Genomic DNA, 70147 nt, shown 5'->3' on the forward strand with positions numbered 1-70147 from the left:
CTCTGTCGCCAAGGGAACTGATGATGACAACGAGTGGGCAGAAATAGTATCGTTTCCTCAATCAAACTCCTCGTCCAATGTCAATTTGTCCTGGGGTGTGTGTCTAATTGCTGTAACACGGGGACAGTTTCTCTGAATCTTTACTACAGACGATGGCACATGCCTGCGCACGGAGATAGAAATAGAGCAAGAGAGTGATAGAGGAAAACAAAGAGGCATGTTTTTAATCTTCCTGCCATGTCCAGGTTAAATTAATTTGGTTTCAGTTTATTGTCTTTGGATCATGACCCTTGGGTTTGCATTTGGAGCCTATTCTAAAAAGCTGGAACATTAAAAATAGATACACCGATCAGCCATTACAGTATGACCACCTGCCTAATATTGTGTAGGACGCCCTTTTGCTGCCAAATCAGCCCTGACCCGTCGAGGCATGGACTCCACTAGACCTCTGAAGGTGTGCTGTGGTATCTGGTACCAAGACTTTAGCAGCAGTTCCTTTAAGTCCTGTAGGTTGCCAGGTGGGTCTTCCATGGACCATTGCCCTGAAAGGGTGCACATGGTCTGCAACAATGCTCAGGTACTGAAAGTGGTACGTGTCTAAGTAACATCCACATGAATGGCAGGACCCAAGGTTTCCCAGCAGAACATTGCCCAAAGCATCACTCTGCGGTGCACTGTGTGTTCTGACTCCTTTCTATCAGTACCAGCATCACCTTTTTAAGCAGTTTGAGCTACAGTAGCTGGTCTGTTGGATTGGACCTCACGGGCCATCCTTCACCCCCCCCCCCCCCCCTGTGCATCAATGAGTCTTTAGCAGACCTGCTAAACTAACTGTCAGGCCCCCATTTGTCAGGTGATGCCTTTTGGGGACTTCAGGTCCTTAATGTATGGTTGGACTGGAATCTCTCTCTCACACACACACACACACACACATTCCCTTACCCCTGTAACTTCACCTTTTAACTCACCGTGCCCAAACACACTTCACACACACAAACATCCCGCGCACACACAGACACACGCACAGAAGAAAACATGCAGAAACAAATACACACACACAGATAATCAAACACAAGCAGAAAACACACACACACACAGAGGCAAACACACATACACAGAAACAAACACACACACACACACACACACACACAGAAGTAAGCAGAAGTCAACACACAAAAAAGAACACACACACACAGACGCAAATACACACTCACTGAGAAGCAAACACACACACACACAATTCTGACAATGTGTGTGCGTAGCCAACCCACCAAGAGAGGTGTTGGAACATCAGTCTCAGCTGTAGAGAGACAGGTGGAGAAACAAGGCTTGCTCCATCACACACCCATCCTCACCCATCCCCACCCATCCACACCTTTTATTCAGATGGTCACTATTTGCCTAATTCTATTTCTTAATGTGAAACCTCCAGTTAGGGTTAGGCATTAGGGCTAGGCTTAGTTAAGAGATTGCAGGTAAGGCATAAGGACTAGGTTTTGTTTAGCTGTAGGTTGAGGTTTGAACTAAGGTCACGGTCGAGGTAAGGTTCAGGGAACATGGTATTTTTGTTCATCATCCCCACTAGCTAGGTATTACTGGGCTGTGTGTGTGTACAGGTTTTACACTCCTGGTGTGGCCCAAAAATGCCTGCAAGGATAGTAAAATAAGGAAATGTCACCTTGTGGGGACATTAAACCTTTCCACATGAGGAAAAAGGCTATTTTTGGCTTAGGGGTTAGTTTTAAAGTTAAGATCACATTTGGAGTTACTGATTTTAATGTTTCAAGTTAAGAAGGAGGCTCAGAAGGTTAGGTTGTGTGTGTGTGTGTGTACGTGTGTGCAGTCTCTAAAATAGGAAAAATTTGGAAATACGTGTAAGAATTCATAACAATCCAATCAAATCAGATGAACTTTTAAGAATTGAATTTTGAATTGTGACTAAATGACAGTATATACACACACAAACATTCATACAGTAGATTTATAAATATACATGTATTCAATGATTGTTGTACAGTATATATGAAGGGACAGATATTCAATCGACCATGATAACAGTGTTTCCCCACTTTAAAAACAATGATAATTTAACAAACCTTACAACCATGTAACAATTTCCAGGGCACATATTTTACCAAAACACATTTACTTAGAGTGCAAAGGCAAGATATGGTTACAGAATGATGGCGTATAACCAATATGTACAACCAATTTAGCTACCAATTCTGTTACAAAACTTTCATAATCTCATGTTAAAGTTTTTCCCCATTTAAAACCTCACTCCTGTTAGAAATTGGCCATTTCGTATAGTGGTTGTAATAATTAGCATAACCGTTTGTCAAGGGAGAGAGAAATTATATTTTTTATTGCAGCATTAGAAAGTCTTGTTCATGAGGTTACGGACCTGGTCTTCCTTACACAACCTCAATCTCGTCTCACTCAATCTCTTCACACTGTAATGTTGGTTACAAGCTGATATATACATTGAAGCGTGTGTCTACCTTGTAAAGATCAGGTTTCTAAGACAGTAACCCCCATGCCAAATGGTCAATGTAAAACATTCCTGGGGTTAGTAGAGCGCAACCTACAGAGAGATAATCTAAACAGAGAGGTTTCTGTTGTTCTCAATATCTAGGCACATTCACCTACAATGAAACGTACATTCACATTGTAATTGTTAATGCTCAGATTCCACACTCCTAAACCTACTCTTAACACTTACCCTTTAACTCCACAAAAAAAAAAGATCCTAACCTTAACCTTAAATCTAACCCCTAACATTTTGTGACCATTGCAGAGATTCAAACACTATTTATGGAGTTTCCACTCTAGTCTCTCCCAGTTCTTTCCCATTTTATACAGTTGGTCCATTAAACCCAGCAAGCTCAATCAAGCAGAAAGAACACATTTAAAATGATTTCCAATGATATTGAAGCAAGGTAATTGGCATTCAATCTAATGAGTCCATTGTACTTGCTTTCTCACCTCACGTCAGAATTCAACGTTTGTCCATAGGGAATAAAATGTCCATGGCTGAAGTGAAAGCAAATTACTGTAGAAAAAGTGAGAAGATTTGTCCTTTGCAAAGGATGAGAAGGGTTATGTATTATCGTCAGGGGCTATCTTTAGGATTATGTCAGGGCTATATTTAGGGTAACGTATTATCATCAAAGGCTATGTTTAGGGTTATGTACTACCACCAAGGGATCTATTTAGGGCTATATATAGTGTAATATATTATCATCAAGGGCTATGTTTAGGGTTTTGTACTACCATCAAGGGATCTGTTTAGTGTAATGTATTATCATCAAGGGCTATATTTAGGATTATGTATTTCCATCAAGGCTATGTTAAGGGTAGTGTACTATCATCACTGGCTATGGGTTATGTACTACTGTCAGGGCTATGTTTAGGATTATGTATTACCGTCAGGGCTATATTTAGGGTAATATATTATCATCAGGGCTATAGTTAGGGTTATGTATTGCCGTCAGGGCTATGTTTAGGGTAATATATTATCATCAGGGCTATGTTTAGCGTTATGTATATTACCGTCAGGGCTGTGTTTAGGGTAATGTATTACCATCAGGGCTGTGTTTAGGGTAATGTATTACCATCAGGGCTGTGTTTAGGGTAATGTATTACCGCCAGGGCTATGTTTAGGGTAATGTATTACCATCAGGGCTGTGTTTAGGGTAATGTATTACCATCAGGGCTGTGTTTAGGGTAATGTATTACCGTCAGGGCTATGTTTAGGGTAATGTATTACCATCAGGGCTGTGTTTAGGGTAATGTATTACCATCAGGGCTGTGTTTAGGGTAATGTATTACCATCAGGGCTGTGTTTAGAGTGTTCAGTGTAGGGTTACATTTTAAGTTTAGGGGTTATGGGTGCTGTAAGGTAAAAATTAGGGTTAGGTATTAAGGGTTAGGGATAATTTGTTGTTTTATGGCAACATAAATTAATAATAATAATGATAATACCATTAAAACATATATCATTAATAATAATTACAATAATAACGGTACAGGTTAAAATGTGTGTAAAATATGGGAATTTGCAGTAAGTAATATAAAATCCTTGTTTTATCTTACATTATGTTGTAATATAATAGTGCTCACTACTGCCCCGTAGTGGATGATTTTAGAAATTTATAGACGTTTCTGCCAACTCGGATAAAGGTCTAATATACTGTCGATCTGTGGTGAACTCGAACGCATTTCATCTCACAGTACACGGTGTAACAAATTAAAAGTTAATAATATCAGGAGCATTAAACAGGCTTTCTAAGAGTGAATTAGTTCTCTGGTAATTAAGAACCCTGACAAACACACACACACACAGACACAGACACAGCACATTTAAACACACAATTATAGATCTAAAACAGGCAGGCAGTTTTATATATGTGCCTGGTGAAACACACACACACACATATACACGCACACACACACCTCGGGCATGCTTTGGTCTTGTTAGTGGCGGTCACATGAGAATGTACTTAATTAAAATCATAACGAGACACAGACCGACCCATGCACGCATGCACACACACCCACACACACACTCACACACACACGCACACACACATAGACACACACACACACACACACACACTGCCCTGTAACTTAATAAGTCACACTTTTCTGTAAGTGTATATCAGTATGAATGTGTGTGTGTTGTTTAATTGTGAGTGTTGGAGGAGGATGCCTACGCAGTTAACAACTCTATCTGGACAATTAAGGTGCAGCAGGACAGAGAGAGAGTGTGTGTGGTGTGTATATATGTGTTTACGTAAGTGTTTGTGTGTGTGCGTGTGGTATTTCTGTGGGTTTGTGTGTGTGTGTGTGTGTGTGTGTATACAAATAGGAGATAGAAGACAGATGGCACCTACTCATTATAGAGACAGAGATTAACAGATCTAAAAAAACATGTTGTCCTCTGCCTTTCTTTCCTTGTTTCTCCCGGTCTCCTATCCGTAGTTTCTCCATCTTTATCACTCCTTTTGTTTTTCTCACATTCTCTCAGATTCCATCTCTCTGAGACAAACATCAACCAACACCAATCCATCCATTTCACCAGACGTATTGCTAATGTGGCCAGAAGACTTGGTAATGTATTAAGAAGGCTTTATAATGTAATAAAAAGGCTAGGAATTGTAGTTACATGGCTCGGTAACGTAATAATGAGTTGGTAATGTAGTTACATGGTTCGGTAATGTAGCAATGAGTTGGGAATGCAGTTACATGGCTCGGTAATGTAATAAGATGAGTTTGTAATGTAGTTACATGGCTCAGTAATGTAGTAATGAGTTGGTAATGTAGTGGCAGTATAGATAAGACAGTATAATGAGCTTGCCAAATATACAGATGAACGAAGTGGAACAATGTGCCTTGAAAAGTTCATGTGCTATTAGATTTTTCATCCAGCACAACCTGAGGAGGATAGGCCACAGCTCAGAGTCTGGCTCCTCTCTAGGTTTTTTCCTAGGTTGCAAACCTACTAGAGAGTTTTTCTGAAGCCTTTTTGGGGTTTTAGGCCGAATGCCTGTGGAAGCACGACTGATGTCTATGATCAATCAATTACATTTATTTATAAAGCTCTTTTAACCCTGAAACACAAATTAAAATGTTCCATTAACTAATATGTCTTAGTTATTCAACCTCATTTGAACTGTATAGCCTCACAAGGGGGGGCGGGGCACCCTTGAAAGCAGGGGTGGAGCTTAGAAGGACGTATTGGGATTCAGCCTTAAGGTAAGAATATGCCTGGGGCACTTTGAACGCTGCCCTGGTTGTCGGCTGACCATTTTAACGACGGGATGGCCATAAAAAAACATAAAAAAGTTTGAGAGGTGCTAAAAGAGCACTTTAGATGTTACGCGTCCATCAGCCAAAATGTGTCACCGTGGGCATATAAGGAGAAGGAGGGAGAAAGACAGAGAGAGAGAGAGAGACAGGCAGACATGGAGAGAGAGAGAGAGACAGAGAGAGAGAGAGAGAGAGAGACAGGCAGACATGGAGAGAGAGAGAGAGAGAGAGAGAGACAGGCAGACATGGAGAGAGAGAGAGAGAGAGAGAGAGACAGGCAGACATGGAGAGAGAGAGAGAGAGAGAGAGAGACAGGCAGACATGGAGAGAGAGCGTCTTTGCGTGTGTGAGGGAGCTAACATTAGATGACCTTTGCAAACTGTATGGAAGGACTTAAAACATCCATCTTCCTTCTTCCCCTCCATGGTCTCCTCATTTCACTCTCCCTCATCCCTTTCTTTTCTCTTTCGCCTCTCTTTTCTTATTCCTCTTCTTACCAATCTTTTTTGGTGACAATTATCCTCTATTTTCGCAACTTAGCCAAGACTTATAACCATTTCTCTCCCTCTGTCCTTCATTCTGTGGGTTTCCAAACCCCTTGTCTCCATCTCTTTATTCCAAACCGACAAATATTTTTAATTGTTTTTGTTTAAAAAGTTAAAATCCATTTCCTGGACTAGAAAAAAATGCAAAAAGCTGACAAGTTAAGTTCTTAGAGTAATATTATTCGCTCCTTGTCATCGTGGGTAATATAAGTCTGTCACTGTGCTCTCTGCCTTCGTCTCTCTCTCTCTCTCTCTCTCTCTCTCTTTCTGTCTCCTCTTTTGCACTTTCCCTCTCTGCTTCTTTCTTTGTCTCTCCCTCACTCCTCCACACACTTGACAGCGGAATAGTCTGACCTTATACACACATTCTTTAAGAATAGAATGGTGATTCGTGCCAGGCAGAATAGTCTGACTTAAAGGGGTATTTCACCGTAGCACAACGTATTAATGTACCAATTACAAAAGTTTGCAATGTGTGTCATGAAAACATATGATCTCCTCAACACAATCGTGATTGATGAATGTGAATTTGGGTCATTTTCATAACTTACCAACAAACAATAACATCAACAATAGATACCAGTAGAGATGACTGTTTCGATGAATAATTTCCTTTTGTTAAGCTCGTTATATACCGTCACAGTTACTTGCCATTAACTTACGTTTACCAGTAGAAACTGCTAAGAATGAATGTTTTGAATGATGCCACCATGTGTTACAATAACAGGGGGAAAAAAATGTAAAATGAAAACATGAAAACAATGCATTGTGCTGCTTATTGTAAAGTTAGCTAGCTAGCTGTAACTAATCTACCACCAAACCTGGGTTGTGGAGAGGAGGGGGAGGGGCTATGGCAGAGCAGGAAGTAACAGCCGTGGTGGAGTGCAGTCCTTTAGAGAGAGGAAACATCTTGACACCCTGCCAAATATGTACAACAAATCTCACTGCCCTGGAAATTTCTCCGACACGATGCACACCACCTAGTGTCGCCGCAGGGTGAAATGCCCCTTTAATACACAGAAGAATGGTGATTTGTGACAGAAGGAGGAATACCTAAGAAACAGAAGATGATGTGATGTGACCTGTAATGAAATGGCGCCGGTGAGTAGGACATAGAGTAGGATGAAGTATTTTTTCTGTAGATGCGTTTGTGGCTTCACGGTATACGTCCTAACTTTACCGAACTGTTAATGCCACAGCAATACTAATAAAACCGTCATCGACATAGGAGACACATTAAAGACACTGGGAAAGACAATGTAAAAACAGGTGAAAGCATGAAGTGTGTTTGTAGCGTGAGCATCTGCATTCATGTGGCGGGGTTTGGAGGCTTCAGTTCTGCAGCACAGACAGTAACAGTCTGAGCATAAATGAGGAGCTCCGAGGAGTCTGATAGAAGCAGGTGTGAAGCATGCATGCGCCAGGACTGCGTGCGAGCGTGTGTTTATGCGTGTGTATTGCACACATCACGGATGTCAGCATAAACCTGGTTGGAACATAATTTAAAATCTCACGTGACGCATGGTACACGTCGCCGATATATCGGAAAAGTTGTTTTTTTCCCGAATTACTTTGTTAAAGTCTCCCGCGACGGTAAAGACCACATCCGGATTAAAGTTCTCGTGCCGTCCAGTACTCTGTGCACTTTGTCGTGTGCCATCTTGATGTTAGCTTGTGTGTGTGAGTGTGTGAGTGTGAGTGTGAGTGTGAGTGTGAGTGTGAGTGTGAGTGTGTGTGTGTGTGTGTGTGTGTGTGTGTGTGTGTGTGTGGGGTGGGGTGGGGGGGGAGTAAACAGCTGCGATGAAAACACAGCTTAGTTTCCGCAGCAAATCACAAGGTCCGCCAGAATCTTCCGCTCCAGAGGACAGGAATTTGACAAGTTTCCAACTTTAGTGCGCCAGGAGTTGTTCATGAGGATAACTAGTTTCCAAACAGCTGCTCTCTTTGAAAATCAATAACTAGTAACAATATTTTTTAAGATTTTAATGTTTTAATAATATTACTCAAATTTCAGCCACACTCATTTAAACAGCCCTCAAAACATGACTTTTTCTGTCACGTCTGACAGCCTGAATGATTAGCTTCTTATTAGTGTTTTAAGTGTGAATGACAATAAAATATAAAGACCCGTATTTGTTTACCATGCTGTTTGAGCTCCACTGGCTGCCCTTTTCTAATGGTTATGGGCCACAAATAATGCTGCAGGGATTGTATATTGTTTAAGAGATTTGTTTTCAAATTCTTTCTGGGATTGTATGACCTGTGGGAATAATAAGTCTGGATTGTGGTCTTAGCCTGTCTTCTCTGAAGAGCCAGGTCTGCTTATGATGGCCACTCAACAGCAAGGTCACGCTTGCCGAGTCTGTACATAGTCAAGGGTTTTCCTAGTATTGGTTCTGTGAGGCATTCTGCCATTATCCACTTTATTTAGGCCAAGGCCTCTTCATGATTTGTTCATTTTTTTTTTTTTGTTGATTCTTTCCGGCATGTCAAATAGTCCTCTTTTTTCTCATTATCTAGTAACTAAATAACTGTTCGGCTCTCCTGGGGCTCTCTGGGATCTGTCTGTGTGCGTGAATAGAACGCCAAAACCAGCTTCCTTGGGAGACTCTTCAGTAGGTTAATCTATCTGTAGATGAGGGCTTAGTTATGAGAAGTTTGAGAATTGCTTTAATTTAAATGTATTCAACTTCTATAGCACTTTTGATTACAGAATGTTTTTTTTTTTAAATAATACAATCTAAAAGATATGACAGAGAGTAAATCTGGATTCCAATTTTTTATCTAAACATTTTCTGTTGTTAAAGACAGGCAGTAATGACAGCCAGCTCAAAACTCGGAGAACCGCCAGAGCGATTAAATTGGCATTTACATGCAAAACGCAGAAGTCAATGCGATCCCTCTCATTGGACCAGGACACGGTAAAAATGGCTGAAATATGCAAATCAAAATAAACAAGCTAACTATCTGCAAAAAAAAAAAAAGAGCTGATTTCTCGGAACGGAAAACAAAGGGGTGTGATGTGCTTGTCCCACTTTGAGAATCAGCGGTTGGACGTCGTCACGGCAGGCTGTCGGAACTCGGATGAAATTGGATGTTGTTTTGACAGCGTAGACGACCCCTCTGACCTCATCTTCTGGGTCATTCACAGCCTAATTTTAGTTAACCTGCATTTGTTGATGTTAGGGCCAGATCGGGTGTAACACTTTTTTAGTGGCAGGGCAACAACGTCGTGGTAAGACTGATGTTCTACAGCCGGGGCCTTTCATTAGAGGAGCATTATGTTTGTCTTGCCCAGTCCTCCGATGTCTCCTGATTGGTTGACAGAAGCACCAGATCCAAACGCAGACAGGCGTTTCCGGATGGACAAGCCCCCGGGCCCTCGTCCCCTCCCTCGTCCCCCTGCCAGTATGGGGATCCGCTCCCTGCCTCTCAGATAAGCAGCCCCAGTGTCGGGCCATCAGCTCCTTGACAAGCTACAGCCCGGCGCGTCCAGGCTCGACCCGGAGCCGGCCTGGCCGGTCAACCTGTCACCGGGAGACGGGCAGCTCGGGGCCCAGTGCGGCCCGCGGGGGAGCGTGTGAGGTCCGCTTCAGAGCCGAACCCCGGAGCGCGCCTGTCAGAGGGAAGGTGTAGGAGCTCGTTATACGGACACAAGACAGAGCCCAAAAAAACAAAAAACAAAACAAAAACCTGTTTTGCTCGAAGAAGGTGTGTTTGACAAAACACGTTCGCTATACAAATGCGGGTGTGTGTATACACACACACACACACACACGCGCGCTTATATGTAGTAAGCCTAAAATGGCGGAAACATACAGATACACACTCGGATGCTGAGGAAACCGAAGCGGACAGATGCAAACAGGCAGAAGATACACACACACACACACACACACACACTGACAATCGCTTATTAATTCAAGACCCCCCCACACACACACACCCCATACAAACCCATCCGCCAGAACGCTCAGACAGAACATGTAAGTTACTACCATAGAGCCACAGTTACAGTACAACACACACATACACGCGCTACCGCAGGGCCCTTTAGACACACACACACACACGACTGCTGACCCCTGCACACACACATACACCCAAAGGTCCCTGTGGGTTGTGCAGTGAAGCGCTTGTCTTCTTCTGGGGCCTGTGGCTCTTAGCAATTAGTGAAGCAGAAGAGAGAGATTTAAACTGGGCTGACACCATCGTGTTTCTATCGGTCTCTCTCTCACTCCCACACACACACACACACACACACACACACACACACACACACACACACAAGCACGCACACATGGAGGAGACATAAGCCATGATGACACGATAGTGTTCGAGTCCCACAGGCCACTAGAGCCCTAAAGAGGTGAGATCATAACTGATCAAATCACATTACACACACACACACACACACATGCACACGCAAACACACTCTCACACACACACAATAACGGGATCTCACAGTCTCACATCAATATTAAACATTTGTCCGGGGGAGATTTAAAAAAAAAAACATATTTTGGTGGAAGCAAAATCCAACATTTGTGAAGATGTGAATTCAGGCTCATACGACCACCTACAGACACGCCCTTCCAGTTCAAAGTGAGTGAGATGGTTGGTTTCCAGCCAAGCTGTAGCCATGTCATCCTGTCCCACCCACGAGACAAAACAAATTGCCAGCATCAGTTCCTCTAGGTTTAGGGAAAAGTTTAAAAGGTTAAGGTGAGGCAAGGGGAGTCAAAGTCAGCATCTATGTCTACAACGACTTAGAAAACTGCCAGTCTGTTTTCCTCACAGGAACAAAAGCATGACAACACACAAAGAAAACCTACACACACAAAAGCATGCCATACACACACAGTCAAGCATGCACACACATACACACGTACACACACATATAAAAGCAAAGACCCCAGAGCTAACACTAACATGACATATAACAGATTAGTGTGTGTGCTTGTGTGTGTGTGTGTGTGTGTGTGTGTGTGTGTGTGTAGATGGACTTCAACGGTTGTGAGTTTGAACAATTGGATAGACCAATGTTATTTTTATGCTTCCACTTTCATAGATTTAAGTACTTTCTAAACCTTAACCATTCAGTTAATAACCATAACTTCAGTACTTAACCCTAATCTATTTTACTTATTTTTACTTACCAAATATGTTCATCTCCCCTAGAAAAACATTTAATATTAACCTGAGCTTTGAGATCACATTGATGTGTGTGTGTGTGTGTGTGTGTGTGAACCCATTAAGGGTCAAACCACTCTATACTGTAGATTAATAAATAACATTTTGTTGCTTCTTCTGTACCTCTGTTCCTCATGTCTTTCTTGGTTCCATCTCTCCTCTTTCTCTGTGATTCCCTTCATCTATTTTTCATTCTATTTGTACACTGAAACATTTGCTATCTGGAGCCTAAAAAGGTACTTCATAGGTTCCTCCTGAGAACCACGACGGGTTCTCCTCTGGAAACAGCCGAGGGACTCTTTTGGAACAGTGTAGATGTACATCAGCAGAAGGTTGTCTCCTCTCCTGTCATACCTGTAATCTAGTCCTCCCCTGATCTATCCATCATCCATCCCTATATCCAGGGGGATGAGGTGCCGTGGCTGTTAGAGCAACCTACCAGTTACCGAAAGGTTGCCGGATCGAATACTGGATTCATCCCGTCTCCTAACAAGTTAACCCTAAATTCATCCCATTCACTCAGCGTATCAGATCCTCGATCACCTCTCCATTCCGGAGGTTGGATTAAATGCTCAGACAAGCTCTCGGTTGGATAGTGTACAAACGGACACATATCTCCTTTGGACCCAAGCTCTCGTTTGGATAGTGTACAAACGGACACATAACTCCTTTGGACCCAAGCTCTCGTTTGGATAGTGTACAAACGGACACATATCTCCTTTGGACCCAAGCTCTCGTTTGGATAGTGTACAAACGGACACATATCTCCTTTGGACCCAAGCTCTCGGTTGGATAGTGTACAAAAGGACACATATCTCCTTTGGACCCAAGCTCTCACCTCTCTTGACGCCACCACCTTCCCTTACATCTATGAAGAAACCCCACGTCCAGCTGCCCATCACGTGTCCCCCATTTCAAACTCCTCTTTCTTAAAACCCTTCCAGAGTACACAAGATGCAGTCTCCACTCCGCCAATATAGGCCCTTTAAAACGTGTCTAACACCCAGAAGAACACACAGAGGTTAGTCACACACATGCCCTCCAAGGAACAAGAGCCAAAACTCATCCTCTTTCCGTGCCCCAGACTGCACAGTGAAGAAAACAGTGGCCGAATAATTGAATCAAATAGAACACTAACAAAAACTATTTATGTGTGTGTGTGTGTGTGTTTTTAGGGGGGGGGGGGTGTCTTTTTTAGACTGAGGACAGGAAAGTCCCCATTAGTAAAATGTTTTGGATTTAGAAACAGTTTGGGGATATTTCTGTCCACGTCATACAGTTAAGTCAGAAACACTCACACACACACACACACACACAAGCATAGACACAAGTAGAAACAGTAACTATGGTTACTTCCTAAATTCCATATATGGGTCTTAATCTGTCTTCAAAGGCATCTGGTCTGTAGTAGTGTGCTATATAGGGAATAGGGTGTCATCTCTCCATAGGGCTCTGGTTAAAGTAGTGTACTATATAGGGAATAGGGTGTCATCTCTCCATAGGACTCTGGTTAAAGTAGTGCACTATATAGGGAATAGGGTGCCATCTCTCCATAGGGCTCTGGTTAAAGTAGTGTACTATGTAGGGAATAGGGTGTCATCTCTCCATAGGACTCTGGTTAAAGTAGTGTACTATATAGGGAATAGGTGTCATCTCTCCATAGGACTCTGGTTAAAGTAGTGTACTATATAGGGAATAGGGTGTCATCTCTCCATAGGACTCTGGTTAAAGTAGTGTACTATATAGGGAATAGGGTGTCATCTCTCCATAGGACTCTGGTTAAAGTAGTGTACTATATAGGGAATAGGGTGTCATCTCTCCATAGGACTCTGGTTAAAGTAGTGTACTATATAGGGAATAGGGTGTCATCTCTCCATAGGGCTCTGGTTAAAGTAGTGTACTAAGTAGTACACTAGTACAGATAAACTACAGAGTGAACTACAGATGTAGGTTCCTATTCTCTAACACCACGGCAACGGTAACCCGTGGGGACGTACAAACATCCAGCCCCAAATCAGAGCTCCGCCCAGGGGGCCACTAAACTACAGCTGAACCATCCTGATGCTCATATCCTTCAGCTGAAACACATTACAACAATTCATCCTTAACACCACCCACTGGGAGCAGAAGATGGATGGAGCATTGATGACGCTGTGTGAAAATTATAGTTTTTCATTAGGACACATCCAGCATGAAATGTTAGTGGAAAATTAAAACTAATCGGTGCCTATTTAAAACTGACTCCATCATATAACAGACCGAATAACAGTGTATATTATGGACTGCTTAATATATAGACACCCCCTTTTTTATATGTAAAGCTTGTAACCCTTTGACCCCTCTGTGTGTATGTGTGTGTGTGTGTGTGTGTGTGTCCATATCAACGTCCACTCCTCTGGTCACCCGGTGTTTTGATATTGTCACCAAGCTGTATAAGTGGACCTTAAGGTTACACACACGCACGCACACACACGCACGCACAAGCGCACGGTTGCAGTAAAGAATAGGTCTGTCAGACTGGGCCGGGTTGGTGATGTAACCATCTCACCGTTTCTCTCAGGCCCAAGGGTGAACATGCGACCTGTGACCGGTTCATACTGAGACCACCCTACATTGTTTTCCTCTGATTCAATTATCTGAGTGCCAAAGTATCTATCAGACAGGATTTGTGTCAAACTGGGCCCAAAGCAGCGGACTGGGTTTTTCTAAGGAGAGAGAGAGAGAGACAGAGAGAGAGAGAATAAGAGTTAAGATGTGTGTTTAGCAGGAGATTAGTGGGGGGGCGGGTGGAGACTAGTGTGTGTGTGTGTGTGTGTGTGTGAAAGCGGGAGAGGTGCCGTAAGGCCAGAACGTACAGAGACAGAGACGAGGGAACATTCTAATTTCCATCTCCACGGAAACCGTGATTGAGCGCAGAATCTCCGCCACAGGGAAAGAACCTCTCCGCAGCGACGAAATAGAACCACAGATAAAAAGGAAAACGACTAATTTTGTCCTTTATTTCTCCCTCCTCTACTCGTGTCTTTATTATTGTCCTCCTTTCCCCTATTTCTTTTTTCATGGATTCATCTTCATTCTCTAATTGAATATCTTCCCCTCGTTTTCTATTCTGGGTTGGTGGTTCTGGTCTGTCGCTCTATTCCAATTGGCTTTCAATTTACAAGTCATACAAACTATTAAGCACAAGCCTCTTTGAGAGCATTTATAGTAATAAACTGTCCCTTTGTCTTGGTAGTAGAAGTACTGTGTGTGTGTGTGTGTGTTTGGGTGTGTTTGTCCGTGTGGTTTTATGTACATTATTGCAGGAGGAGGGAAGGGAAGGAGGCGGGGAGGAGGCAAGGAGAAAGACTGGTGGCAGGAGGGATGGAGAGTGGAGCAGGGTAAAGCCTTTATTCTCTCCTCCACTGATCTGTCCCATGACTCCTGCTCTACTTTGGCACTGTTGTTCTGTAGGGGGGCCATGGTGTGTGTATACGGTCAAAGGTCAGTGGTTTTGCTTCTGCCATCTCCCCTGACAACCCCTTGAGGTTGGAGTGGGTATCGACCATTGTTGACAGCAACTTTGACCGAGAGTGTGTGTGTGTGTGTGCGCGTGTGTGTGTGTGCGTGCGTGTAAACATCCCCAAAATGTTACATGTGTGTCTTTGTCTCCGGCTAAGAACCGGTGGTTAGTCGTAACGTCGATGCTATGGCTAACATCCTCACCGACCGGCTGGCTGCTGATCCCATAGGGCCTCCGTGTCTCAGAACCGCTAGACGCTAACGAGCGCGAACGCTCATCTGGTGACATTAATGGAGGACTAATGGGCAAGAAATCGCAGAGGTCTAGACAGACAGACAGACAGAGGGAGAGGAGGAAAGGGTGTGGAAATGAGGAGAGGACAAGGGGAGGAAAAGGGTGGGGAGTTGAGGAGACGACAAGGGGAGGAAAGCGTGGGGAGTTGAGGAGAGGACAAGGCGAGGAAAAGGGTGGGGAGTTGAGGAGTGGAGTGTAAGAGAGTAGACAGCATGAGTAGAGAGGGGTGGAAAAGGGGAGGAGGGGTAAAAATTAGGAGAGGGGAGAATAGGAGACTAGAGCAGCTGGCCATATAGAGGATCCTCCTTCTCTTCTCCTCATCTGCATCTCTGCACTTTGGCTGGAATTCACCATGGACGGAGGCCATCTAGTTCTGGCATGGTGTGTGCGTGTGCGTGCGTGTGATTGTGCGTGCAACACAAAACAATCGCTGACTGACTATGTTGGTCCAATCAACTGCTATAAAATATATGCAGATTGAGAAAGAGATTGTCATTATTCCTCGCACTAATCTTCAACCACTACAGTTAGCGTTAATGAACAAGGCGGCTGAACAATGCGCCCGTCGTGACGGAACGGCCCAGCAAAGGTTAACCCATCGGTGTTGATCAGCCGCAGCTCATTAACCCAACGCCGTGGCACAACACAGCCACGTCTCACAGGTTCGCGTCCGCTTTCGACGTTTCAACGAGGAGGTGCGCGCGTCAATGACAAAGTCAACTTTGGATTTTCGACTGGTTATTTTCCGATTTTGACTCCTGAATGAGAACGTTAAGGGATGGGGTTTAAACAGAAATAATTACAAAAAATTTGTTTAGGCTTTTCCAAGCGGTTACTTTTTGAACTTCGATCACTACTCATGAATATGTATACTAATAGGCTGAACACACAGCAACTGTTTCACCAGAGCCATTAGGGGAGTCTGGAGGTGTCAACAGCTGTCAGACGTCGAGGGAACGCTTCCTCGTTTTGATGGGCTGCAGCATTTCATTGACCCAGTGCCGAAGGTAAGGGAAAGCCACTCGTGTTGTGGAGAAGCTGATGGGATTGAGTTGGGGATTTGATTGTCAAATTAGCCATTTTGACTCCAATTTCTTGCTAAAGGTTTCAGCCGAAAACCATATTATTTGGAACTGGTTTTCCCTCACCTCAAGTGGTCACTCTGGAGGCTATTGATTTGTCCATTATCTTCAAAGGCAGAGAAGATGATGTTCTCTCCATTGGGCTACAATGACAGGACAAGCTAAACACAACAATAATGCTACACAAGGAGACTGTAAATAGCATATATCTGGTTAACTGTTGCATTGAAAACTTACAGACCATCCATGACCACAGATCAATGTCGGGTATAGAGGAGATTAGAGGGCTCTAGTGGCCAAAATATCGGTTTTCATGGCCACTGATCTTTTCAACTTTTCAACAGTGTGGGACATTCACTGTTTTGATCCTTTTGGACATTCGTGGTGTCATGTCTGAATCAAAGGGCACACCCCTCTTCCAACAGATTAAAATAGTGGATGACTTTAATGGCGTCGCTGACTTGTAGCAGGGCATGTCCTGTGACCTCCTTGGTGACCCTTCTCCAGAGGTGGGGAGCTCCGGTGCTGTGGGGTCACATCGCTTCTGGTTTTCATCCTCTTTGCCTAATTCCCACTCGGGACACCTGGGGGAGGAGAATTACCTTACAGGTACGTAAAGAAAAATCCCTTTCAGCTCTGCAGGAGCGAACCGGCCCAGCTCTGCCTGACGCTGTTTAACCGAGACAGAGATGCACTTTGGGAGCCTCTCACAGCTGAACAAACAGCTGCACTGGCCTCTAGTGGTGGTCGAGGGGAAGCGCGGTTCCATTCAGAGTGGCCACGCACACACACACACACACACACACACAGATTACAAATGCACACACACGTACACAAAGAGATAATACACACACACACTCCAACACCACTGGCCAAAATGTCTAACGTGGATCAGAACACAAACCAAGCAAAAAACAAAAAACACACGTGGACAATGTGCTGACTAACACAAACACAAAGCCGAGCACACAAAAACAGATACAAATGTACACACTTAGGTAATGCGCACGCACACACACAGTCAACACGTACACACGTGTACACACACACACACAACGCAGGTACAGACACAATCAGCAGTTACACACACAGACACAAGGTCAAACATGCCCAACACGATGGAGAGCACACACACAAACACACACGGAACGCCACACCTACGTTAAACACGCACACACACAAACACACACGGAACGCCACACCTACATTAAAGCACACACACAAACACACATGGAATGCCACACCTACGTTAAACGCACACACACAAACACACACAGAACGCCACACCTACGTTAAACGCACACACACACACAAACACACACAGAACGCCACACCTACGTTAAACGCACACACACAAACACACACAGAACGCCACACCTATGTTAAACGCGCACACACAAACACACACGCAGTTGTTGTGGCACAAAGAAGTGTTAACTGCTTTTTATACCACCTCAGGCACACACACACACACACACACACACAACTGCCCAAAACTCAGACTCAGAAAACGGCTATGTTGCTAAATAAATTGCACATAAAGCAAACACACACGCACGGGCCACAGTAGTGGCTGACCACACAGTAGATCTGAAAGTGACGGAAACAACTGTGGTTTCTGCAGGTCGGCCGACCCCCGCCCCCCCCCCGCCCACCCCCCCACACATTCTGCATGTCGGCGCACTGTTCTGCTACAACGCGCTTCACTGGAATCCATGGTGTCATCGATGTGACCCAGTTTAAAGACATTTATATCAGATGTAGTATTTGTGTGTAGCAGTTTTATTTTTTGATCCATTTATTATTATTATTTACAATGTGATTGAATCAATCCCAGCTCTTATGCCCTTTAATGGGAAAATACATCAGGTCTTTGCCCGGTCACCCCTTGACTTTCGCCCCCTGAATGTCAGCTAACCAGGCTGACGGGTAGCGTTGCCCTCATCACACTCTTGTGTTTATTTCCAGCCCTAACAGCTGCCTGACATCTGGATTATTTTCTGAGGCAGTGTAGTTCACTTGATTTGTTTTTTTCTTATCTGATGTGCTTGTCTGGGTTGCTGCCCTGGAGCGAGACATCTCCCTGGAGCGAAACATCTCCCCAGCTTCTGTTTGGGACAACGGTCAGTCATCTGTTCAGGAAGGTCCTGTACACAACACCAAAAAGAGATGATCATCAGTTAGGAAAATTGTTTCCCTTTTTAACTTAACGCTGTTCCTTCCTCTGCCACTTGTAGGTGCTGTTTCCTCCTGTCAGGATGGGATCTCTGGATCAGAGGTGGAGCTGATAGTCAGACCAGGAGACGATGTCACTCTACTGTGACTGTAGAACATCCACTAGTGTACATCTCACATTGTTCAGGAACAGTTCTCATGAGTACCGGCCATCTCTTTTCAGTTCAATGCACTATAATGGCAATTACCAAGAGCTTGAGCACAGTTCCCAAATCTTTCCATGGATATATTCTGGTATGGAACCGCTCTTACAACACCCTACATTCTACCTGATTCAGAACATCACTGAGCCTGAGAGGTTGGTTCTTTTAAGTTCCTAAACCGGAAGAGCACACAATTTCACCTCCACACCCGAAGACTGTGGTCTGTGTTGGCCAGAACACAGCCAGAACACAGCCGGACATCCACCAGATGTTCTTATTCTCTGGATGGAGGAAGGATGAGCCCAAACTGACATGGTACCTGCACCACAGGGAGATGCAGGGCCGGTTATAGGCATAAACAACATAAACGCTCGCTAAGGGCCCAACCGCTAGAGAGCTCACGACCGCTGGGAGAGGGGGCCCCGAATAATAGAACAGTCTGGACTTCCATCTCAGCTGGGAGAAAGGTTGAAAGGTGAACAGACGTGTAGCGGCAGCATGGTTCTGGATCCAGGGAAGTTCTTCTCAGGAGGCCGATTCCTTTTTCCTAAAGCAGGTTGCATTTCTTTCCGTCAGAGCCCAGAGCTCTGACTCCAGTGCCTTCACAGCCAGGAGCATTAGGGCGACACAGGACATCAGCATTCAATGCAACTGAAACCGTCACAACGTACTACCTTTGTAAGACTTGGAGTTGGCAAACAGGATTTGTTTTTTATGAGTACTTAACAGGTGCTTGAAAGTGTTAGCCTTTGTGTAGGTTTGAGTGTGTGGTTTGCTTCTCTGTAGGGGAGGTTAAAGCTAGGCCAGTCATTCAGGTCAAATGCGAGGCTCTGAGGTAGGCCGAAACCATTGTTTCTGTGTACTTCCTACTGTAACCCAGGGTGGATGTGTGCGTGTGTGTACACAAAAGTGAGTACACCCCTCACATTTTTTGCAAATATTTGATTGTACACTGTTATACAAGCTGTACACTCACTACTTTACATTGTAGCAAAGTGTCATTTCTTCAGTGTTGTCACAGGGAAAAATATAATCAAATATTTCTAAAAATGTGAGGGGTGTACTCTCTTTTGTGAGATCCTGTATATAAAATAATTAACATTGTAATTATTATTTAATGCGTTTTTTGAAAAAGGTGTCAGGTGTCCCTGTTTTAGTGTTCTGTTATATAAGAGTTCAGGTACTGGTGTCATTCAGTTGCTTCACCAACACTTCTGAAACTCACCATAGGAGGTGTGACTCAGTCAAACGTTTGAACTGCTCACATCACTCTCTGCACAAGACCATGGGTAATATTTAAAACCTGTCTCTGACAGCAAACCTGTCTCTGATATGTACAGTACCACAATCAATTCATTAGTCCAAGTCGGAAGACACTTTCCGGACCTTGGAAAAGCATTACTGGAAAAAGAATGAAACTATGAATAATTTACATTTCATATATTTTTATTGAACGTTAAAGAAAACAAATACAATTCTGTATACAAACAGCTATGTTAGCATTTCACCTGAAGTGAACATCACAATTCTAATTAATGTAATTATTTTAAGGAAATACTACAGAAACAAAATGCTAAATGTAATTTAAAAGAAAATGTATAAAACGATCTTGTCTTACCATTGAAAATGGTACACAAATGAATGGATAAAAATGATACAAATGAATTACACACTGTTTTGAATAGGTAAAGGTATGGATATTCTACACCTGAAAGACAGTTCCTGGGGTTTGGGTCCTTCATTATTATTGTAGTTGAAGACTAGCGGTCAAACATTGAGCTGTGATTAGCCAAGTATCCACACACAATGTGGTCTGGAAATAATATGAATCAAAAGCAATAGAAACAAATCTAATGAATACAAACACACCAGATATCTCACCAATATAAGCGTGACAGTGAAAAGCCTCCATATCATAAGATTATTTAAGAATCAGAGAGCAACAGATAACATACATTCCATACAACTAGCAGTGCAGGCTATTTTGGTTACGATAGATTGTTGTTTTAGCATAGAAACAACGGTTGTGGAGTTGACAATGTTACTATTTAATTATGAAGAACTTCATAATTAAATTGATTAGGAAACATGGAGTATCATATATTTTACTCACTTTCTAGTATATTTCACACAGTGATGGACAATTTAGAGAAGGGGAAGTTTGTCCCCAAATCACAGATGTGTTCACAGCAACGTGTGTCAATTGATGAAGTCATTAGTGAGTAAAGAACTCAACTTGTTACAATGACATGACATTAGAACATTTAAAGGAACAGGCTTTCTTACAGCATATATGGAGATTACATTACACGTAATTTCATAGATGTCTATACTTTTACAGGACTCACTCTTCTGTTATAAATGGCTGGTATATGTCACACTCTGCTGGTATTGATGGCTGGAATAGGTCACACTCTGCTGGTATTGATGGCTGGTATAGGTCACACTCCACTGGTATTGCTGGCTGGTATAGGTCATAGTCTGCTGGTATTGATGGCTGGTATAGGTCACACTCTTCAGTTATAAATGGCTGTTTTAGGTCACACTCTTGGTATTGATGGCTGGTATAGGTCACAGTCTGCTGATATTAATGGCTGGTATAGGTCACACTCTGCTGGTATTGATGGCTGGTATAGGTCACAGTCTGCTGGTATTGATGGCTAGTATAGGTCACACTCTGCTGGTGTTGATGGCTGGTATAAGTCACACTCTTTTGGTATTGATGGCTGAGTAGGTACTGAAGTCAGAGTCCTGGACTTGTTTCTTCTTCTTTGGTCTTGGTCCCTGACGGATCTCCAAAGAGGCATAACAGAGTTCTACTTCCTGCTGAGTGAGAGAGAGGGGGGGGGGGGAATGTGTGATTTAAATTAGGCTTATATCAGTTGTATTATAATAACTAATGCCTTTTTTATAACTTTTGTTTTCTTTTATATTTTATATATAGATTTGGAAAGGGCTGCAAATGTGTTTACTACAAATCAAAATGGCCACCCTTCACAGAACTACAACACCCATTCCGGGATAGATGCAATACCTTCTCTCTGCTATCCCTGGTGGAGGTGCTGTTCAGGGGAACCTGCGTCTCAGTAACAGCTGTGGAGTTTGTCATTATTATAATTAAAAAAAAGTCAACAGTTATTAGGGAAAAATATAACAATAGTTTAATCATAGAATTACACTAAAACATAAGACATAGATAGCCTCTAAGATTGATGTAAAATACATGATATGTAAGGGTGACTAAACACAAAACGCTTTACACTAATGTAAGACATTAGAAATATAGTGTGTTACAAATATAGTGTAAGAAGGTTTACCTGTTTTTCTGCTGAAGGAGTAGACACAGAAGGAGGAGAGGAGAGAAGAGAGGAGAACAGACACAGGACACAGACTGAACATCAGAGTCCAACACAGACCACAGTCTTCAGGAGGGGAGGAGGGCTTGGTTGGACTGATATCTGGACCGAACACACAGGAATACATTAAGTCATAAACTGAACCTCCTCCCGTTAAGGAAACTAGATGTGCAGAAACAAAGACAAAGACAAATGAAGCTTAAATTTTTCTATTACCCAACAAAAGTCTGGTGGTGACATTTCCATGGTGATAGACCTCTTTGCTTTCAATAACTTGTTCATCCACCACCTTAGTCTCCATGGTCCCACAGTAGTAGAGTCCCAGGTCAGATTCAGTGATGTTCTCAATCAGTAGGTCATAGGTGTTGTTTGATGGGTTCCACAGTGGAGTGAACCGAGGAAAATTCACTGTCGTTCTAACTGGCATAATTAGAAGAGGCTGATGCTGGTGAGAGCAGTTCCTGAACCATGTGATATATATTCCAGTGGATGGTCTGCAGTCACAGTACAGAGTCACATTGTGTCCTGGTCTGACTATCAGCTCCACCTCAGATCCAGAGATCCCATCCTGACTGGAGGAGACAGCACCTACAGGTAACAGACGAAGAATCATCATAAACTTCTCTACATGCAGAAATACAGCAAACAACATTGTCCAAACAACATCTCAGTAATTAAACACAGGCAACTATTTTCCTAGTAAAACACGTTGACTCACATATGGTTACAATTAAAGCGATACAAAACGTGTCCATCTTGTTGTTTTAGGTCTGGTGTGTTGTCTGAGGGTATCTGGGTCTAGGGGTGCAGATTTCCGTGATGACGACAGTAGACAGAGCTTTACCATGAAAGGACATAAGAGCAGAGATTGGTTCAGTTGAATGGAAAGTTTCGAGCTTGTGGCCCATCTCTCGGAAACCCATGTCCTGTGACGTGAAGAGGAAGGTCTCGCATTGTAAAGAGTCAGACATCTTTCACATCACCTAGACAGAGTTGAGGTTGTCAATGTAGACTGCAGCACTTCATTACGTTTTTTTAATCTAAAACAAGCACAAAGCTTCCTGTCAATGGAGAGTCAAACACTCCTTCTAGATGATATCTGACCTCTGAAACAGAAACATTCAGTCATAGAAGACAAGAGCCTAAAGGAGGCCTACAGACCTTCATAATGACACTTAATAACATTACTTCCGGTTTAATGTTTGCGCAACTTTACACATTATCAATCATAAATGTAAAATAATGTAGGTCGATATTATTAACTGTTTGAAGTACAGTCAGTCAGAGGCTTTTATAAACTGGGTCACACAGATGACCCTCTAGATTGTAATCCAGAGGTTTAAACTCAAAAACTCAGCTGATGAGCAAAACAAACACCAAGGATGAGAAGACAACACTCATAGAGACACTGAATACACAGAGTGATTTCTTGCTCAATCAATGTTTGTAGAGCATTATTAAACTGCTGTTGTAAATAGAGTACAATACCCATGATGCATTAGGTGACACACTGGTATGACACTCAACCGACTGTAGTGATTCTTGTTTCCCTGGTGATGTGTGATGCATATTTCTGTGTGTAGCACACACACAGCATCAGTACAACATCAAAACCACATTCAGAAATGCAGATACAAATTCACTGTTACCATTTTGCAGAAGAATGTGAAAATGTAACATTGAAAAGCATATGCACTTCAGTCCTCTTTGTGCGAATAGCAAAACGATGGCAGCAGAAACAGGAAGTCGTGTGGGTTTTCTGTACTGAGGTCTTTATGAAAAAGATGTGTTCATAAAGTATATTTTGTGGTGTAACATTTTAGAAAAAGTAATATTAGAGGTTATTTATGGTTTATACATAAAGTATGTATATGTTTCCATTTATTTGTGTGTTCATATCCATGTGTGTGTGTGTGTGTGTGTGTGTGTGTGTGTGTGTGTACAGCATGTAAATGTGCACATGACTATAAATGTATGTAAAGGTCTGTGTGTGTGGTTTGTGGTCGTATCAGCTAGAGCTGTGGTTCTGTAGAGCCTTAAGGGGGGCTGGACTCACCGACCCATTTGCTCACAGACCCAGCTACCCTCTGACACTACTACTCACTGACACTGCTACTCACTGACACTGCTACTCACTGACACTGCTACTCTCAGACACTACTACTCACTGACACTGCTACTCACTGACACTGCTACTCTCTGACCCTGCTACTCTCTGACACTGCTACTCTTTGACATTACTACTCACTGACACTGCTATTCACTGACATTGCTACTCTCTGACACTACTACTCTTTGACATTACTACTCTCTGTCACTACTACTCTCTGACACTACTACTCCCTGTCACTACTACTCTCTGACACTACCACTCTCTGACATTGCTACTCTCTGTCACTACTACTCTCTGTCACTACTACTCCCTGTCACTACTACTCTCTGACACTACCACTCTCTGACATTGCTACTCTCTGTCACTACTACTCCCTGTCACTGCTACTCTCTGACACTACCACTCTCTGACATTGCTACTCTCTGTCACTACTACTCTCTGTCACTACTACTCCCTGTCACTACTACTCTCTGACACTACCACCCTCTGACATTGCTACTCTCTGTCACTACTACTCTCTGTCACTGCTACTCTCTGTCACAACTACTCTCTGTCACAACTACTCTCTGTCACTACTACTCTCTGACACTACTACTCTCTGTCACTACTACTCTCTGACACTACTACTCTCTGTCACAACTACTCCCTGTCACTACTACTCTCTGTCACTACTACTCTCTGTCACTACTACTCTCTGACACTACTACTCTCTGTCACAACTACTCCCTGTCACTACTACTTTCTGACACTACTACTCTCTGTCACTACTACTCTCTGTCACTACTACTCCCTGTCACTGCTACTCTCTGACACTACCACTCTCTGACACTACTACTCTCTGTCACTACTACTCTCTGACACTACTACTCTCTGTCACAACTACTCTCTGACACTACTACTCTCTGTCACAACTACTCCCTGTCACTACTACTTTCTGACACTACCACTCTCTGACATTGCTACTCTCTGTCACTACTACTCCCTGTCACTACTACTCTCTGACACTACCACTCTCTGACATTGCTACTCTCTGTCACTACTACTCTCTGTCACTACTACTCCCTGTCACTGCTACTCTCTGACACTACTACTCTCTGACATTGCTACTCTCTGTCACTACTACTCTCTGTCACTACTACTCTCTGTCACTACTACTCTCTGACACTACTACTCTCTGTCACAACTACTCCCTGTCACTACTACTTTCTGACACTACCACTCTCTGACATTGCTACTCTCTGTCACTACTACTCCCTGTCACTACTACTCTCTGACACTACTCTGACATTGCTACTCTCTGTCACTACTACTCTCTGACACTCACCATCCGAAGTACAACATGAACTGTCTCTGTTTCTTTGACAGCTTCTAATGTAGTAAACAGTTTGATATTTGATCTTGAAGTCTAACATTCTTTTTGTTTCACTCATATATCTGAGCTGAATGAGTTCTGTATGTGTGTAGGCTGTTTTTCCTCCACAGGTGTTTCCAGTAGCGAGGACTACAGATCAAGATGGCAATCCAAAATAAAATAAAATATACACTTTGACTGTTGTATTGTTGCTCTCTATTTTCACTTCATGCCATGATAGTCTTGCTCGGATGAGCAGTCTTAGTTGAAGTGAAATTTGTTTGAGATTACAACCAGTTTGAGATCAAACAAAGACATGAGTTACAAGATATGTGACTGAGGTCAAAACACTTGTTTAATAACACAGCAGTCAGTTATAAATCTAATGCCTTAATTGATTAGGATTTGTGTGAAAAGACAAATGTATTTATAAGTTAGAGAAAACTTACCCGTTTTTAGAAACAGAAGGTGTGGAGGAGATCTGAACAAACACAAGTGACCACATGGGATTAATAACAAATGTGTTGTTTGTTTTTTGTGCTGAGATATAACTGAAGGTCAAAGAGTCAATGGAAACAGTGGTGGCTTACTCCCACACCTGGAGCCTCTGGCCTACATTACTGAAAAGTACCAGAGGAAGCAGGACGATCACAGACTCACACCCAGGCAGGCAAGCTCCTATGAAAACACACACACACAGACTGACACATTCCGACAGACCACAAAACTACAGCAAATTGTGGCTTAAGTTGTGATGATGTATGTTGTGTGTGTCTGTCTGTGTATTTGACTATGTGTGTATTTTGTGTGTTGCTCAGTTGGTATAGCAAAGACAATGTGGCAGATGTTTATCCACGAGGGACCAATATAAGACAAAAGAATGTATGGTCCTTGAGACAGTCTCTTCTGGCACTGTAACTCTCCAAATAGTCTGCATTCTGCATTGCAAATCATGAATGGCTGATTTACAAGATTCTGTTGTACACACTAAAACATGGTGCATCTAGCACAAACACACAAGGAACTATGGGTAAAAGAATGACATGTCCCAATTCTAAGGAAATTACACACATCACTAATGTTGACCAAATGTATAACAAGAACTATTACCTGGTTTTAGGTTTACCAGAAAGAAACATGATTTGTACATTGAAAAAGACATGCTGCACAGATAATTGTGAAGTCCTTTTCCTCATGAATCAGTACGTCCTCATGGGGACACAGCCTAGAGTTCCATCCACAAGAATAACTGGCCTCTGATTCGTTGCTGGACTTCCTCCTGGTTCCTTGGAGATCCTGAGATCAAAACAAAAGAAAATCTGGTAGAATCATTAAATCCAACATGGATTTACATTTAGGTCCGGAAATCATTGAACACTGACAAGAGTTTTGTTATTTTGTCTGTTTACCAACATCTATTCAAGTTACAGTTAAATAATTAATATGCGATTAAAGTGTTTTAAAGTGTCAGCTTTAATTTGAGGTTATCACATCCAAATTAGAGGAATGATTTAGAGTTTTTACACCTCTTTAATATGTAGACCCCTCTTTTACAAGGGACCAGAAGTAACTGGACAATTGATTCAAAAGCTGTTTCATGGACAGATGTGGGCTTCATTATCAATTAAGCAGGTAAAAGGTAAGTTGAATCCATGTCTGGCATTCACATTTGGAAGCTGTTGCTGTGAACCCACAATGCAAGTAAAACAGGCCATTGTTAGGCTGCATGGAAAAGGCTTGGAACGCCTCATGATCCAAAGCAAATCACATCATCTGTAAAACACAGTGGAGGCAGTTTGATGGCATGGGAATGAATGGCTTCCAATGGCACTGGGTCACTATTAATGTTGATGGTGACAGAAGACAGAAACAGCTGGATGAATTCTGAAGTATATATGGATATATCGTCTGCTCATATTCAGCCAAATACAGCAAAGCTGATCGAAACAGCGCTTCACTTTAAAGATGGACAATGACCCAAAACATACTGCAGAAGCAACCCAGGAGTATTTGCTCAAAGAATCACAGGATGAATAATTTTTTATAGTTTTAGAACCTGTGTTCATATATCTCACACAAAATCAGAGTAGTGTTGAAAATGTTGAATCGTCTGATTACACTTTGGACAACTTCATGGTAGCTAGTAACAACCACACATTCACACCCAGGCATGCACAGACCTAAGCAGACACACACACAGGTCGACGCACAGAGCTCTTAAAAAGTGTGTGTCTTAGGGGGTTTTGACTGGTTTTGTTTAGACACTAAAAGCGCTTGGCTACGTTATAGGGCTGTGTTAGTCTGTGTCTCCTGAGGACATGTACCACTGTTTTATTCGGTCTCCTGAGGACATGTACCACTGTGTTAGTCTGTGTTTTCTGAAGACATGTACCACTGTGTTAGTCTGTGTCTCCTGAGGACATGTACCACTGTTTTAGTCTGCGTTTTCTGAGGACATGTACCACTGTGTTAGTCTGTGTTTTCTGAAGACATGTACCACTGTGTTAGTCTGTGTCTCCTGAGGACATGTACCACTGTGTTAGTCTGTGTCTCCTGAGGACATGTACCACTGTGTTAGTCTGTGTCTCCTGAGGACATGTACCACTGTGTTAGTCTGTGTCTCCTGAGGACATGTACCACTGTGTTAGTCTGTGTCTCCTGAAGACATGTACCACTGTGTTAGTCTGTGTCTCCTGAGGACATGTACCACTGTGTTAGTCTGTGTCTCCTGAGGACATGTAACACTGTGTTAGTCTGTGTCTCCTGAGGACATGTACCACTGTGTTAGTCTGTGTCTCCTGAAGACATGTACCACTGTGTTAGTCTGTGTCTCCTGAGGACATGTACCACTGTGTTAGTCTGTGTCTCCTGAGGACATGTACCACTGTGTTAGTCTGTGTCTCCTGAAGACATGTACCACTGTGTTAGTCTGTGTCTCCTGAAGACATGTACCACTGTGTTAGTCTGTCTCCTGAGGACATGTACCACTGTGTTAGTCTGTGTCTCCTGAGGAAATGTACCACTGTGTAAGTCTGTGTCTCCTGAGGACATGTACCACTGTGTTAGTCTGTGTCTCCTGAGGACATGTACCACTGTGTTAGTCTGTGTCTCCTGAGGACATGTACCAATGTGTTAGTCTGTGTCTCCTGAGGACATGTACCACTGTGTTAGTCTGTGTCTCCTGAGGACATGTACCACTGTGTTAGTCTGTGTCTCCTGAAGACATGTACCACTGTGTTTGTCTGTGTCTCCTGAGGACATGTACCACTGTGTTAGTCTGTGGTCTGTGGCCAAAGACCACTACTAAGTAGGTGACTGATCAATTCAACCACAGTAAATACATCCACACAGTGAGTAACACCACAGTAAATACATCCACACAGTGAGTAACACCACAGTAAATACATCCACACAGTGAGTAACACCACAGTAAATACATCCACACAGTGAGTAACACCACAGTAAATACATCCACACAGTGAGTAACACCACAGTAAATACATCCACACAGTGAGTAACACCACAGTAAATACATCCACACAGTAAGTAACACCACAGTAAATACATCCACACAATGAGTAACACCACAGTAAATACATCCACACAGTGAGTAACACCACAGGAAATACATCCACACAGTGAGTAACACCACAGTAAATACATCCACACAGTGAGTAACACCACAGTAAATACATCCACACAGTGAGTAACACCACAGTAAATGCATCCACACGGTGAGTAAATCCACGTGCTGAGTTACACCACAGTAAATACATCCACAGATTGAGTTACACCACAGTAAATACATCCACAGATTGAGTTACACCACAGTAAATACATGCACAGTAAATATATCCACATGATTATGTATTGTTGAAAATAATAATATTAATAATAGTAAAAATAATAATAATCATCATTTCACACAATTAAATAATAAAAAAAAAACATCTTGTGTTCATACAGTACACCGCACAACCTGGGTTCAAATATAGTGACTCATGACACAGGATACATTTTTTTTTAATTATTTTGTTCGCCCAGTTGGTCAGTGATTTGCAGAGAAAACGCTCATCCAGTAATTTACTGTAATCTGCTTTACATTTCAAGGGTTCAGTTGAGACATTGTGTGGTAGTTTAGTGGATGGAAACACTTGTGGTTTCAGACCTGAAGGCCCCTTAACATGGCAGAATAACTAGAACACCAAAACCATGATTCTATAGTGACTGATTCTGATTGTATTGTGACTGTACATAGTAGGATTCTGATTGTATTGTGACTGTACATAGTAGGATTCTGATTGTATTGTGACTGTACATAGTAGGATTCTGATTGTATTGTGACTGTACATAGTAGGATTCTGATTGTATTGTGACTGTACCTAATAGGTTTGATTATTGTATCGCTGGTTGCATTAACGTCCAGAGAGGCCAAAGCTGTCACAGTCGCTGGGAGGCAGGACACAAGGCATTACTTCATTAGGATCCCATATTAGAGGCAATGCAGGGCAGCTGCCTCTAACTCAATCAATAAAATGTATTTATAAAGCCCTTTTTACAACAGCAGTGCTTTTACAGAGACCCCCAGCCTTAAACCCCAAGAAGCAACTACCTTTGGAGCAAGGGATGTAACATTTAAGAGTATCATTTTGAGATGCGAGGTGATGCAGTCATTTCTATTTGTGAAGGAAGTGGAGGAAGGCTTTATCTTAATAAGGTTGTTTTTGTTAGCACTACCTTGTTTAACTTTTCTCAGCCTGGAACGAGTCACAGTGGCAAGAGGTAAAGCTGTACTAACTATTCTGGCTATGCTATCGACAGACTCCACTATGCTAGCAGGCTGGCTAACAGCCTGACCTGCACCAAGAGGGCATCCCTGCTGTCAGGTCCTGCCTATCACTCCTAGACAAACATACAGAGGCATTTCTTTACACAGGATATGACACAAGCAGGATGTTGTAGGTTTTTAGGCCTCAGTCTAACTTTCTCAGCGGGCAGAAATTATACCTAAATTAATACTAGAGGGCTTTCGGGTGGCACATTGTCTGAGTTTGTCTGTATGTTTTCCCGTGACATCAAGTGACTTTGGTGTTAAAGGTGTGCACCTCGTCGTTAGACCCTCCCCATCACATCACAGGACATGGGTTTCAGAGAAAAAGACCACAAGCTGAACATTTTCCACTCGCTTGAGCCAATCACTGCTCTGCTGCCCTTTAATGGTGAAGTCGATCTAGTCACCATCACGGAAATACACGCCAGCGACTCTCTGACAACATCAGACCCTGCTACTCTCCGATAACATCAGAACCTGCTACTCAGACAGATGGACAGGTTGGGGGTTGCTCTCATCATAATCTTATGTGAGTACACTAATATGTCTCTTTTCTTCTTGTTTGCTGCAGAGCTGTAAACTGCAACAATTGAAACATATTTAGTTGATTTTGTCAGATTTACGTTAACATTTATTTCAGCATGGGAAAGCTTGTTCATGAAGAGAAGTCTTCATAAAGTCATGTTAAGATGTCTTCCATGTTATTTGTTCATTTTGGAGTAGAATTTAATCTCAACAGGCATGTTTTGTTCTGTTACAGGCCAACTTGTAGGTGCTGTTTCCTCCAGTCAAGATGGGATCTCTGGATCAGAGGTGGAGCTGATAGTAAGACCAGGAAACAATGTGACTCTTTACTGTGACTGCAGGACATCCACTGGAGTAGATATTATGTGGTATAGGAACTGCTCTCACAAGCACCAGCCTCCTCTTGTTATTTCATCTTACCAGGATTCTGGTAAATCCTTAGAAGAATATTTTCAAAATGTTACTCCTCGGTTTACTTTGTTGTGGAACCCTTCTAACAACACCTATGATCTACTGATTGAGAACATCACTGAATCTGACCTGGGACTCTACTACTGTGGGACTATGGAAACTAAGGTGAACATTGGACAATCTGTTGAAAATCAACACTTCTACAGCTATGGAAATGTCACCACAAGGCTTTCATTAGGTAAGAACTTAATATTGTTCAAGCTGCATCTTATTTCTGTATCATGGGAATTGGTGTGAAAAGACAGTTGCTGTAGTGTCTGCAGTGATATGAAGGTAATTCTCCATTAAAACGGTCCTGTGTGTTTATGTCCAGACATCAGTCCAACCAAGCCCTCCTCCTGCAATACTGAAGACTGTGGTCTGTGTTGGACTCTGATGTTCAGTCTGTGTCCTGTGTCTGCGCTCCTCTCCTCTCTCCTCTCCTCCTCCTGTGTTTACTCCTTCTGCAGAAAAAGAAACGGTACAGCACCTCATGTTACTTTCAACCTTGTCCGCTCTTTCACTTTGTAATCTATGTAACATTTAATCCATTAGGTAGTACTTCATGTATTCATATTATTGACCTCAACCGTTAGTCAATGCTACTGTCGATATGAGGAACGTCTTATAGCCTAGCATTTTTATATTTTGCATTTTTTACTTAAAGGTTTGCATATTTTCTTGGTTTTAGTGAGTTTTAATAATGCCAAAATCCATTTTACAGCAACAATGGAGACAGCAGAGGTTCCTCTGAACAGGATCAACACCACAGGAAGTGGCAGCAGAGAGAAGGTACTGTGCCTGTTTCACAAAGGGTATTGTAGTTCTATTGAAGGCTATCATTTTTTGTAGTCCACCTACTTTTGTAACCAGGTCTTATTCCAGTCAGTAGCATGGATACATTGTATACAAAAACATCTGTGATGATGTATTCAATATTTTTGGGGATTGATGATAAAATATCTCCCTTGTCTCTCTCTGTGTCTCGTCATTCTCTCTGTGTCTCTGTCTATCAGGAGGAACAAGACCTGTGTTACGCCTCGCTGGATATCCGTCAGGGACAGAAGAGACCAAAGAAGAAGAAAGTGCAGAACTCTGACTTCAGTACCTATTCAGCCATCAAATACCAGCAGAGTGTGACCTAAACCAGCCATCAATACCAGGAGACAGCCCTTACAGAAATACAAATGTTTTTTGTTTAATTTTAATGAAATTAGAGTTCATACTGTGTAAAAAAACAAACAGTAAAAAAGAGTCTCCACAATATTTAGTACATTTTGCTGTCTTTATTAACCAAGAAATACAGAGATTTCTTCATTTCTCCAGACACAAAGGAAACCACTCCAATCACAACCATGGCAGGTGAGCAATACAAGCAGGGCCGGTCCTAGACATTTGTAACATATGCGGTTGCCAAGGGCCCCCGGCCACTAGAAACATTTTGCTTAGGGCCCCCAAAGCCTAGAGCCCCTCCTTTATTACTGTGGATACATTATCATATTTTACTGAAATGACAATGTAAAAATGTCTTGCGTTCAAAGTTGTGGCCTATACACCAAGAGGGTGTGGCTCTTATGCTAAACGGGTGTGACCTATTACCAACTGTGACTTTAGTAGACTTTAGTAGAAATAGGGTTGTGGCTTTACGTGATTACTGTGGGCCTGCTCCACACTGCTGCTTACTTAATTTAATACGATGACAGTTTAATACTGATTTCATGTGACACAGCAGAGATATAAAATGACTGGTTTCTGCTGTTCTTCTGAACTTCCATCCTCTCTTTATGAACTCCTCATTTTAACACATCAACAAAACACAGCACATTAGGATTACATATCCATTGTTGGCAGAACACCTCATACTGATATGAGTATCTCAATGTGTTCCTGGCTCACTGTATGTTTTCCTGAAGAAGACGGCCTCAGGAATGAGGACCAGAAACAGAAACCCTGCTTTGACCACAGTCAGGAGAAACTTCAGGGGAAGAGGAGGTACGGAAAAACAACAACAACAACGTCACAGATTATTGTATTCCAGAGGTCAAACTAAGTGACCTGTATGTCCATGCATGGTTAACACCAACTACATGCAGATTTATTGTACTGTACTAAAATACACTATTTATATTAATTATAACACCAAAGATGCAGTGATAAAATGACCCTGGAGGAGGGGTCGAGAAGGACTTTTACATTGTTTGCTCAAAAAAGTGGAATTTGGGTCACAGGTTGTATCTTCTAGTTCCCCCTTAAAACCACGTCCGTAAACAGCCGGTCCCTCTCATGTTGTGAGTGTCAGAGAGCAGCTTGGTCTTTGATGAGGATGTCAGTTAATAAAACATGTTCACACGATCACAAAGGATCCACACCGAAACCCCAGCCTGCACTCTGATGTTAGCAGTTCACACCTCATGACCGAAGCACGTCCATCTTCTTGCATGTTGAGTGTTTGAAGTGTAAGCATTAAACATGCACATGTTACTGTCTATACACATGTACAATATACCTTTTCTTAACAGTAATAAATAATTATTTACAAAAACCCACACATGCATGAATGCAAAGACACACACACACACACAAACACACAGACACACACAAGCACACACACATCTTTGTGGGGACACGTGTTTATATATATACACACACACACACACCTCAGGACCACAGAGGCAAAAAAGTTGACAAATGACGTGGCAAGTGGATGGAAACAACTTCTGTTTCTACTGAACTGAAAATCTCCCCTCAGCCCTGAAGACGTCTTTAATCCCCCCAGAGTTTTTGTAGGAGACTTGACTGGGTCCTGCTAGTTAGGTTTATCTATCAACAGTGAAAACATCAAAGCTTAACAAGTGACAAGTAGATGGAAACAACTGTAGTTTCGACCAATCTAAAAACCTCAGACCTGAACAACTGAAGACTAGCCCCCCTTACAGCATCACTAGCTGAGTGAACTACAACCTCCACAGACCTGAAGACCAGCCCCCTACAGCATCACTAGCTGAATGAACTACAACCCCCACAGACCTGAAGACTAGCCCTATACAGCATCACTAGCTGAGTGAACTACAACCCCCACAGACCTGAAGACTAGTCGCCCTGCAGCATCACTAGCTGAGTGAACTACAACCCCCACAGACCTGAAGACTAGCCCTCTACAGCATCACTAGCTGAGTGAACTACAACCCCCACAGACCTGAAGACTAGTCCCCCTACAGCATCACTAGCTGAGTGATCTACAACCTCCAAAGACATCTACATGCATATAAAATCACATGTTCACTTCCAAATATGTATTATGTATATGAACACATGCAAAACCATGTTGATTTCTACTAATGTTACCAACTGTCTGATCAGTTTTACACCTGTGCATGGACACACACACATGCATTCACATACACATTTCCTGTGTGTCTGCAGGGCCACAGTGTAGAGCAACAACAGTCTAGTCACATGACAAGTGAATGGAAATAACTGTGGTTTATACAGACCTGAAACCCCCCTTAACATGTCAGACCTGATGTCCTCCTTTAACCCCTCAGACCTACATGCTCGCAATCAAGTCCACATGTTCATAACTAACCATGAGTGAAAACATATAAATGCTGACCAAAACCAACATTGCAAAGTCTCATGTTGTTGGCATCATAGTACACCCAAAAGAGCTAGTCACTGATTGGTTGAGAAGACACTCAGCAAAACAGGAAACCCACACTAACTTCCTGTTGCCGCAGTCAGTGTGTTGCCTGCTCGTCCGTCCGGTTTCCTATTCAGATCAGGGCCTGGACTGCATTTGTATCTTATGTTCTATGACTTCTTAAAAATCTATGTTTAATCAAATGCAAGTCCTAACATGAGGCGAAATGCATTCTGAAAACAGGGATTTAGGCCTAATTAAGTCTTTTGTCCATGAGAACTGATTCAAAGTTCAGACTATTTGGTTGTTTACAGAGTTTATTTTTTGAAAGTGGGTATATGGTAATTTATTGTTTTATATTTTTAGTAACCAACTCAACACTGGATGTTTTCAGTGACATTAAAATGGCGATAAGGTTGTTAGCTTCAGGGTGTTTAGCTCGATGCTAGACCCTCCTCTTCACGTCACATAACATGGCTTCGGAGAGAAGGACCATAACTAGAAAACGTTCCATTTGATTGAACCAATCGCTGCTCTTATGTCCTTTCATGGTAAAGTAGATCTAGTCACCATCACGGATGTACACAACAAACACCCTGCTACTGTCTGACACTGAAGACCTTCTACCCTCTAACACCACTTAATCAGGCCTTTACCAGATGGACAGGATGAGTGTTTCCCTTTTTGCACTTATTTGTAAGTCACCTATTGCTTTATTTGCTTTAATATCTGATGTATGATTGACTGTATTGTTACTGACATATTGTGATGACCATGATGTTTCCTTTATATTTGCAAATCACAAAGGTTTCTGATGAACCAAGCGTTAACGCATCATATCCCCTAACACTGTTCCCTCCTTTTACTTGTAGGTGCTGTTTCCTCCAGTCAGGATGGGATCTCTGGGTCAGAGGTGGAGCTGAGAGTCCGACCAGGAGACAATGTGACTCTCTACTGTGACATGTTACTCCCTAATACCCTAATTGTGTGGTACAGAAACTATTCTCATAAGGACCAGCCACGCTTCATCATTTCACCTCGCAAGCAGGTTAGAGACCCTAAATATTTGGAAAATTTTCAAAGTGCCTTTTCTCGGTTTACTCTGGTTTGGAACATCAGTAAGAGGACCCATGACCTACTGATTGAGAACGTCACTGAATCAGACCTGGGACTCTACTACTGTGGGACTAACACAACTATGGTGGAAGAAGGAAACCAAACTGAAAAGAAAGACTTCAACCGCTATGGAAATGTCATCACCATGCTTTCATTTGGTAAGAACTATATCATTTTTCAAGCTTAATGTCTGGATCTTTGGTTAGACATGTCTAGTTTCCTGGAGAGAGAGGAGGTGGTTGAAACATCTGTCTGTGGTATAGTCCACAGTATTTATATCACCAGTTACATCACACCCACACAACAGTACAGTTCCATCTACAGTCCACAGTATTAATATCACCAGTTACATCACACCAACACAACAGTACAGTTCCATCTACAGTCCACAGTATTTATATCACCAGTTACATCACACACACACAACAATACAGAACCATCTAAACTGTAACTCAATAAGGTCCACACATACAGATGAATTGCGTTCTGTGTCTTGCTGCTCAGCACTCAAGGTATGTGATCTTATGAAGGCAATAAGGCAGGTATGAGCAACTAGCGGCCCGCATGCGGCCTCAACCCACTATTTTTCCAAGTTATCTGCGGCCCCCTGATGACCAGTACATATAATGCGTGGCCCCCACCCCCATCCAGGTTGCCCAACCCTGTAATAAGATCTCAACTCTCCCTCTTTACTCTGCTCGTTGACTTGTCATACATAGTACCTCCATCATACTTGCTACAGTACATGACTACAACAGTGTAGAGCTCCTTCCTGATACATAGTTTGTTATTTTGTTATAATACCTACAGGAAATAAAAGACCATTCTTGATGTGATGCCCCTAAAAAATAATTAAAAATTTCTTGCTGAATTTAACTTAAACATCGGGGTTAACCATGTATAATAAACATGCACAACAACATTTGTCTTAAATTATAAGTTATAATAAGTTTTATAATTATACATTTATAAATTATAAGTCTTGGCATTAGGTTCTGCTTCTCTGGGGTTACTCACTGCCATCACATGATTATGTATACAATTCTACGAACAACTTCACCATAATATTATGAATAGGAATCCCCATAGGCAATGAGCAAGCACCGATCCCCCCCATGAGAAAGAAACACAGGACCAATCAGGTGGAGGCAGTGGTGGTGGGTGGGTTCACATGACAGCATGACCAGTACACATCAGACTGAGGGAGTAACCTGACCAATAAAGAGTCAGTAAAAAATTTGACATTGTGATTGGAGCAATCCCAGTCATCAGCTGATACGTCACTGACCAATGACAGCTTGGGTTTCCTTTCTGAACTGGCTATGCGAATTCATAAGCAATTTGATTTTGTTTTAAGGAAAATATTTATTGCTGATTAGAAACTTAAGTTCCGTATATTTTCAAAACCTCATCACAGGTCCATAATGTATTGTATTCATGAGAGGGCGAATTTGCACTCAGTCATTGTTTTTTTAAATCTTACTAACATTTAGTTAAGCATTTGTTGTATTGCCTGACCATTTGTCTTTGTCTCCAACATAAATGATGTAAAACAAATGTTGTTAGTATATATTTGGATATTATTGTTTATTTATGCTAAACTCTGCTCCACAGATGAGACTGCTACTCCAAACATCATAACCAGCAGGCAAAGCAACATCAGTGAGAAGGTTCCCATGAAATTTGATGGAGGCCATCTTGATTTAAAGTCTTTATTTTCTTGTAACAGTCCTATTCAGGATAAACAAAAAAAAGATTATTCTCATTCTTAGGAGGAAGACCTGTGTTATGCCTCAGTGGACACCCATCAAGGGCAGAGGAGATCAAAGAAGAAGAAAGTCCAGAACTCTGACCTCAGTACCTACTCAGCAATCAATACTAGCAGAGTGACAAATACCAGCCATCAATACCAGAAGAGTTTAACCTATACCAGCCAACAATACCAGCAGTGAGACCTAAACCATTTCAATACAGCTGGGAGGATAAAGAATGACATTGACAGCTTGGATGTTTTAGTTGTTATATATAGTTATATATATATATTTGGATGTATTTAACTTTTGAAGAAATTATATATATATATATATATTTATATATATATACATATCATTTATATATCATTTTTTCCCCAAAACTTTTATTAATATTTTCTCCAGTCCATGGCATTTGATTTTATATGTTCATAACAATAGTGAGCTTTTTTATCATGATTTTAAACTGAAAGATAATAAATACATGGCCTTGGCTTTTGCTAATGTTTTTATGCATTTACAGATAAAATATAGGCTACAAATTGGTGAGCAAATACCTACTGCTTAGAAGAGATGAATAATATGTAGAACCACCAATCTCAACAATGCAGAATTCAAAGAAACACATCTGTAATTTTCTATCTAATCTTTAGACATTTCACCACAATGAGATCATCAGGAATCTATAAAAATAATTTCTCACAGCCTATAATTTATTAATCTGGTCCTGCATGGTAATCTCACTGGACAAGTGGAAGTGCTGATCAGTTCATTGCAGATATGGAGAATGACTGGTCTCTGCTTCTCTCCCGGAGTTTCCTCTTCTCCTTATTAACTCCTGACTTAACAAAACAACAAAAAACATCTTAAAGAGTTTTCACATCCTGGTCTGACTGATGAATTTAAACACTGACTGATATTTAGTAGACTGGTGTCCTGACCCACCATAAGTATTCCCAGTAAGGAAGGCAGCAGGGATGAGGACCAGAAACAGAGTTCTGGAGGACACCACCAGGACCCAGATCAGACCACAGACACCCAGTCCATACCAGACACCTAGTCCATTACAGTCACCCAGTCCATACCAGTCAGCCAGTCCATACCAGTCACCCGGTCCATACCAGTCACCCAGTCCATACCAGACACCTAGTCCTTAACAGTCAGTTCGTCCATACCAGTCAGCCAGTCCATATCAGACACCCAGTCCATACCAGTCAGCCAGTCCATACAAGACACCCAGTCCATACAAGACACCCAGTCCATACCAGTCAGCCAGTCCATACCAGTCACCCGGTCCATACCAGACACCCAATCCATACCAGTCACCCAGTCTATACCAGTCACTCAGTCCATACCAGTCAGGAAGGTCCATGGTGCCATTGGTGCTGGGGAAGGAAAAACATCACTAAACAGATTACTACCACCAACTACAGTACATATCCATTCAGTGTGTATATGCCCACTGTATTAAAAGGCTAGATCTCAAGTATTTTTCCTAGCAATTAATCCCAATACATTCCCACTCAAGAAAGAAAGACTTAAGACTTCACTCATATAGCTGCCTGTTGTCAACTCAAGGGGCAAAACCTTTTCGTTTAAATTTTATGGCAATACATAAATTTAGCAGATTTTCCTTAAAACAAGCCCAGTTGGAGCAATTAAGTCACTACTTTGATTCAAACACACACACACACACACAGTGGAGTGAAGTGAGGAATGATCAGTTGCTTTGTAACTGGCACAATTAGAAGATGCTAATGCTGGTGAGAGCATTTCCTGAACCATGTGATGTATATTCAGTGGATGTTCTGCAGTCACAGTACAGAGTGATGTTGTCTCCTGGTCTGACTCTCAGCACCACCTCTGATCCAGAGATCCCATTCTGACTGGAAGACACTGCGCCTACTGGTGGCAGAGAAAGGAAGGGTGTTACAACGCTTGGTTCATCAGAAACTTCTCTACACGTGGAAATACAGCAACCGTTACGGGTCGAAACAACATCTCAGTAATTAAAACACAGGCAGCAATTATCCAGGTAAAACACGTGTACTCCCATAAGGTTACAATTAAAGCCATACAAAACGTGTCCATCTTGTTGTATTCAGGTCTGGTGTGTTGTCTGAGGGTATTTGGGTCTAGGGGTGCAGATTTCCATGATGACGACATTAGATGGAGCTTTACCATGAATGGACATAGAGCAGGAAAAAGAAATTCCAAAACAAACATAAAGCTTCCTGTCAAATTAGAGTTAATTACACCTTTTAATACGAAATCTGACCATTGAAGACGAGAGCATTAAGTAGGCCTACAGATCTTTATAATGATGTTCGCGCAGCTTTAAATATTATCCGTCATACATGTACAATAATGTAGGTCTATTTTATTAACTGTTTGAAGTGCAGTCAGTTAGAGGCCCCTTTAAACTGGGTCACACACACAACCCTCTGGATTGTAATCCTCAGCTGATGAGCAGAACAAACACCAAGGATGAGAAGACAACACTCATAGAGACACTGAATACACACAGTGGTTTCATGCTCAATCAATATTTGTTGAGCATTATTAAACTGCTGTTTTTTGTAAACTACAATACCCATGATGCATTAGATACACAGTTGAGTGACACACTGGTATGACATTCAACCGAAAGTAGCTATTCTTGTTTTCCTGGTGATGTGTGATACATGTTTTTGTGTGTTGCATACACAGCATCAGTACACATGAACAACCATGATTTAGAAATGCAGATACAAATTCGCTGTCACCATTTGACAGAAGAATGTAAACAATTGTTATTGAAAAAACATATGTACATAAGAACGGAAACAGGAAGTCAGTGTGGGTTTCATGTTTATAAATACATGCTCTTAAAGTACAGTTTGTAATGTAAAATGTTGTGAAATAAAAATCAATATTACAGGTGATTTATGTACACACACTCATGTATTTTTTTTCCATTTATTTGTTATATCGATGTGTGTGTACATATAGTATGTTACCGTGCACATGATTATATATGTATGTATTGGTCTGTATGTGTGGTTTGTGGTCGGCTCAGCTAGCCCAGCTTCTCTCTTGTGGAGAGTTAAAGGGGCTGGACTCACAGACAAAGATATTCAAAGACATAGCTACTCACAGACCCGGCTACTCATAAACTCATAGGTCTGTGAATAGCTGGGACAGATAGTAGCTGGGTAGCTGGGGCTGTGAGTATCTGGGGCTGTGAGCATATTTGTCTGTGAGTAGCTGGGTCTGTAAGTAGCTGTGTCTGTGAGTAGTTGGGCCTGTGAGTATCTTGTTTAATAAACAGCAGTCAGTTGTATAACTGATACCATAATTGATTAGGAATAGCATGAAAAGTTAAAATACACCTGTTTTTCTGCAGAAGGAGTAGAAACAGAAGGTGTGGAGGAGATCTGAACAAACACAAAACACAGACTGAACAGCAGAATCCAACTGAGCATTTCAACCCAGATGCGAGGCCTTGATCAACATAGGTGATGCTGAATAGTGTTGTTTCAGACCAAACCACATTCTAGTAGCTATTTATTTGATCCCACATATTAGACACAACATCAACTGGTTATTACATGGGATTAATGAAAATTGTCATCATATCTTTTGCTGAGATATAACTGAAGGTCAAAGAGAGGAAACAGTGGTGGTTTACTGCAGGTCTTTCCTCCCACGCCTGGAACCTCTGGCCTACATTACTGATGGAGTTGAACTCTATACTATACATTACTGAACAGTACCAGAGAGAGCAAGATGATCACAGACTCACACCCAGGCAGGCAAGCACATATGAACACACACACACACATTCTGACAGACCACAAAACTACAGCAAATTGTGGCTTAAGTTGTTATGATGTATGTTGTGTGTGTCTGTCTGTGGTTTTCGACTATGTGTATATTTTGTGTGTGTGTTTTTGGGTTGCTCAGTTGGTAGAGCATGCCACTTGAAAAGACTACGCTGCAGATATTTTTCAACGAGGGATCAGTGTGCACTAAGATGAGAAAATGTGGTCTTTGTGACGGTCTCTCCTGGCACTCTACCTCTCCAAACATTCTGCATTTTGGCAGTGCACAAGGTTCTGTTGTACCCAGTAAAGAATGATGTGCCTAGCACAAACGCCCAAGGAACTATGGTTAAAGAATGACACCACCCAATTCTGATTGAGTCACACACATCACTAATGTTGACAAAACTTTTAACAAGAACTATTACCAGGTTTTAGGTTTACCAGACAGAAACATGATTTGAACAATGAAAAAGACATGCTGCACAGATAATTGTAAAGTCCTTTTACAATCCTTTTGGAATCAGGGCGTTCTCCCGGGGACACAGCCTAGAGTTCTGTCACCAAGAATGACTGTTGTCTGATTTGTTCCAGAACTTCCTCCTGGTTCCTTGGAGCTCCTGAGATCAAAACAAAAGAACATCTGGTAGAATCTTCAAATGCAGCACGGACTTGATTGACAGATATGTATTGAAGGTCTGGTAATGGCCTTGGTCATTTATGATACAATCTGATATCAGCTTGTAGTGGACCCATGTCCTTCTGACCCACCTTATATTTCCCCAACCCAGAAGGCACAAGGAACGAGCAGCAGATACAAAGCTCTGTAGGCCGCCAGCAGGATGGAGTAGACATCAGAGTAAGCCAAGTAACAGTCCGGAATTTCATCTGTTAGATAAGTCACCAATTTAAAATATTAGTTGTCTATGTACTTTAAAACCATCAAGCATCATTTCTTTACAATGTGTAATTGAATATTGTCTTTGCACGATCTAGTGTAAATTATTCTGGGTAGAATATTTAGATTTTCTTGTGTGTGAAACAATAAAACACAGAGTTTGTACACTTATTTTCCCAAGAAAACCAACCCATTAACCATAAACACAAACAAGCAGAGCATTCGTACCAAATGAAATCCTCCTGTTGGTGTTTCCATAGTGGTAGATCTCAGCGCAGTATATGTCCCTGTTCGCGGTGAGCTGCTTCTCGATGCCCACGGTGGCACAGTAATAGAGTCCAAGGTCAGACTCAGTGATGTTCTCAATCAGAAGATCGTAGACCCCCTTAGAATGCCTCCATATTAAAGTAAAGCGTGGCACCGGTTTCTCAAGTGAACTGAACACAGACACATTGAAATGGTCACTCCCACAGGAACGGTTCTGGTACCACAGAGTGGATATGTTGTTTATGACGTCACAGTGGAGAACGATGTGGTCTCCTGGTCTCACCCTCAGCTCCACTTCTGATCCAGAGATCCCATCCTGACTGGAAGAATCGGTGCCTATAGACAGGGTCACTTAAGGCATTAAATAACAAGAAAAGGAACCAGGCAAGAAGGGATGAATGTTGTTGCCTATGCTGGATTTGAAACAGGTTCTCCCATGAGACAGGCTGTGCTTTTAAACAACTACACCGGCAAAAATATGACAGATTTATATTACATAAAGATATTTAATAATGATAGAACACAGGTAAGACTACATGCCATAAAAACCCTGAAATAACACATATCAAACTAGTACAATGAAAGAAAAATAAACCAGCAATGTTAATCTGTAATCTATCAGTGCAAAAAGATGCTCTATTAATTTACTCACATAAGAGTGTGATCAGAGCGATTAGCAGCATGTCCATCTTCAAGTGGGAGAGTGAAGAGTGTAAGTAGGGGGGCATTTCCACTCTAGAGTTAGACGGTCCACCTCTATGCAAAATGTCATGGTTTCACACCTCTGTTTAAAACTGTAAGTTAAAACTCAGCAGGATATTCACACCAGACCTGGGTTCATGTACTGTTGACGTTTTAAATACAGTCAGCATCGCCTCATGCCTGTTTTCTGCGCTGGTAGGATGCGTTTCAGGACCATACTCACAATCCTTTAAGCCCAAAAAGCTCCAGATGAAACACTTATATAGTATATACAGAGTTGGGCAGTAACGAATTACAAGTAATTACAAAACTAACTGTAATCAGTCACCTTACCAGCAAAAATATTGTAATCGGATTACAGATACTTTTGAAAAAATGTATGATTACTTTTGGATTATTTCAATTGAAAAAGAATAGGTGCGCGAAATAATTATGACATGTTGTATGTTTGAATTTATTATTTAATGTTATAAAAACATTGTTATTTCAACCAAAACATTTATTGGGCGCCTCAGATGTGTGCGTGTGTGATCATCATGCGTGCGAAGGTGGACGCGCATAACCAGTTTAGTGACGGAGGAAGCGCGCTTAAATTTCTCCAGTTTTGCTTGGCTGGATGGCTGGTAAAAACAGAGTATATCTTCGATAATATTAAGCGAGTCATATAAAATGTTATTTAGTTATCTACTCGACGCATAATTCTCAGAACAATGATAGGCATACCTGGTGTTATATCTTTTTCAAGTTCCAAGGTTTATTTGTCAAATGCACCGAACAACACAGCCAGGACGAGTTGCACTGATAACTTTTACAGGAATTGTTTAATAGATTAGGCAACTATTTGTTAGATAGCTGTAATGGCGCTGCCTTCAATATGAAACATTACATGGAATTTACCACGACATTTGAGGAGAAAAGGTGTGTTTGGAAGCACTCTGCCAAAGGATGATTATTTGCATTTGACGCGGCCACATCAACTCCTATACAGGTAGGCCATGTGATTCTGCTTGCTTTGCATCTCTGAAAATTGTGTTCATTGGTTACCATTGGCTGCTTACATTATTTACTTTAAGCTTAGAGTGCAGGTTTTTAATCACAGTTTATTTCTTTAATTTGCGTTTTGAAAATCCATCAGGCGGCCATAATAATCGCAGGTTACGTTTGCGCGGGTAAATCTTATTTCTTTGCGGGTGTTCACGTGCATTCGGTTACTGCTACAATTTGATAATGTTGGTTGTGGAGCAAATCATCAGACTGCTGCAGATATAGTTAATGCACCAAAAGCTATGGATATCTTAATTTTATATGTACAACAAAGTCAATTATTTTGAATAGTTCTTGAAACCAGGTTAATTTATCTCAGACATATTGAATCATAGTTGTGTTGAAAATGCTGAATGGTCTGGTTGAATTTCAGAGAACTTCAGGGAAGCTAGTATAACAACCACACATTCACAGCAAGGCATGCACAGACCTATACACACACACACACACAAACACACACAAAGGGAGACAGGCGGACAGACAGACAGCTCCATTATAGGACATGGCTACTGTGTTAGTCTGTTGTCTCCTGAGGACATGTACCACTGTGTTAGTCTGTCTCCTGAGGACATGTACCACTGTGTTAGTCTGTGTCTCCAGAGGAAATGTACCACTGTGTTAGTCTGTGTCTCCTGAGGACATGTACCACTGTGTTAGTCTGTGTCTCCTGAGGACATGTACCACTGTGTTAGTCTGTGTCTCCTGAGGACATGTACCACTGTGTTAGTCTGTGTCTCCTGAGGACATGTACCACTGTGTTAGTCTGTGTCTCCTGAGGACATGTACCACTGTGTTAGTCTGTCTCCTGAAGACATGTACCACTGTGTTAGTCTGTGTCTCCTGAGGACATGTACCACTGTGTTAGTCTGTCTCCTGAAGACATGTACCACTGTGTTAGTCTGTGTCTCCTGAGGACATGTACCACTGTGTTAGTCTGTGTCTCCTGAGGACATGTACCACTGTGTTAGTCTGTGTCTCCTGAGGACATGTAACACTGTGATTAAATAATAACAATAATCACTATTTTACACATTTAAATAAACTAAAAAAGCTCTTGTGTTCATACAGTACACCGACACAACCTTGACCAGATGGACAAGGACAGGGACAGCAATGGGCTCCCCAAACCAGGTAATCCGCAGGTGTGGACCAGGACCTCATCTCCTCCTAAAATTTTAAACTGGAGGAAACTGAGAAAAGTTAGAAGTGCATTCCTCATATCCCCCAGCACAATAATATAGCAGCGTTCAAATATAGCGACTCATGACACCGGACATATTCTGCATTTTTATTTGTTCGCCCAGTTGGTCAGTGATTTGCAGAGAAAACGCTCATCCAGTAATTTACTGTAATCTGCTTTACATTTCAAGGGTTCAGTTGAGACATTGTGTGGTAGTTTAGTGGATGGAAACACTTGTGGTTTCAGACCTGAAGGCCCCTTAACATGGCAGAATAACTAGAACACCAAAACCATGATGATGCTTTCATGCAGAACAACATGGACACATTTACCTCCACATATACAGTATAGTGACTGATTCTGATTGTATTGTGACTGTACATAGTAGGATTCTGATTGTATTGTGACTGTACATAGTAGGATTCTGATTGTATTGTGACTGTACATAGTAGGATTCTGATTGTATTGTGACTGTACATAGTAGGATTCTGATTGTATTGTGACTGTACATAGTAGGATTCTGATTGTATTGTGACTGTACATAGTAGGATTCTGATTGTATTTGCTGTCTGCCTTGGCGTCCAGGGAGACCAAAGCACGATGTTTTGTGTATATTTTTAGGATGCTTCAAAAGGCCCTTGCAAATGTGTCATAAACATTATATAATCATGATTTGTTTCATGTTTGATAAAAAAAAAAAAAAGCATCAATTGTATCAGACCTCTGGTTTATGCATTCACTTTGGCCTCTGTCTAAAGACGACTTTCTCAGCAGGCAGAAATGACATCTAAATGAATACTTGAGGTCTTCCGGGTGTGTCTGAATGTTTTCCAGTGACATTACGTGACGTTTGTTTTAAAGATGTGCACCTCGACGCTAGACCTTCCCTGTCACGTCACAGGACATGAGTTTCTGAGAGAAAGACCACGAGCTGAAAATGTTCCACTCAATTGAACCAATCACTGCTCTGCTGCCCTTTAATGGTGAAGTCGATCTAGTCACTATCACGGAAATACACACCAGCGACTCTCTGACACCATTCAGACCCTGCTACTCTCTGACAACATCAGACCCTGCTACTCTCCGATAACATCAGAACCTGCTACTCAGACAGATGGACAGGTTGGGGGTTGCTCTCATCACAATCTCATGTGAGTAAACTAATACAGCTCCGGAAGAAATTAAGAGACCATTGCACCTTTTTCATTCCTTTCCAAAAAAGTCGAAAAGGAAGGTTTTGAGTGAGGAACAGAAGGGTAAATATTAAGAGACCACTGCAAATTGAACGCTGCTGTTCCACACTCAAAACTTTCCTTTTTAACTTTTTTGGAAAGGAAAGTAAAAGGTGCAGTGGTCTCTGCATTTTTTCCAGAGCTGCATAGCCAAGAACGTTTATCGTAAACTGCAACAATTGAATCATATATAGTTGATTTTACCAGATTTACATTAACATGTACATCAGCATGAAAAAGCTCGTTCGTGAAGAGAAGTCTTCGTCAAGTCATATTAAGATGACTTCCATGTTATCTGTTCATTTTGGAGTTGAGTTTCATCTCAACAGGCATGTTTTGTTCAGTTTTAGGCCAACTTGTAGGTGCTGTTTCCTCCGGTCAAGATGGGATCTCTGAATTAGAGGTGGAGCTGATAGTCAGACCAGGAGACAATGTGACTCTTTACTGTGACTGCATGACATCCACTGGAGTAGATATTTTGTGGTATAGGAACTGCTCTCACAAGCACCAGCCTCCTCTTGTTATTTCATCTTACAGGGATCACCTAATACCTTTTGATCAATATTTTCTAAATTTTATTCCTCGGTTTACCTTGTTGTGGAACCTCTCTAACAACACCTATGATCTACTGATTGAGAACATCACTGAATCTGACCTGGGACTCTACTATTGTGGGACTATGGAGACTAAGGTGAACATTGGAAAATCTATTGAAAAACAACGATTTTACAACTATGGAAATGTCACCACAAGGCTTTCATTTGGTAAGAACTTATTATTTTTCAAGCTGCATCTTATTTCTGTATCATGGGAATTGGTGTGAAAAGACAGTTGCTGTAAAGTGTCTTCAGTGATATGAAGGTAATTCTCCATTAAAACGGTCCTGTGTGTTTATGTCCAGACATCAGTCCAACCAAGCCCTCCTCCCCTCCTGAAGACTGTGGGGTGTGTTGGACTCTGATGTTCAGTCTGTGTCCTGTGTCTGCGCTCCTCTCCTCTCTCCTCTCCTCCTCCTGTGTTTACTCCTTCTGCAGAAAAAGAAACGGTACAGCACCTCATGTTACTTTCAACCTTGTCCGCTCTTTCACTTTGTAATCTATGTAACATTTAATCCATTAGGTAGTACTTCATGTATTCATATTATTGACCTCAACCGTTAGTCAATGCTACTGTCAATATGAGGAACGTCTTATAGCCTAGCGTTTTTATATTTTGCATTTTTTACTTAAAGGTTTGCATATTTTCTTGGTTTTATTGAGTTTTAATAATGCCAAATCTTTACAGCAACAATGGAGACAGCAGAGGTTCCTCTGAACAGGATCAACACCACAGGAAGTGGCAGCAGAGAGAAGGTACTGTGCCTGTTTCACTAAGGGTATTGTAGTTCTATTGGTGACCACCATTTTTTGTAGTCCACCTACTTTTGTAACCAGGTCTTATTCCAGTCAGTAGCATGTATACATTGTATACAAAAACATCTGTGATGATGTATTCAATATTTCTGGGGATTGATGATCAAAAATCTCCCTTGTCTCTGTCTGTGTCTGGGTCATTCTCTCTGTGTCTGTCTCTCAGGAGGAACAAGACCTGTGTTACGCCTCACTGGATATCCGCCAGGGACAGAAGAGACCAAAGAAGAAGAAAGTGCAGAACTCTGACTTCAGTACTTATTCAACCATCAAATACCAGCAGAGTGTGACCTAAACCAGCCAACAATACAAGCAAAGTGTGACCTAAACCAGCCATCAATACCAGCAGACAGTCATTAAAGACTTAACCAGTTGTAAATACAAATATTTTTTTCCATGTTAATGAAATTATAGTTGACAGTGACTTAGACAATAAAACACATTCTTCACTATATTTAGTACATTTCGTCGTCTTTATTAATTCAGAGATTTCTCCAGACACAAAGGAAACCTCTCCAATCACACCCATGGCAGGTGAGCAATACAAGCAGGGCCGGTCCTAGACATTTGTAACATAAGCGGTTGCCAAGAGCCACTAGGAAAGAGGGGGCTCCAAAAACATTTTGCTTAGGGCCCCCAAAGCCTAGAGCCCCTCCTCTATTACTGTGGATACATTATCATATTTCACTGAAATGACAATGTCATCGAGAGGGGTCAGCTGAGGTGGTTTGGGCATCTGTTCCGGATGCCTCCTGAACGCCTTCCCGAGAAGGTGTTCCGGGCCCGTCCCACCGGGAGGAGACCCCGGGGAAGACCTAGGACACGCTGGAGGGACTATGTCTCCCGGCTGGCCTGGGAACGCCTCGGTGTCCCCCGGAAGAGCTAGAGGAAGTGTCTGGGGAGAGGGAAGTCAGGGCATCTCTGCTTAGACTGCTGCCCCCGAAACCCGGCCGCGGATAAGCGGAAGAAGATGATGATGATGATGATGACAATGTAAAAATCTCTTGCATTCCACTTTCAAAGGTGTGGGCTATACACCAAGAGGGTGTGGCTCTTATGCTAAATGGGTGTGACCTATTAGCAGTTATGACTTTAGCAGATGAGGGGTGTGGCTTTACATCAATACTGTGGGCCTGCTCAACACTGCTACTGTGCAGGGGGTTTCTTTGACTGATAAACCAATCACCTTGCTTTGAGAAATATCCCATCGATATTATTTGCCAAACAGTCACTCCGACGTCATTTTATACAGTATCCAAGTATGGTTGACACCAACCACATTCAGATTCATTATACTGTACTGAAACTCACTATTATTTAAATCAGAATGTCCAGCCACTGTCGAATTTTGGTCACAAGCCTCTAATTTCCCCTTAAAACCAGAATGTCCATTAAAAGCCTCTCATGGTGAGGAGGTCAGTTAGTGTAACAGGTTCACACCTCATGACTGAATCAAGTCCATCTTGTCTGACAGAACAAGATAGAGATGAGAAATATTCAGGCTGTGATTCTTAGAAGAAGTCCTACCTCATGTTTTGAGTGTTATAAGTTGGTCTATATTTGTGGGGAACTAAGACCCTGACCAAAGTTTTACTATCTTTGTGGGGACGTGTACACCCCCACACACACACACACACAAGATCACAAAGGCTAACAAAGAAGTTGAAAAATGACGAGGCAAGTGGATGGAAACAACTGTGGTTTCTGGTGACCTAAAAATATCAGACCTGAAGATGTGAAGACTAGCCCCCTTACAGCATCACCACCTAGTGAACTACAACCCCCACAGACCTGAAGACTAGCCCCCCTGCAGCATCACTACCTGAATGAACTACAACCCCCACAGACCTGAAGACTAGCCCCCCTGCAGCATCACTACCTGAATGAACTACAACCCCCACAGACCTTAAGAATAGCCCCTATACAGCATCACCACCTGAGTGAACTACAACCCCCACAGACCTGAAGACTAGCCCCCTACAGCATCACTAGCTGAGTGAACGACAACCCCCACAGACCTGAAGACTAGCCCCCTACAGCATCACTAGCTGAGTGAACTACAACCCCCACAGACGTATACATGCATATAGAATGTTCCCTACCAAATACCTATTATTTACACTTGTTGACCACTACTAATGTTGTGGATTGTCTGATTCGGTAACTCACTCACACCTATGCATTGACACACACACACACAGACTCACTCTCTCTCTGTCAAACACACATCTTTCTTGTTTGCTTGTCTGCAGGGCCCCAGGGTAGAGCAACAACTGTCTTGTCACATGACAAGTGAATGGAAATAACTGTGGTTTGTACAGACCTAAAAGCCCCCTTAACATGTCAGTCCTGATGTCCTCCTTTAACCCCTCAGACCTCTCCTAAAACCAAAAGGCCCCTTTAACCCCTCAGACCTCCAGTTAGACCTGAACCCCTCCACGACAGAAGAGCAGCAGTAGCAGAGTAAAACCACCTCCCACACAGGACTGACTACATGTAGGGATGACAGTCAAGTCCGCAATTTCATGACTACCCATGAGTGCAAATGTACTTACTGTATGTAGACCAATACCTGTGTGGCCAAGTCTCATGTTGTTGGCATCATAGAACACCCAAAAGAGCTAGTCACTGATTGGCTGAGAGGACATACTCAGCAAAACAGGAAACCCACACTAACTTCCTGTTGCCGCAGTCAGTGTGTTGTCTGCTCGTCTGTCCGTTTTTCTATTCAGATCAAGGCCTGGATTGCATTTGTATCTTTAGTTCTATGACTACTTAAAAATCATTGTTTAATCAAATGCAAGTCCTAACTTGAGGCGAAATGCATTCTGACAACAGGGATTTAGGCCAAATTAAGACCTTTGACCATGAGCATTGATTCAAATTTCAAAGTTCAGACTCAACATATATTTGATTATTTGGAGTTTATTTTTTGAAAGTGGGTAGATAATGGCCATTTATTGTGATATTTGTTGTGACCACCTCAACACTGGATATTTTCAGTGACATTAAAATGGCGTTAAGGTTGTTAGCCTCAGGGTGTTTAGCTCGATGCTGGACCCTCCTCTTCACGTCACACAACATGGCTTCAACTTGAAAACTTTCCATTTGATTGAACCAATCGCTGCTCTTATGTCCTTTCATGGTAAAGTAGATCTAGACACCATCGCGGAAGCACACAACAAACACCCTGCTACTGTCTGACACTGAAGACCTTCTACCCACTAACACCACTTAATCAGGCCTTTACCAGATGGACAGAATGAGTGTTTCTCTTTTGGCACTTATTTGTAAGTCACCTATTGCTTTATTTGCTTTAGTATCTGATGTATGATTGACTGTATTGTTACTGACATATTGTGATGACCATGATGTTTCCTTTATATTTGCAAATCACAAAGGTTTCTGATGAACCAAGCGTTAACGAATCATATCCCCTAACACTGTTCCCTCCTTTTACCTGTAGGTGCTGTTTCCTCCAGTCAGGATGGGATCTCTGGGTCAGAGGTGGAGCTGAGAGTCCGACCAGGAGACAATGTGACTCTCTACTGTGACATGTTACTCCCTAATACCCTAATTGTGTGGTACAGAAACTGTTCTCATGTGGACCAGCCACATTTGGTCATTACACGTCACAAGCGGGTTAGAGACCCGAAATATTTGGAAAACTTTCAAAGTGCCTTTTCTCGGTTTACTCTGGTTTGGAACATCAGTAAGAGGACCCATGACCTACTGATTGAGAACGTCACTGAATCAGACCTGGGACTCTACTACTGTGGGACTAACACAACTATAATGGAAGAAGGAAACCAAACTGAAAAGGAAGACTTCAACCGCTATGGAAATGTCATCACCAGGCTTTCATTTGGTAAGAACTATATCATTTTTCAAGCTTAATGTCTGGATCTTGGGAATTGGTTAGACATGTCTAGTTTCCTGGAGAGAGAGGAGGTGGTTGAAACATCTGTCTGTGGTATTAGGCGCTATTCTCAGTTCACCTCCGTGTTTTTCAGACATCAGACCTGAGTCCTCCTCACCTCCTGTAGACTGTGGTCTGTGTTGGATTCTGCTGGTCAGTTTGTGTCCTGTGTCTGTCCTCCTCTCCTCTACCTGTGTCTACTCCTTCTGCAGAAGATCAGGTAGAGTTGTCTTCTTCTATTACTTCCCAGCACTAGGTTTTCTTCTAACATTTTATATTGAATGCACTCCATCCGCTGAAGCTGAGCACTTTCTAAACACAAAAACACCTGGCATGTGATTCTGTCTTCGAAACATGTAGAACGTGACTTTCATAGATGTGAAAAATCCTTCCAGATGTTAAATGTAATTAGCATAAAATATAGAGCATCTGTATCAAAGTGTTCAATGGAATGTATTATTTCAGTAACATGTTTCTGACAGTTTGTGTCCATTACGTTCCAGATCACATAAATAGCTACAGAGGAAATCCACCAGTTTTACATTTATGTTGTTGAACATGGTGTTTTCTAGTTACTTAATCTATTAATCATCATCATAGCAACTTGAACTGTACTCAGTCCACAGTATTTATATCACCAGTTACATCACACCCACACAACAGTACAGTTCCATCTACAGTCCACAGTATTTATATCACCAGTTACATCACACCCACACAACAGTACAGTTCCATCTAAACTGTAACTCAATAAGGTTCACACATACAGATGAATTGCGTTCTGTGTCTTGCTGCTCAGCACTCAAGGCATGTGATCTTATGAAGGCAATAAGGCAGGTATGAGCAACTTGCAGCCCGCGGCCCGCATGCGGCCCCCACCCCCTCTATTTCCAAGTTATCTGCAGCCCCCCGATGACCAGTACATATAAGTACCGTGGCCCCCACCCCCATCCAGGTTGCCCAACCATGTAATATATCTCACCTCTCCCTCTTTACTCTGTGACATACTTGCTACAGTACATGATTACAACATTCCGGATGGTCTATAATATAAATAATAGTCATCCCATTGGATATGGATGGTCTATAATGTATATAATAGTCATCACATTGGATATGGATGGTCTATAATGTATATAATAGTCATCACATTGGATATGGATGGTCTATAATGTATATAATAGTCATCCCTTTGGATATGGATGGTCTATAATGTATATAATAGTCATCCCATTAGATATGGATGGTCTATAATGTATATAATAGTCATCCCATTGGATATGGATGGTCTATAATGTATATAATAGTCATTAAAGGGAGAGGATGCACCCAGTGATTGTATTTGATGTAGTGGATTTTTTTGTTAATCTTACTAACATTTATTAACAGAATGTCATATTTCCTAACCATTGGTTTTTGTCCCCAATATGAGTTACTTAAAACAAATGTTGTTAGTACAATTTAAGTCTTAATATACATAATTTTGCTTATTCATGCCAAACTCTAATCCACAGTTGGAACTGAGACTCAGCCTACTCCAGACATGAATACCAACCAGCACATTGTCAGCAGCCAGAAGGTACCTGTGAAGTTAGATAGTTACAAAAAGGGAGACCATCTTGATTTTTAGCCTATATTTTCTTGTAACGCAGTCCTGTTCAGAAGAAATAACACTGCATAATATCTCATACATGATGTATCAATAGTTTTTACAAATTAAATAATGTTCTCTCAAATAGTGGGAAGGCGATGTGTGTTATGCCTCACTGGACATCCGTCAGGGACAGAAGAGACCAAAGAAAATGAAGGTTGAGAACTCTGATCTCAGTACCTATTCAGCCATCAATACCATCAGAGAGTGACTTATACCAACCATCAAAACCATCAGAGAGTGACCTATACCAGCCATCAATACCATCAGAGAGTGACGTATACCAACCATCAAAACCATCAGAGTGACCTATACCAACCTTCAATACCATCAGAGAGTAACATATACCAGCCATCAATACCATCAGAGAGTGACCTATACCAGCCATCAATACCATCAGAGAGTGACGTATACCAACCTTCAATACCATTTGAGTGTGACCTATATCAGCCATCAATACCTGCAGAGTGACCTATACCAGTGATCAATACTAGCAGAGTGACCTATACCAGCCATCAATACCATCAGAGATTGACCTATACCAGCCCTAAATACCATCAGAGAAGGACCTATACCAGCCCTCAATACCATCAGAGAGCGATCTATACCAGCCATCAATACCATCAGAGAGTGACCTATACCAGCACTTAATACAATCAGAGTGTGACCTGTACCACCCACCAATACCAGTAGAGTGGCCTGTACCAGCCATCAATGCCAGCAGAGTGACCTATACAAGCCATCAATACCAGCAGAGTGACCTATACAAGCCATCAATACCATCAAAGAGTGACATATACCAGCCATCAATACCATCAGAGAGTGATGTATACCAGCCCTCAAAACCAGCAGAGTAACCTATACAAACCATCAATACCAGCGGAGTGACTTATATCAGCCATCAATACCAGCAGAGTGACTGGTATAGGTCATACAGCTGGTATTTTTTGTTGGTACTATATAGGTCATTTAGCTGGTTTCAATACCATCAATACATGAAGAATATAACCTATACCAGCCAACAATACCAGCAGTAAGACCTATAGCATTACAAAGCAGCTTGGGGGACAACGAATGACAATGAGAGCTTGCATATTTGTAATTGTGAAGTTTTATGTATATTTGGATGTATTTAACTTCTGAATAAAGGACAGTTATTATATTATAGCTTTTTATTAATATTTAGTCCTTAAGCCCTTGCTTTTGAGTATAAATGTTCATAACAAAATAACTTGTTCATAACAAGTTTTTTTAATCATGATTTTTGAACTCAATGATTATAATTAAACATATAAACTAAATCATTGTATTTCATTCTATTAATTTCTTTATTTAACATTAATTCAGTTGTTTGGGATACAAAGAAAAACCCACAGGTTACCTCAGGAGAAATACAGGCTGCTCTGGAAAAAGACAGTGTGGTTGTTTCAAGGAGGACAATATGACGATACTTGAGCAAAAATGAGCAGCATGGTCGAGTTGCCAAAAAGAAGCATTTACTGCGCCAATGCCAGAAAAAAGATTGGTTACAATATGCCCAACAACACCTTGACACACCTCACAGCTTCTGGCACACTGTAATTTGGAGTGACGAGACCAAAATAGAGCTTTATGGTCACAACCATAAGCGCTATGTTTGGAGAGGAGGTAACAAGGCCTAAAGTGAACAGAATACCATCCCCACTGTGAAACATGGTCGTGGCTCACTGATGTTTTGGGGGTGTGTGAGCTCTAAAGGCACAAGGAATCTTGTGAAAATTATGGCAAGATGAATGCAGCATGTTATCAGAAAGTACTGGCAGACAATTGGCATTCTTCTGCACAAAAGCTGTGCATGGAATGCTTTGACTTTCCAGCACGACAATGACCTTAAGCACAAGGCCAAGTTGAACCTCCAGTGGTTACAGCAGACAAAGGTGAAGGTTCTAGAGTGGTCATCATAGTCTCCTGACCTTAAAATCATCGAGCAACTCTGGGGAGATCTCAAACATGCGGTTCATGCAAGTTGACCAAAGACCTTGCATGACCTGGAGGCATTTTGCCAAGACGAATGGGCAGCTATACCACCTGCAAGAATTCAGGGCCTCATAGGCAACTATTACAAAAGACTACATGCTGTCATTGATGCTAAAGGGGGCAATATACAATATTAAGAACTGAGGGTATGCAGACTTTGGAACAGGGGTCAGTTGATTTATTTCTTCGTTTTTTTCTTTGCCATGTTTTGTTTTATAATTGTGCCATTCTGTTATGACCTACAGTTGAATGTGAATCCCATAAGAAATAAAAGAAATAAATGTTTTGCCTGCTCACTCATGTTTTTTTTTTTACAAATGGTACATACAGCTCTCGATTTTGAGTGAGGAACCGTAGCTTTCAATTTGCAGTGTTCTCTTAATTTAACCCTTCTGTTCCTCACTCAAAACCTTTCTTTTCAACTTTTTTGGAAAGGAAAGAAAAAGGTGCAGTGCTTTTTATGAACCAGAATAATGCACACTTGTTATTTTTGGATTAGACTATTGCAGTGCTCTTCTCTCTGGTTACTCTGATAAGATACTGAGTAAAGTTTGATCACATTACTCCAGTACAAGCCTCTCTACACTTGCTGCCTGTTAAGGCTTGGGCTGCTTGTAAAGTTTTACTGTAAACTTCCATAGAGCTCCATTATTAGTGGAATCATCTGTCAATCCATGTGAGAGACACTGACTCAGTCTCTACCTTTAAGGGTTTACTGGACTCATCTCCTCAGCTGGGTTCATGATTAAATGTAGTCTGTCTCAAGGGTTTACAATCCACCCTGGTTGTCTTTGCCTGGCGGTCTCTCATCTCGGCTGGGATGTTCTCTCTCCAATGACATTACTCTTTTTTTAACAGCTTCATCAAGGTAATTCATACCAAGTATATACAATAGAGTATATGTATAAGCATCAAACTTTGAGGCACCCCTTTATGTATACCCAATCCACAATAATACCCTGAGTTCAACCCTGGAGATGATTATAAAACCACCTCAACATGGTGAACGATGGTGGAAGAACATCTAAGACGGTAACACATTTTTGCTCATCGGATCAGGGTTTAGTTTTGGTTGTCGAAGAGCTACGGTAACGATGCGTCTGTTTTTAACCAGGAAGCCATAGATATGTGCTGCCTCCGATGCAGAAGAAGTGAAAAGAATGTTGTCATTTTGGGACATCAGTGGTGCACAGTAGGAATGGTGATTTCAGGAAGTGTACAGCAACAGTCTGCATTTCATCTGGCATAGATGTCACAAAAAGGGTGATTGTACCTGCAAAACTTTACTAAATTGTAACACAGAATGTATGCCGATCAAATGTAATTTCCCTAATTGGGAATTTTCACTGTGACAGAATATTTTTCCTGTACATTTCATTTATTCTACAAAGTTATAGCTAGCGCTAGCCTGGCCCTGCCCTCCTTGAGGGAGAGAAGTTAAGACACGGTCCAAAGATTTATGGACTTTGACACAATATTTGTTTATTTTTTAATTTTCAATTAAAGGTGTCTGGTTTTTTCATTGTAATTTCATGTGCCTTAAAAAGTGTGTAAAGGGTGTTGTCATACATAAATGGTGAAATATGTACACAAATCCCAAAAAGCTATAGCCTATAGCCCTTCCCAAAAAATTCCCAAATGTTTGTTTCTAATTAATATTAATGTTGGAATTGGGTACACATTTCTCATCTGCTCTACAGGAATACACACTATTTCTACAGCTAAAATGTCAGCCAGTGTGCAGCTTGTTTTGCTGAATGGGCTAGAATATGTAGAGTGATAGTGAGTCCCTGTAATCTAATGACACGTTTGAGACGTAACAGTCATTATGAGGTTGAGAACTTCTCCCCACCAGAATCTCCCGGTTCAACAGGTGGCCGAGTCGGCACGGTGCCATATCTATTAGACCGGTTGGCGCCGGCTCCAGGACCCCTCGCTTGAGTGACGTAAGAAAAATGTGTTTGTTGAAACTGCAACTGCAGTTTTGAATCACGTGGCAAAGAGCTTGATATTGTACTAAAACCCCCAAACGTGAAGTTTGCAGCAAATGTTTCTTGGTCAGATAGTTTACATAATGGTTGTCAGTAAGTGCAGGAGTAAATGCAGGAGGAGAGGAGAGAGGAGAGGATGGCAGACACAGGACACAGACTGAACATCAGAGTCCAACACAGACCACAGTCTTCAGGAGGGGAGGAGGGCTTGGTTGGTCTAATGTCTGGACAGAACGCACAGGAATACAAATCACACAAGAAACAAATCAACATGGAAGATGAAGACATAGAACACAGCTTGAAAATCACAAAATGAAACTCTGTTGGAGACATTTCCATATTAGTATGACTCATTCTGTTTAATAACTAATTTCCCTCCTTCATCCGTCACCTTTGTCTCCACAGTTCTACGGTTGTACAGTCCCAGGTCAGATTGAGTGATGTTCTCAATCAGTAGGCCAGAGGGGCTCCACAATTCTGTAATCCCAGGAAACATTTTTAGACAAGCATCAGCTTTTGTTGAATGTCAAACTTGTATTGAGTAGTGCATCAAAAGGGGAGAAAAAGGAGGTGCTAATGGTGACCTGGCATGGGACAAAACTAAGTTCAACAGATACGCTCAAGCATATGTCACCCACAGACTGATATGTTGTGTAAACGTCTAAACAACATAATCAAAAGCATGTTGAGCAGAGTTGCTTCTAGTGACATAAAGACCTTTCCGGTCTACAATAGAATACGTTACCCTGGTGCAGGACCAACTATCTGTGATCTGGCCCATAGTAAAAAAGCACGGGGACAAGGCGAAACAGACTCCAGCCCAGGCCTACAAAAAGTCTCAGTGGGACAGAAAGTGATGTTACCTGTGCACACGGCAGAGCACGGCTTGCTGGGCGCACTGGAGGTAACAGGATATGGTCTCACCGGTCAATCATCACCTGAATCAGCCGGACAGGAGGAAGAAGGAGCCACAACTCTAACATGTAAGTCTGCTAAAGGAGTACTATGAAAGAGAGGAGGGTGTGGCTTTGACGGCAGTGGAGGAGCAACAGCCACCGCCGAAATCTCCGCCAGGGAATTCTCTTTGACACCAGGACAAACTGATGTGCTGCTCCTTAACACGAGGGACCAATGTGAACTAAGATGAGAAATGTATATTCTCTGTGACCTTCTATGCCGGCACTGCACCATGATGACAAAACACATAACAACAACCAGGCTCACCAGAGAGAAACATGATTTGAACACTGAAAAAGGCATGCGGCACAGATAATTGTGAAGTCCTTTTCCTCAGGAGTCAGGGCGTTCTCCCGGGGACACAGCCTAGAGTTCTGTCACCAAGAATGACTGGTCTCTGATTCGTTCCTGAACCACCTGGTTCCTTGGAGCTCCTGAGATCAAAACAAAAGAACATCTGGTAGAAGCATCAACTCCAGCAGGCACATGATTGACAGATATTGTTAGTCTGTGTCTCTTGAAGACATGTACCACTGTGTTAGTCTGTGTCTCCTGAGGACATGTACCACTGTGTTAGTCTGTGGTCTCCTGAGGACATGTACCACTGTGTTAGTCTGTGTCTCCTGAGGACATGTACCACTGTGTTAGTCTGTGTCTCCTGAGGAAATGTACCACTGTGTTAGTCTGTGTCTCCTGAGGACATGTACCACTGTGTAAGTCTGTGTCCCCTGAGGACATGTACCACTGTGTTAGTCTGTGTCTCCTGAGGAAATGTACCACTGTGTTAGTCTGTGTCTCCTGAGGACATGTACCACTGTGTTAGTCTGTGGTCTGTAGTCACAGACCACAATTAAGTATGTGATCTATTCAACCACAGTAAATGCATCCACACGAGGAGTTTCACCACAGTAAATATATCCAAGTGGTGAGTTACACCACAAAATCTCTGAATCTCTCAAAATAATCATTGTTTAAAAATACATATACTCATTACTTCACACAATAAAATAAGTTAAAAAGGCTCCTGTGTTCATACAGTACACCGACACAACCTGGGTTCAATCAATCAAATTTATTTATAAAGCCCTTTTTACAACAGCAGTTGTCACAAAGTGCTTTACAGAGACACCCGACCTTAAACCCCATGGAGCAAACAACAGTAGTGTTGAATTTCAGTGGCTAGGAAAAACTCCCTAAGAAGGCCGAATTTTAGGAAGAAACCTAGAGAGGACCCAGGCTCAGAGGGGTGACCAGTCCTCTTCTGGCTGTGCGGGGTGAGATATTAAGAGTCCAATTGGAATAATTAATACATTTCTCTGGGCTAAATCCAGAGGCTATTTGATTTTAGAATAGGTCAGAAGTATGACCAGGTGGACAAGGACAGGGACAGCAATGGGCTCCCCAAACCAGGTAATCCGCAGGTGTGGACCAGGACCTCATCTCCTCCTAAAATTTTTAACTGGAGGAAACAGAGAAAAGTTAGAAGTGCATTCCTCATATCCCCCAGGATAATAATATAGCAGCGTTCAAATATAGCGACTCATGACACAGGACAAATTCAGTGTTTTTGTATTTGTTCGCCCAGTTGGTCAGTGTTTTGCAGAGCAAACGCTCATCCAGTAATTTACTGTAATCTGGGTTTACATTAACATTTCAAGGGTTCAGTTGAGACAATGTGTGGTAGTTTAGTGGATGAAAACACATGTGGTTTCAGACCTGAAGGCCCCTTAACTGGGTTGAATGACTAGAACACCAAAACCATGATGATGCTTTCATGCAGAACAACATGGACACATTTACCTCCACATACAGTATAGTGACTGTACATAGTAGGATTCTGATTGTATTGTGACTGTACATAGTAGGATTCTGATTGTATTTGCTGTCTGCCTTGGCGTCCAGGGAGACCAAAGCACAATGTTTTGTGAATATTTTTAGGACGCTTCACACCTCGGTCTGAAGACAGTGGGCAGAAATTACTTGTGAATGAACACTTGAGGGCTACCGGGTGTCTGAATATCTGAAAATGTTCCAGTAACATCACGTGACGTTGGTGTTAAAGATGTGTACCTCAACGCTAGACCCTCCCCTTTCATGTCACAGGACATGGGTTTCAGAGAAAAACACCACGAGCTGAAAATGTTCCACTCGATTGAACCAATCGCTGCTCTTCTGCCCTTTAATGGTGAACTAGATCTAGTCACCATCTCGGAAATACGCACCAAAGACCAAGTGACTCTCAGACACCGAAGACCCTGGTCCTCTTTGACACCTTCAGAACCTGCTACTCAGACAGATGGACAGGTTGGGGGTTGCTCTCATCATAATCTTATGTGAGTACACTAATATGTATCATTTTTTGCTGTTTGCTGCAGAGCTGTAAACAAGTATTGTAAACTGCACCAATTGTAAAAATACTCATTTCAGATTTACATCAACATGTACATCAGGATGGGAAAGATTTTTCATGAAGAGAAGTCTTCATCAAGCCCAATAAGATATCATCTGTGTTATTTGTTCATTTTGGAATTGAGTTCCATGCCAAGTAAATTTCATGCTGACATGTTTTGTTCTGTTATAGGCCAACTTGTTGGTGCTGATTCCTCCAGTCAGGATGGGATCTCTGGATCAGAGGTGGAACTGATAGTCAGACCAGGAGACAATGTGACTCTGTACTGTGACTGTAGTAGACTCTCTACTGTGACATCCACCAAAGTAGATATTGCGTGGTTCAGGAACTGCTCTCACAAGTTCCAGTCTCCTTTCGTTATTTCAACTTACAAGGATCCCCAAAAAACCTTTGATGAATTTTTTGAAAATCCTATTCCTCGGTTTACCTTGTTGTGGAACTTCTCTAACAACACCTATGATCTACTGATTGAGAACATCACTGAATCTGACCTGGGACTCTACTACTGTGGGACTATGGAGACTAAGATGAAAGTTGGACAATGTATTGAAAAACAACACTTCTACAGCTATGGAAATGTCACCACAAGGCTTTCATTGGGTAAGAACATCATATTTTTCTTATTTCTGTATCATGGGAATTGGTGTGTAAAGACAGTTGCTGTAAAGTGTCTTCAGTGATATGAAGGTAATTCTCCATTAAAACGGTTCTGTGTGTTTATGTCCAGACATCAGTCCAACCAAGCCCACCTCCCCTCCTGAAGACTGTGGTCTGTGTTGGACTCTGATGTTCAGTCTGTGTCCTGTGTCTGCGCTCCTCTCCTCTCTCCTCTCCTCCTCCTGTGTTTACTCCTTCTGCAGAAAAAGAAACGGTACAGCACCTCATGTTACTTTCAACCTTGTCCGCTCTTTCACTTTGTAATCTATGTAACATTTAATCCATTAGGTAGTACTTCATGTATTCATATTATTGACCTCAACCGTTAGTCAATGCTACTGTCGATATGAGGAACGTCTTATAGCCTAGCGTTTTTAAACTTCTATTTTTTACTTAAAGGTTTGCATATTTTCTTGGTTATAGTGAGTTTTAATAATGCCAAAATCCACTCCACAGCTACATTGGAGACAGCAGAGGTTCCTCTGAACAGGATCAACACCACAGGAAGTGGCAGCAGAGAGAAGGTACTGTGCCTGTTTCACAAAGGGTATTGTAGTTCTATTGGTGACCATCATTTTTTGTAGTCCATCTACTTTTGTAACCAGGTCTTATTCCAGTCAGTAGCATGTATACATTGTATACAAAAACATCTGTGATGATGTATTCAAAATATTTGGTGATTGAGGGTAAAAAATCTCCCTTGTCTCTGTCTGTGTCTCGGTCATTCTCTCTGTGTCTCTGTCTCTCAGGAGGAACAAGACCTGTGTTACGCCTCGCTGGACATCCGCCAGGGACAGAAGAGACCAAAGAAGAAGAAAATGCAGAACTCTGACTTCAGTACCTATTCAGCCATCAAATACCAGCAGAGTGTGACCTAAACCAGCCATCTATACCAGGAGACAGCCCTTACAGAAATACAAATGTTTTTTGTTTCATGTTAATTAAATATTAGTTCATACTGTGTAAGACAGTAAAAAAGACATTTTGCTGTCTTTATTAACCAAGAAATACAGAGATTTCTTCATTTCTCCAGACACAAAGGAAACCTCTCCAATCACACCCATGGCAGGTGAGCAATACAAGCAGGGCCAGTTCATGACATATGCAACATAAGCGGTTGCCAAGAGCCACTGGGAGAGAGGGGGCTCCAAAAACATTTTGATTAGGGCCCCCAAAGCCTAGAGACCCTCCTGTATTACTCTGGATACATTATCATATTTTACTGAAATGACAATGTAAAAATATCTTGCATTCCACTTTCAAAGGTGTGGGCTGTGCACTAAGAGGGTGTGGCTCTTATGCTAAATGGGTGTGACCTATTAGCAGCTGTGACTTTAGCAGATGAGGGGTGTGGCTTTACATCAATACTGTGGGCCTGATCAACACTGCTACTGTGCAGGGGGTTGCTTTGACTGATTAACCAATCACCTTGCTTCGAGAAATATCAATATAATTTGCAGAGCGGTCGTTCTGACTTAATTTAATACAATGACAGTTTAATACTGATTTCAACTGACTCAGTGGAGATCGAGAAATTATTGGTTTCTGCTGTTCTTCTGAACTTCCATCCTCTCTTTATGAACTCCTCATTTTAACACATCGACAAAACACAGCACATTAGGATTACATTTCCATTGTTGGCAGAACACCTCATACTGATATGAGTATCTCAATGTGTTCCTGGCTCACCGTATGTTTTCCTGAAGAAGACGGCCGCAGGAATGAGGACCAGAAACAGAAACCCTGCTTAGACCACAGTCAGGAGAAACTTCAGGGGAAGAGGAGGTACGGAAAAACAACAACAACAACGTCACAGATTATTGTATTCCAGAGGTCAAACTAAGTGACCTGTATATCCATGCATGGTTAACACCAACTACATGCAGATTTATTGTACTGCACTAAAATACACTATTTATATTAATGCAGTGATACAGTGATGACCCTGGAAGAGGGGACTTTTACATTGTTCTTGTCATGAAGTGGAATTTGGGTCACAGGTTGTATCTTCTAGTTCCCCCTTCAAACCACGCCTGTAAACAGCCGGGCCCTCTCATGTTGTGAGTGTCAGAGAGCAGCTTGGTCTTTGATGTGGAGATGACCACAAAGGATCCACACACAACTGCCTCCCTGCACTCTCATGTTAGCAGCTCACACCTCATGACTGAAGCACGTCCATCTTGTCTGACAGTACAAGCTAGATGAGATGAAAAATATTCAGGCTGTGATGCCAAGAGGGAGAAATCCTTCTTGCATGTTGAGTGTTTGAGGTGTAAGCATTTAACATGTAAATGTTATTTTCTACACATACCTGATACATATTTTATTAAATATAATGACAAATTGTTTTTCATAAAGACCTACATAGTTTATGCATGAATGCAAACACACTAATACACACAAACGTTTTACTCTCTTTGTGGGGACATGTATACACACACACACAGACACAAACATGCTCACAGGACCACAGAGGCTAACAAAGAAGTTGACAAATGACGTGGCAAGTGGATGGAAACAACTGTGGTTTCTGGCTAAAAACATCCGACCTCAAGAACTGAAGACGTGTAGACTAGCCCCCTACAGCATCACTAGCTGAGTGAACTTTAAACCACAACTAATGTTACCAACTGTCTGATCAGTTTTAAACCTGTGCATGGACACACACACACATACATTCACACACACACACACACACACACACACACACACACACACACACTTCCTGTGTGTCTGCAGGGCCACAGTGCAGAGCAACAACAGTCTTGTCACATGACAAGTGAATGGAAATAAATGTGGTTTGTACAGACATGAAACCCCCCTTAACCTGTCAGACCTGATGACCTCCTGTATACCCTCAGACATTTCGTAAAACCTGAAGGCCTCTTTATCTCCTCAGACTACTCCCAGGACCTAAAGATGCCTTTAACCCTTTAAGACCTCTCCTAAGACCTAAAAGACCCTTTAACCCATTAAAACCTCTCCTAAGGCCTAAAAGACCCTTTAACCCATTAAAACCTCTCCTAAGGCCTAAAAGACCCTTTAACCCATTAAAACCTCTCCTAAGGCCTAAAAGACCCTTTAACCTGTTAAGACATCTCCTAAGGGGCATAATGGCAGCTGTTTTTAGAGACATTGGGGAAATGCCTGATTGCAGAGAGCCACTAACTATTTGCTTTAGATCCATTGTTATAGAGTAATTTTTTTTTTAAAGAAGTCAGATGGCAGTGTGACGAGACGACGTGGAAGCCGAGGAAGGATCAGTAGTAGAATGAGCGACACGCTCACACTTGGTTCATCAGAAACTTCACTACACCCGGATATACGACAAACAACACTGTCAAAACAATATCTCTGTAACGAAACACAGTTTAAAATGTGTACAGTTTAAACGATACAAAACATGTCCATCTTGTTGTCTTCGGGTCCGGTGTGTTGTCTCAGAGTATCTGGGTCTTGGTGTGGAGATTTCCGTGATGACCACAGTAGAGAGAGCGTTACCATGAAAGGACATGAAGCAGCAATTGGTTCAGTCAAATGGATAGTTTTTAGTTCGTGGTCCATCGCTCTGAAACCCATGTCCTGTGACGGCAAAAGGATGGTCTAGCATTAACATATAGTCAGACATCTTTCACACCTTCATGTAACCCAGGATACGTCGATTTGACCACATCCACCATAATACCCTGCGTTCAACCCTGGAGATGATTATAAAACCACCTCAACATGGTGAACGATGGTGGAAGAACATCTAAGATGTTAACTCATTTTTGCTCAGGGGCATCATGGTTTAATTTTGGTTGTTAAAGAGCTATGGTAATGATGCATCTGTTTTTAACCAGATCACCGTAGATATGTGCCGCCTCTGATGCAAGAGAAGTGAAAGAATATTGTCATTCAGGGACATTAGTGGTGCACAGTAGGAATGGTGATTCCAGGACATTAGTGGTGCACAGTAGGAATGGTGATTCCAGGACATTAGTGGTGCACAGTAGGAATGGTGATTCCAGGACATTAGTGGTGCACAGTAGGAATGGTGATTCCAGGACATTAGTGGTGCACAGTAGGAATGGTGATTCCAGGACATTAGTGGTGCACAGTAGGAATGGTGATTCCAGGACATTAGTGGTGCACAGTAGGAATGGTGATTCCAGGACATTAGTGGTGCACAGTAGGAATGGTGATTCCAGGACATTAGTGGTGCACAGTAGGAATGGTGATTCTAGGACATTAGTGGTGCACAGTAGGAATGGTGATTCCAGGACATTAGTGGTGCACAGTAGGAATGGTGATTCCAGGACATTAGTGGTGCACAGTAGGAATGGTGATTCCAGGACATTAGTGGTGCACAGTAGGAATGGTGATTCCAGGACATTAGTGGTGCACAGTAGTAATGGTGATTCCAGGACATTAGTGGTGCACAGTAGGAATGGTGATTCTAGGACATTAGTGGTGCACAGTAGGAATGGTGATTCCAGAAAATTAGTGGTGCACAGTAGGAATGGTGATTCCAGGACATTAGTGGTGCACAGTAGGAATGGTGATTCTAGGACATTAGTGGTGCACAGTAGGAATGGTGATTCCAGGACATTAGTGGTGCACAGTAGGAATGGTGATTCCAGGACATTAGTGGTGCACAGTAGGAATGGTGATTCCAGGAAGTACACAGTAACAGTCTACATTTCATCTGGGCATAGATAGATCACAAAAAGGGTGATTGTTGTTCCGAAATGTTCCTGATATGAATCACATGATGATCACATGATGATCAAATATTTTCACTGTGACAGAATATTTTGCCTGTACATTTGATTTATTCCACAAAAGTCTAGCTTGCGCTAACCAGGCCCCGCCCCCATTGAGTGACGGAGTAGGAAGAGTAGGAAGTCCACAGATTGATTGACAGCCACACAAGATGGTTTGTTATTCCCAATAAAATGTGCCATGTTTTTTCATTGTCATTTTTGTAAATGTGTTGTCATATCTAAATGGCGAAACCAATATATACACAAATCCCAAAAAGCCAAAAATGTAAAAGCTTCACTCACCCAGAAATGATGGAGGGCACTGTCTCTGCAGCATTATTGGAAATAAATAATTACTATTGGCGTAGTAATTGTGTTTCTTTAATACCATTTAACGGTTACAACATGTTTTTTTAAATGACATGTAACATTTAAATGATATTATGTAGATTTAAAATGTAAAATGTTAGAGTGCTTTATGACCATATTATCTGAAAGTTGAAACAAACTGTTCTGAACTTAGGAGGACATGAGGTCTTTGCCCACACCTCACGAGTACCAGGTTCCAAAGTCCTGGTTGGTTTGCAGATCAAGACGATACCTTACAATTCCAGCTGGTGTCTGGACAGAACACACAGGAATACATTAAGAAATAAACCAACGCTGAAGAATAAGACACAAAACACGGCTTGATAATCTGAAATTGTTCTCACCAAATGAAAGTCTGTTGGTGATGTTTCCATAGTGATACAAGTCCTTGTATTTAATACCTCCTTTCCCTCCTTCATCCACCACCTTATTCTCTTTAGTCCCACAGTAGTAGAGTCCCAGGTCAGATTCAGTGATGTTCTCAATCAGTAGGTCATAGGTGTTGTTAGAGGGGTTCCACAATGCTGTAATTCCAGAATAAATTTTTAAAACATTGTCAGCGTCTGTAAATTCTTGTTGATTCCAGTACAAGCTAATAACCAGGGTAGGTTGGTGCTCATGAGAGCAGTTCCTGAACCATGTGATGGATACACCAGTGGATGTTCTGCAGTCACAGTACAGAGTGATGTTGTCTCCTGGTTTGACTATCAGCTCCACCTCTGATCCAGAGATCCCATCCTGACTGGAGGAAACAGCCCCTACAGGTAACAGAGGAAGGGAACAATGTTAGGATGAATGACACATTAACACTCGGTTCATCATAATTCCCTGTACATGCAAATATATATAAAGGATCACAGAAATTTGAATTTATTAATACACCGTTTATCAGTCATCTATTAGACCCAATGAAACACAAGTGAACTCACATAAAAGTGTGAAAACAGCAACACACAAACTGTCCATCCGGAGAACTGATTGAGTCTGATGGTGTCAAAGAGTAGCAGGGTCTTTGTTGTGTGTTTCCGTGATGCTCACTAGACTAGACGAGACTGACAAGATCAACTTCACCATGAAAGGGCAGAGGAGCAGTGATTGGTTCAATCGAAAGGAAACTATTTAGCCTTTTCTCTGAAACCCATGCAGTGAAATGAAGGGGAGGGTCTAGCATCAATGTTAACACCTTTACCACCATTGTCACATCAGCTGGAAAATACTCTGCTTTATGGTCACCGCAGATAAACACTGAACGTCCAATACCAACCCATTTTCAAAAGAAAACATTATATTGATAAGAACCAAATACACTTTGAGAGCTGAGTCTGACCTTTGAACTCAAAATTATAAATCCTATTGACAGATGCAACTTATGTTGCATTCTACTTCCTTTATGTGCCTTGTCAGCCAATCAGTAACCTCAGTAGTGGTTAACATGTGTTCATTTACATAATAGGTATTTGGTAGTGAACATGAGATTCTATATGTGTGTATACGTCTCTGGGGGTTGTAGTTTACTCAGGTAGTGATGCTGTAGGGGGCTAGTCTTCAGGTTTGTGGGGGTTGTATTTCACTCAGCTTGTGTTGCTGTAGTGGGGCTAGTCTTCAGGTCTGTGGGGATTGTAGTTCACTCAGCTTGTGATGCTGTAGGGGGCTAGTTTTCAGGTCTGTGGGGGTTGTAGTTCACTCAGGTAGTTATGCTGTAGGGGGGCTAGTCTTCAGGTCTGTGGGGGTCGTAGTTCACTTAGCTAGTGATGCTGTAGGGGGCTAGTCTTCAGGTCTGTGGGGAGGTTTCTAGATCAATACAAGCAACAGTTGTTTCCATCTGCTTGTCACATGTTCAAGTGCTTGGCCAATATGTACTTGTGTGTGTGTGTGTGTGTGTGTTTGTGTGTCACACCGTGTGTGTGTGGATGGAGGGGGGGGTGTGTGCAAAATGATTTGTTATTATTATCTAATAATGAGTAAATTAATGATAAAATACAACATTTAAATGCCTGCTTTGATAAGCCACTAAAGATAGATTCTTCATGATGTAACTGTCATTTAGAACTGGCTTCACCGTTAGATTTTGAACTGGCTTCACTGTTGGATTTAGAACAGGCTACAGGCGAGGTTATGTTACTTCTAATTGTATTCTTATGTACCTGACATTTTACTGTGTTATAGCTATGTGATCATTAGTGGAATTAATTTTTTGAACATTTTGTTTATATTTTTTATTCATCCTGAGCTTGTCTTTGATTTGACCTTAGAGGGTACAACTTACAGTAGGTATGAAAAGGGAGGTGTCTTTAGGCAAGGGGGTGACATATATTGATAGATATGACAAGACTACAGAACAGAAATGACTAGACTACAGAAATGCAGAATGCAGATATGCAGACTACAGAAATGCAGACTACATATATGCAGACTACATATATGCAGACTACATATATGAAGACTACATATATGCAGACTACAGAAATGCAGACTGCAGACTACAGAAATGCAGACTACAGATATGCAGACACAGAAATGCAGAGTACAGAAATGCAGACTACATATATGCAGACTACAGAAATGCAGACTACAGATATGCAGACTAAAGATATGCAGACTACAGATATGCAGACTACCATTCTAGTAGTTTGAGGATTCATTCAAAGACTGTAAAACCCAAAGCAATATCTAACAGTATATATATTTACAATATTAATTCTGTGTCCTGACACATATGTTTCTGCATACCTGTGAGAAAGTCAGGCGGAAGTCAAGGACCATAACCAATACCAGTATGTACATTTATTTAAAAATAGATACTGTTTAATACTCCAATGGCAGTTTGATTGAATTGAGGCCCTAATCTTGCTGAGGAAATATGTTTTACATTTACTAAAAGTAACAATTAACAATGAAATTACATTCTCAATGCAGTTACAGTGTAAGATCAGGTTAATTTACAACTGGATGATTGGTC

At 41.8% G+C, this 70147-nt stretch overlaps 3 protein-coding genes across 5 annotated transcripts; all 3 read left to right on the forward strand.

Moving 5' to 3' along the window:
• Positions 1-7303: 7303 nt before the first annotated feature.
• On the forward strand, positions 7304-32665 carry LOC109615127. Of its 2 annotated transcripts, XM_020043644.3 has the most exons (8): positions 7304-7457; positions 16253-16352; positions 16853-17036; positions 18499-18571; positions 31217-31630; positions 31766-31912; positions 32156-32223; positions 32448-32665. In XM_020043644.3, exons 3-8 carry the CDS (start codon positions 16866-16868, stop codon positions 32574-32576), a joined length of 1002 nt encoding a protein of 333 aa, XP_019899203.1. In that variant the 5' UTR covers positions 7304-7457; positions 16253-16352; positions 16853-16865; the 3' UTR covers positions 32577-32665. The 2 variants fall into 2 exon arrangements, with proteins under 2 accessions (XP_019899203.1, XP_019899204.1); XM_020043645.2 differs by lacking the exons at positions 7304-7457; positions 16253-16352; positions 16853-17036; positions 18499-18571 and adding an exon at positions 30432-30985.
• An 11903-nt stretch (positions 32666-44568) lies between these two features.
• Positions 44569-48858, forward strand: LOC106024221. 2 transcript variants are annotated; one of them, XM_029118409.1, is made up of 7 exons: positions 44569-44596; positions 45721-45783; positions 46694-46983; positions 47409-47828; positions 47966-48109; positions 48349-48416; positions 48640-48858. In XM_029118409.1, exons 3-7 carry the CDS (start codon positions 46947-46949, stop codon positions 48766-48768), a joined length of 798 nt encoding a protein of 265 aa, XP_028974242.1. In that variant the 5' UTR covers positions 44569-44596; positions 45721-45783; positions 46694-46946; the 3' UTR covers positions 48769-48858. The 2 variants fall into 2 exon arrangements, with proteins under 2 accessions (XP_028974242.1, XP_028974243.1); XM_029118410.2 differs by lacking the exons at positions 44569-44596; positions 45721-45783 and having other exon boundaries at positions 46536-46983.
• Positions 48859-49000: 142 nt separating this feature from the next.
• Positions 49001-55186, forward strand: LOC114830682. Its single transcript, XM_034290926.1, has 5 exons — positions 49001-49007; positions 51940-52341; positions 52487-52612; positions 53907-53971; positions 54132-55186. The coding sequence occupies exons 1-5, from the start codon at positions 49001-49003 to the stop codon at positions 54252-54254; spliced, it is 723 nt and encodes a 240-aa protein (XP_034146817.1). The 3' UTR covers positions 54255-55186.
• The last annotated feature ends 14961 nt before the right edge of the window (positions 55187-70147 follow it).

The sequence above is a fragment of the Esox lucius genome, chromosome 25 (assembly GCF_011004845.1).
Source record: "Esox lucius isolate fEsoLuc1 chromosome 25, fEsoLuc1.pri, whole genome shotgun sequence".
In the NCBI taxonomy this organism is placed as follows: Eukaryota; Metazoa; Chordata; class Actinopteri; order Esociformes; family Esocidae; genus Esox; species Esox lucius.

Coding starts and splice junctions, on each gene's coding strand:
- LOC109615127 (XM_020043644.3), top strand. CDS start 16,866: ATGACTTTAATGGCGTCGCTGACTTGTAGCAGGGCATGTCCTGTGACC. Junction 31,631..31,765: donor CACCACAAGGCTTTCATTAG/GTAAGAACTTAA, acceptor GTTTATGTCCAG/ACATCAGTCCAACCAAGCCC. Junction 31,913..32,155: donor CTTCTGCAGAAAAAGAAACG/GTACAGCACCTC, acceptor TCCATTTTACAG/CAACAATGGAGACAGCAGAG.
- LOC106024221 (XM_029118409.1), top strand. CDS start 46,947: ATGGACAGGTTGGGGGTTGCTCTCATCACAATCTCAT. Junction 48,110..48,348: donor CTTCTGCAGAAAAAGAAACG/GTACAGCACCTC, acceptor AAATCTTTACAG/CAACAATGGAGACAGCAGAG. Junction 48,417..48,639: donor GAAGTGGCAGCAGAGAGAAG/GTACTGTGCCTG, acceptor TCTGTCTCTCAG/GAGGAACAAGACCTGTGTTA.
- LOC114830682 (XM_034290926.1), top strand. Junction 52,342..52,486: donor CATCACCAGGCTTTCATTTG/GTAAGAACTATA, acceptor CGTGTTTTTCAG/ACATCAGACCTGAGTCCTCC. Junction 52,613..53,906: donor CTCCTTCTGCAGAAGATCAG/GTAGAGTTGTCT, acceptor TCTAATCCACAG/TTGGAACTGAGACTCAGCCT.